We start from the raw sequence: 71,456 nt of genomic DNA, 5'->3' as shown, positions 1-71,456 counted from the left end.
AATGTGACTGTGGTAGCCTCAGTCTCCTCTTCCAGGTATCACTACTGTAGATCAGTCACTGTGTTCAGTCTATGTTGAGCTATTACAGACGCCATACCTGCAAGAAGTTATCCTGCATATGCGGGGGTTACTCAGCATGGTGCGGGAGGTTACAGGGGTTTTGGTGACTGCGGCCATTTCTGTTACGTTGCATCCTCGATAATCATTAAATCGTTTGAAACTAAATAACTTGACATTATTTATGAAACCTCAAACAACTAACATTGCCTCAGTTTGTCTTCAGTCTCCTCTCCCATTTGCTACTTTCATGGCCTCAGTCCCCTCTCCCAGGTAACACTGCCATTGCCTCAGTTTGTTTTCAGTCTCCACTCCCAGGTGCCACTATCATGGCCTCAGTCCTCTCTCCCATGTGCTCCAGAACATGAGACTACAACTCCCAGCATCCCCCGCGTCCCCATGCACCACCTTCCCGGCCGCACGGAGTGGCGCCAGTGGGCAGGCCCCGGATGCGGTTGCCGGGGCGACGGTGACGTGCGCCGCGGGGGGTTTGTTGCGCAGTCGGGCGGCGGTTGGAGGAGGAGCAGGAGCGCACGCGCAGAGCAGAGCCGAGCCGAGTCGAGCCAGCAGCCCGGGCCGAGTGGATCAGCGCCGCCATTATTGCCGAGCTGTCCCAGTCCCCCGACCCGTCCCGTCCACCGAGTGACCTCCAGCGTCCGGAGGCAGGCCAGGACAGGAAACACGGGTGACCCACGCCAAGACCCGCTATCCGCCGTCACCCCCACGCCGCCGCCAGCCCTGGGTACTTCGCCGCCCGCCGCCGCCAACGCCATGAACAACCAAGGCGGCGACGAGATCGGGTGAGAGGCGAGGGGACGGGTGATGGCTGAGGGGGGCGGCCGATGACTGGCGGACGGGCGGGCGGAGAGTGAGCGGGGCCACTGGACTGGACTAGGCCGCGCAGCCTGCCCTCGCGTTTGGAGACGGACGGTCGCTCTCCACGTTCGCCAGGCGGCCGTTGGGCTTCGGCCTCCCGGGCTGGGGCTGGGGGGGGTTAATGGACGGGGATGACGGTTGGCGCCGGGAGGGAGGTGATGTGAGAGGAAGGACGGTGGTGGGGTGGTTAATGGCAGTAATATAAGGTTGGGGGAGGATTGATGGCCGTGAGGCGAGGAGGGAAGGGGGGGGGGGGGGGGTGGTTGGTGGCCTGTGGGTAATGGCGGCGACAGGAAGCCAGGGGGACGATCAGTGGCCGTGAGGGGAGGAGGTGGGGGTTAATGGCGGCAACAGGTGGCCTTGGTTGGGTTGGGGGGGGAGGGGGTAATGGCGGCGACGAGAGGTGAAGAACACGTGATTCGAAAAGCTTTACCCCTCTAATGAATTACCGATCATCCCAATAATTACATTTCCCCTGGAGAGAAAAGACTTTGCTTTCCATCACAGTGAGGAGGAGATTCACTGTGATGGATGTTTGTGTAAATTGAATTGTTTGTATGTCTTGTAAGAATTGTCTCTGGTTGTATGGCTGTGGAAACTTAAGTTTCGTTTGAGCCTCACTGAGGTTCAAATGACATGTAATAAATATTCAAAATATAACTGCTCCACAGACAAAATAATACCACTTTCAAAATATCGCGCTCCTCCCCAAAGACAACCTCTCCAGCGGAACTGGTCGCCCCCCCCCACCCATTAAAAAAAATATTGGTCATCTACCCACCACCCCCTCAAATAACTGCCTGCCCCCCCCAAAGAAACTGCTTCTCTCCCCTCTACCCCCTCAAAATAATAGCGTCTTTCCCATTCCCCCCCAAATAACTGGTCCATCTTCTCCCCTCAAAATAAATGGTCTGCACCCCTCCTCATAGGCTCGTCCCTTACCATCAAAGTAGCGTTTCCCCCCCACTGCAAAATATCTGGCCTGATGCTCCTTCAAATCTGGTTATCCCCCTCAAAATAACTGGTTGGGTCCCCCCCCCCCCCTCATCTGGAATGATCACACCCCCTCAGAATAATCCCCGCCCTAGGAATAACCCCGCAACCTTCTTTAGTGTGCTCCCTCTACCTCCCGGGAACTACTGCAGCCCCCCACAAAATAAGCCATTCCCCAGACACTAGAAGCTAATCTTCGCTCAACCCCCCCCCCCCCCCCCCCCCAGAGATAGGGGACCGTCCCCAGCTCTTTCCAGAAGAGAACCATTTCCCAGTGCTCTACCACTAAGTAGCTGTCTCTCAAAAGTAACCATCTCCCAGAAGAAACTGCACCCCTGACCCCAACACCAAAAATAACCTATCCACTAAAGGAACTTCCTGCATAGAAACATAGAAAATATGTGCAGGAGTAGGCCATTCAGCCCTTCGAGCCTGCACTGCCATTCAATATGATCATGGCTGATCATCCAACTCAGTATCCTGTTCCTGCCTTCTCTCCATACCCCCTGATCCCTTTAGCCACAAGGGCCACATCTAACTCCCTCTTAAATATAGCCAATGAACTGGCCTCAACTACCTTCTGCGGCAGAGAATTCCAGAGATTCACCACTCTCTGTGTGAAATTATTTTTCCCCATCTCGGTCCTAAAAGATTTCCCCCTTATCTTTAAACTATGACCCCTTGTTCTGGACTTCCCCAACATCGGGAACAATCTTTCTGCATCTAGCCTGTCCAACCCCTTAAGAATTTTGTACGTTTCTATAAGATCCCCCCTCAATCTTCTAAATTCTAGCGAGTACAAACCGAGTCTATCCAGTCTTTCTTCATATGAAAGTTCTGACATCCCAGGAATCAGGATGGTGAACCTTCTCTACTCCCTCTATGGCAAGAATGTCTTTCCTCAGATTAGGAGACCAAAACTGTACGCAATACTCCAGGTGTTGTCTCACCAAGACCCTGTACAACTGCAGTAGAACTTCCCTGCTCCTATACTCAAATCCTTTTGCTATGAAATCCATCCCTAATAAAATAAGTGTTCACATGACACCACATCCCACAAAGGAACCGTTCCACTGACCGCTTCCCAGAATGGAACTGTTCCCTTGAGTCCCCAAAGATGGTTTATACAACTTTAGATTTTCATGCAAGTCAGTTTGAACGTCACACATTTTTTTGTCCTTTAATAGCAAAGATGGTATACAAACCACAGGACGCACAATAAAATGGCGAACAGAATTTTCAGTCATGTTCGTAAGGTTTTTTTTAATTGACTTTCTGCAGATCTTGTTTTCCTTCCATCCTGGGCTTTTGGGTGCCTATGTTTTTGCCATGTGGCTCATTTAACTGATCACTTGCCCTTTGGATGGGGATAGTTTTAGTATCCATTGTGGTTATCATTGACAATCTAGATTGGGCATTTGTTCAGAAATCAAATGGCAGCTGACTTAAGTGCTTGTTTTATTCGGATGTCTTTTACAAATGGGTGATTTGGCACGGGCTTATTTCCATGTCTCTTTTCTGAAATGCATATGCGAGACCTGAAATTGCATACATTTGGTCCCTTTAAATTTAGTAGCTTAAAGGTATTTATTTTCAGGTTATTCTAGGGATACAAGGAACTACAGATGCTGGTTTACAAAAAAAAAGGTGCAAAGTATTGGACTAACTCAGTGGGTCAGGCAGTACCTCTGGAGAACTTGGATAGGTGATGTTTTGGGTAGGACCATTCTTCAGACTGATTGTGTGAGGGGGGGGGGGGCAGGACAAAGCCTGGCAGGTGAGGGTTTTTTAATAGGCAGATGGTGGAAAAGGGTGAGAGATGTGAAGACAAGGATTGAAGAGTTGTAAATTGTGAAGCTAGAGGAAGGAATGGGTGCAAGTCCAGATGGGCCACAGGGGAGGGGGAGGGGGGAGAATTATTGGGGAAAGAATGGAGGCGGAGGTTAATAGCGATTGGAGAAGAGTTAATGGATTGGAGAATTCAATGGCAGTGTTTTGGGTGCTGTTTCTCAAGTTTACATGTGGTCTCACTGGCAATGGAGGAGGCCCAAAGTCTGAAATGTCAGTATAGGATTGGGCAGAGGAATTGAAATGGTTAGCAACTAAAAGATCCCTTAGATCTTGGCGGATTAGCCAGGATTATTTGAAGGTTAACTTTTCTGTTTCTATCTACTACGGTGTATGGATGGTTTTTAAATGGGTCATTTGTTGTAGCTTCAGAGCAACTGGATTCTCTGTGCTCATTCAGTCATTTAGATTTGATTGTCCTTGTCGGGTGGTTGTATATTGGATAATTTAAGAACATAACTGATTAAAAAAATGCTCATGGTTTCCACATAGAACACCTACAATTTTGATTGCATTTTATTTTGTACGTGGTCCTTTGGGGGTGACATTGCTTAAAATAAATCTAATTGAAAATCTATTCCGTGCATTCATGTGGACATCGCTATACTGCAGTTTGAGCACAGGCCACATAGAATTTTGTGGTCAGTAGATTGCTCAGGTTACAATTCCAAAGAAAGAAGAATTTCCTGGAGAATGTCAATTGTTGATCTCATTGTAGACTCAAAATGCTAGAGTTAACTCGGGCAATATCTCATCTTGGCATCAACTGTAACCTTTGTCATTCCAACGCTGTTGCTTTTCTGTTCCAGATGCCATTGGTTATAACCTCAGTTGGCATTCAGTGGGATATCTTTCCTGGAAATTGCTAATGCTGCATTTGTCTTTATTTCAGGAAGCTCTTTGTGGGTGGTCTTGACTGGAACACCACACAGGGTAAGTTTTGTGTGCGTTTACCTGTTGTGTTATTGATTAATGCACATTGATTTGAAACTGATTTTTTTCTAAGACGGAAGCCTCCTTCCAGAGTCATGATGCGTATGGCTATTTCTGCCTTCCAAAAGAGAGATCAAATATCCCAGAATTTGATGTCCTGTCAGAATGTTATTGTGTAAGTGAAGTAGTTAGAAAGGGACAGTTTTCATAATTTGTGATAATTTGTATTTGATTAGAGTTGAAGTGCAAGAGTTAAAAGTTAAACCGTACCTGGTGGAGAAGAAAAATGGTCGTGAGGCAGTGTCTTGTTGATTAGTTTGGAGTCTCGTGAAGTGTTATTTCTTTTAGTGAAGGTTCCACATTAAATGTAAGTGAAAATATTGCTGTTTGCCAACACTAAATACTGCAGTTGAGGTTTTTTCAATTTACTGTTTTTTTTTGCAAACCCCCTTATTCCACATCTCTCCCCCCCCCCCCGCCCCTCCAATGGATCTTGGAATCTTGTATCTTATTTTCCTCAATGTTTGGACAGCCAATTGACAGAAATGGCCATTTTTCGTCAAAATTTACTTTTTGCTTGTTTATTCTGAACGTGCATGTGCTCCTGTGGTTGAAGTTAACACATTTTGGAGATGTTAAATCAACAACTTGAACACAACTAATCACATTTATTAATCTATGTGCCAGTTTACATAGACAAGACTTCCTTGCCTGTTATGTTTAAAATATTGAAGAAAATATATTTCTGACTTTTATTTTAAACAGAAACCCTCCGTGATTATTTTTCCCAGTATGGAGAGGTAGTCGATTGTGTAATAATGAAGGATAAAATGACAAATCAATCTAGAGGTTTTGGTTTCGTAAAGTTCAAGGATCCAAATTGCGTGGGTACAGTACTTGCCAGTCGACCTCATAATCTCGATGGAAGAACGGTAAGTTGACTTAAAAGTCAATTTTGTTTTGGTTGATTGCAATTTCCACGATTAAGCATTGAAATAATTGTGATAATCAGAATGGTTCCCAATACTCAATTGCCCATCTGATGCAACCTATTTTTCCACTCATGTCTATCTTGTTATTGTCTTGAAACAAATGTTTGTATTGGGGAAACAAGGGATATGGGAATAGTGCAGAAAAGTGGAACTGAGGTAAAAAAAAAAACAGCTATGAACTTAGCTGATGCTAGATGTGTTGGGCCCTTGCTTGCATTTTTCTTAATTTCTGAATATAGCCCCAAAAATATATTTTGATTTGAGGACCGGCCATGGACTAGTGTCTATTGTGCTTTGAGATGACTATGAGCATTGATCTATTGTGACTGGCAAATTAGGTTACATGAGCTCATTTCAACTTAATCATTTTAATAAAAGTTTTAATAAATAGTGTTTTTGGTAATGTTACAAAGTTCCAAATATGTATTTGAAAGAGGTTTACCAGACAGTTCCAATTTAATAATTAAAAGCTCTGGGCCAACGTTACTTAGTTATGAGTATTTATAAAATAGAGCTTTTAAGTTTGGCTCGTATAGTGATGCAAATATCCTTATATACGAACACGAAGTGTATGTTTGCATGTGGGGAAATACTTTACATGCTTGTTCACAAATCCTGTCTAATATCCAGAATTTTCCTTATAATAATTTCACAAAACTGCTCAGTCAGCCCACACTCTTACCCAATTCCTATTGTTTACTTGAAATGAGCAATGTATCTATCTATTTTGGCTGACGCTGAGACTTAAAATGTTTGCTTTTTACAGATTGATCCAAAGCCATGTACACCTCGTTCCATGCAGCAAGAGAAGCCAAAACCAAAAGAGGGTGGAGGATGGGGAGTAAGTATTAAACATGGAATATTTTCTATGTCAAGCTTATTGTGTTGTAAACTTCCTGCTTGTACTGTTGTTAAAATAATTCTGACCTATATTATTTGTTAGAGTTCACAGATATTAAGTTTCTGGTCTGGGAGGATTGTTGCTGTTATAGAAGAAATTAATTCTGTGGCAATCCTAATCACTTATTATTAGAATGCTGGAATGAAAGTAAAATACATTGAATTATTACACTCTGAAGCGTGTTTAGAACCATTTTTTACCGTTGCAACATATCGCTCATGCCACAGAGTGGAGACGTGGAGACAAGGTGTAGCACAATGTAATATAGTTTGGAGGTGATGGAAGATGATCTAATTAGTCTTTTTAACATATTAATACATTTCACGTTTTTGCCTCATTGACAGAAATATCTCCAATTATACAAATTGATGAGTAAATATCGAAATAAAAGGTGGCCTTGTTCATGAATTGATATGTTTAGTTCACAATTGAGCATTCGCTGGGTGTTTCCATTTATATTTGCTGCTTTTGGAATATGGTTATATTGTGATCTAGTAATTAAAAAATAATAATTTTTGCAGAAAAGTTCACAAAACCAGAGCAGCAATAAATCAAAGAAGGTATTTGTTGGTGGAATTCCTCACAATTGCAGTGAGACAGAGCTCAGGGATTACTTCAAAAGATTTGGAGTGGTGAGTAGTTGTCATGTTAGTACCTATTCCTATTGCACCATACTAATTCTTTCTTTGTTGTCACTGACCCAACCTTTCTCTTTCGATGCATGTTCTGCAGAGATGTGCATACATATTGTGGTGTAAGGCTATTGCCTTTTCAATATTTACAAATGCTTTGTTTTTGGCAAATGGATTCTAATGACTTATTCAACCGTATTCGTATCAGCTAAAATGTAGTTAGGGTTAACAATAGGCATGGCCATTTGTGGTGCCTAGTGTTTTCATTGATAATTTGAATCATATCTATATTTACATATTGTGAATGTTTATTATTATGGAAGTATTCTACAGAAGCAGAAAATGTGAATTTGCCCCGAGAACTTGTACTATTGTGAAACATTATTCCAAATCTATTCTTGATTCTTTATTTTTGCAAAATATCTTGATTTTTAGTATTTGGATTTTCAGGATAATTTACCTATGCTATAGTATGATGTAGTATAGTATGCTGATAATGAATATTTCATTTCTCCATTGGACCCACCTAATAGTCACAATATCCCTTCTGCTTTTGAAATAATTTTCTGTATCTAGTGAGCTTAATTGTGATGAAGCAGATACTTTCAAGTGGCATTTAAGAAGCTTTCCGATTGACCCATGGATATGCAGGAAATGGAGGGAGACGTGCAGGCAAATAAGATAGCAAGATAAAGTTATCATGTTTGGCATGGGTGTTGTGTTCCTGTGCTATACTGATGATCCGGATACCTGGTGTATCCATGTTCAACTAAAAGGAGCTCATCCTCATCATTTTATGAAAACTTTGTGTGTGATAACCATGAGCTATTGAAATAAAGTGTCTCGGTGATTTAAAACAAAAATAAACTGCTAGTGGAACTCGTCTGAAGAAGGGTTTCGACCCGCGACGTTACCTATTTCCTTCGCTCCATAGATGCTGCTGCACCCGCTGAGTTTCTCCAGCATTTTTGTGTACCTGCTAGTGGAACTCATTGAGTCAGGCAGCATCAATGGAGAATGTTGACGTTTTGGGTCAACATCTTGCATTGGTACTCGGGAGATGCCCAGTATGAAGAGATGTTGGGAAAGAACCCTCTTGCTCCTTTTGATATTCTGTTTTTTTCTTTTCTTTTAGGTCTCCGAAGTAGTAATGATCTATGATGCCGAGAAGCAGAGGCCCCGAGGTAAAGGCTGATCCACTTTGCTGCTGACCTAATCCCTTTTTTTAATATTCAGATGACAAACTGACTTATGAACCATACAGTACTTTTCACTTTGGGTTCTCAAAAAATGTATGTGGCTCCAAATATTTTCCAATTCTTTTGTTAATGAAAAGCCATTGAGACCTACGGTTAATTCAAAACTACCAGGCAGGCCTTCAATGTAGTTTATGATAACAAGGTAGGTTGCACTCTGTAAGTCGCTTTACTGGGAAAATCATGCATTTTATACAGCACTCTTTGATTTAGAAGCTTTGATTTTTGTTGATTAATGAATGCAGTTCCCTGGTGTGCCATTTCTCTTTTTCTGTTTATTGCTATGCAATAATCAAATTAAACACGATCTACATGTTGTTGATTTTAATGTGCCTCTGAAAGACAGCTGAACCTTGTTGGACTTCTATCAGAAGCACTGTACATTTGTAGAACATGCTCTTACTAATAGCAAAGTTTAAATTTATTTACCCCTATAGCATAAACTAATCTATTTTGGACAAGTGATCAGCACAAATGTAAAAACTCTAAACTGTTAGTTTGAATTACATACACAATATGTAAAATAGAGTCATGTTAAAAGGCTTCACGAATACAACAAATGAGTTGTCACTGTCACTTGAGTCAAAACATCAAGTCTTTGTGGCCCACTCAAACTTCTGGCAATACTTAAGTGCAGAATCAAATAAGCATTTGGGGACTTACAAACAGAACCTGCCTGTCTCCATAAAGGATGTAAAAAAAAAGGGGAGTTTACCCCACTCTCCTGAACAATACTTGCCCTTTAATCCACTAGAATGAATTCATTTGGAAGTTAATTGTTATTATTGTTTACAAATTAGCAACCATGTTTGCCTATATTATGGACATAAAAATAGCTTTATTTGCTGTTTAGTGAAAGGTGCTATATAAATGCAAGTCCTTTCTTACAATGTATATAACATTTTACTCTAAGACCCTTGCTTGACCTTTCGAGTTTATTATTTGCATTCAGGACCAATCTAACGGAGAGCTGTTTGATGTTCATAGAAGTAATCACTGCATGATGTCGCAGATAATGAATGAAGCATGTTTGATCAGAGCAATTTCATTATTGCGCAAAGGGTGGGTAATGATCTGGATTTGGGTATTTTTAGAATAACTTGATCATTAAACCCAGTTTATCATTTGGTACAATGCAATTTCATTGTGTGTGTGCTGCTAGTTTGCAGCCATGCTGTTAAATGGAATCCTTTGAAAAGGCAGTTCATTTGTGAGATAAATAAACAAATGTGTGATCTAGTCCTAATCTGCAATTTGCACGCCTGCCTCGCTTGTAATGTCTGTAATCCAGATACTTCTGTTTGGCTAGTGTTAAAGCAAAACCTGCAGCATTGACAAAACAAGTCATTTTCACATATTTGCGATCCTTGCTGAGCAAGATCTCTGGTCTTAAAGGCAGTGCTGGTCCTTTAAATGCTATGACCACTATTGTATTAAAAGTAGCTGTTGTGAATTTCCCAATATATAAACATTGAATTTCCCAATATATACTATTGTATCTATGATGATGCTAAAAATGAGTGAAGGGAGAAATTACACTTGACTGAAAATCTTAATGATAATCATGAAGAGAACCGGAGTAAATGTTTGCATATTCTCTCTAACCGCGCGGTTTTCACCAGGTGCTTCTGCTTCCACATCTCAAAGGAGTGCGGGGTTGATTGGTCACTGCAATTTAAAAAAAAAGCCCCTTGCATGTATGCAGTGAATGCGAAAGTGAGATAACAGGGAGCTATTGTGACCAGATGGTCGACATGGACTGGGCCGAAGGTCTTTTTCCATGCTGTGTCAATCAAATGTATGTTCAACCAATTCTTGCAAGCTGGTAAAGGGCCTTTTAATATAGGCTGAGGAGTTGATTTAACAATTTCATTAGTTAGATGTGTACTTCAGAGGATGTAATTAATAATGAGAGAATATATTCTACATACAGCTCCTCCCTGAGTCAGGGCAGGGTTCTGTCCGAGAATAGTTCTTAACCCAAATAGTTTGCAAGTCGGAAATTAGATCCTGCTAAGTGGGTTGTCCTATAGGAATAAATAGCCTGGCGAAGCATTTTGCCATTCTTAATAATAAGCATGATGTTAACAAATTTGGCATGAGCCTATCTGGGGCTAATATCGCAGATGAGATTTTATTTGCTATCGATTGCTTTAAAAAAAAAAAGGCAGTGCCTGAACGATGCTGTTCTTGATACGCTTCACAAAATGGACATCAATGTGGTAAATAGAATATCATTTTTCTGTTTTTGTGGAAAAAATTCCAGATAGAATCAAGATTTGTTTCTTGTAGCCCTGCAGCTCCTGGCAAATTCACTTTGCTGGTCTCTCATACGCTCGATTATATACAGGCTAATGGGCATCTGTTAACTGGGGCAAGGAAGTTAACGGGGGTTGGGTCTTTTTTGTATGCAATATTATACCATGTTGCAATTTAATACCATAGTCACTCAAATACTAAGTATTGATGGACATTAAATACAGCTGTGCGGTAAGTGTTTTGTGTAAACAGGTGCAGTATCAGTTGTTTTGACTCAACCAATGTGATACTTCTAGATGAAGTTGTTAAATAGGCCCAAGCCCAGAAGTTAACCAAATGTGGATTAATCAAATTAGTAAATTCTTTGAAATGTTATGTATGAGTGAAATTGTTTTCATGGTTAGCCATTGAATCGTTAATTGCCAATCGTCCATTTGACATTTATGAGAACCTTTCATGAAGAATCTGTATGTGAAAATGACCCCAAGGGAATCACGGCTTTGCTAACCTAACCAGAGTTTTAGAGCATCGTGTTCCATTTTCTTTGGAATCGTTTGCTGACCTAACAAATTTGCATAATTTTCTACCGGTTTTTTGCTTCTGGATTTAAACTATTTTTCCCCAAAATCTGATTTGCGTCCTCCAAATTTAATTTTATCCAGTTATATTCATTGACAGATCATGGGTTAAAGCTGTCAACTATTAATTTTTGTTTTGAAAGATTTTTTTGCTGACATTTTGAACATGTTATACAGTTTGTCAATCAGCGATATTCTTATTTTTATCTAATAGTTTGTCATCTGAATTCATTAATATATTCCGGATGTTTTCAGATTATTTATGCCTATTATAACGATAACTATGCAAGATAATTAGTCTCGACCTGCCATTGTTAAATCGATTTAAGTATCATAACTTAGTGTTAGTGTTTTATTTAGTTAAATCTAAGCGCTGTAATGTTAAGAAACATGTATATGCTGTTTTAATGTAATTAACTTATCTCTTTAGATTTTCCTCTCTAGGTTTGTGATAAGTTGTATCACACAGGTACAGGCCAGTTCTACCCACTCAGGAGGGATGGGATCTGTCTGTCTGGAAACTGCAAGACGTTTGTCATTTGCTCTTGTTGCTGACAGCAGAATTTCCTGCTGTAAAATCATTTGGCCTGTATCTTTGTGTATCAAATGTTTTAAAATAAACTTCTCTGGGCTGACCAACGATGTTGGATAAGCTTTGAGGGTATTTCGTATAGTGTATATATACATATTTATATTTTAGTTTGGTTTATAAAGCTATAGCACTATGTTGCTGCTGTCAGCACTAGCTGCAAAGCAATATGCCTACCAAGAGGAAAAACACAGGGTTTCAGATAAGATTGGCTGACCTGAATTGTATTGGTATTTTACCAGTGGTTTTCTAGAGGTTAATTAAAATTTGAACGCAATTTTTTTTTGTAGTTTAACTATTTAAGTTCTTAACAGATGTTCAAATATTTATCACTGACTTTCCCGTCCCATTTTATTTCACTGTTGTAGCAATGCCCGACCATGCCTTTATAGTATCATGATAGTTAAATATTTGTAGTTGTAGGTTGAATTAAAACAACTTCAACACTGTATCTTAGCGATATGCTCAAAACAAGGTGCTTCCCTCCGACTCCTGCTTCCCTGTGCTGCCATTTTGCATGCAGCCGCCTTTGTGTAGCTGCAGAATAGTCTATATAATTATAATTTGAATGCCAAATAAAATTGTGAGTTTGGGTTTTGGTGGGCATTAGGTATTTAGGTAATTATGTAGTTAATATAGATTCTGCATGCTTTTTTTGTCAAGATCCAACGATTTGTAGTCTTTCCGAGGTGTGCTGTTCACATACTATGTTCTGCTATTTAGTAGCTTTATAGCAAAATGATGTTATGTTAGAGGTTCCAAACTATGTTGTCTGACTTATGACATGACATTGATTACAGAAATTCTTGATTAGTACAGGTGTCGGGTTATGGGGAGAAGGCAGGAGAATGGGGTTAGGAGGGAGAGATAGATCAGCCATGATTGAATGGTGGAGTAGACTTGATGGGTCGAATGGCCTAATTATACTCCTATTCCATATGACCATATGTGAGTATCCATTAGAGTTGTTGTAAAGTGTCAGATTCCCAAATTAGTTGACTTGCAACATAGAAAGTTCTATTAATTTTCTGATTTGAGGGCCAACAAAAAACACTTTGATTTAATGGCTTATTTTTTCCCCTATTTTGAGGCTACACACTATTCTTTAATACATGCGTAGAAAGCACAAGGAAGCGACAGGGAGAGAAGCTCTTTTTAAATTTTCCTTACTGTGACAAATGTTTGCATTCCCCATTTCCACGCATGAATTATCCTGAAATTAAGTCTATTTAATTTATATATCTCTTAATTACGTTTAAAGGATAGTCTGAGTATAAATTTCTCCTTCAGCAATATGCTGCCAAATGACTTGTAGTATTAATTAACCCCCCCCCCCCCCCCCCCCCCCCCCCCCCCCCCACACACACGCACTTCCCAGTGTTCAATATTATTAATGTCACCCTCTACGTGTAATTTTCATTTAAATATTCTGGTTTGCAACGAGGACAACGTTACACATGCCATGTCAGTTTCCTTCAGACTTGCTCAGTCTGTGCATATTTTCTTAAAAATAAATAAATAGCCCTGCGCTTGTGTGTTAATGGAACCAGCCAAAGATCATAACTTGGTATTAGGCGATTCTTCCCGACAACTTCCTAGATTTGAAACAAAATTTCACTGAAAATTGCTGCTAAATGCGTAAACATTTGTGATCCAAAAGTAGCTGTCATTGGGGTTAACTATTGTATTTCATTGAATCCTGGCTGGCTGTAACATGCTGTCAGTGATTCAGCAGAGGGGGCTTCCAATTATCTGAAACCCTGGGATATCCTTTAAATTACCCCGCCCTAATACTGTGCATCATCCTGTTTTGTGTCACTACACCCTGCTACCTTGATTCACTCTTCGTCGTTGGATAGGTTTTGGATTTATTACTTTCGAGGACGAGCAATCAGTGGACCAGGCTGTCAACATGCATTATCACGACATCATGGGCAAAAAAGTGTGTAGTTGTAGTTTTATTTTACCCTTAGAATGAACTGAGGCTTAGGTGACTGGAGATTTCACTGGGGTTATTGTGTGTGGTCTCTCCATTGAAGAGAAACATGTTAAGGGGCAATTTAATGATTAGTGGGACCTAGATTTTAGTGCTATTTCCTGCAGAAGAAGCAGTGAATAAGGTGTATTTCATGCTTTTCCCTTTAAATGAATATATATACAACATCATTTTTCAAAACAATAGTTAGTTAAATCGATTATGGCCATTTTTATGAATGATGAGCCTGCATGCACTTAAGCAGAATTTATCAGCTGCTTGCACGTTAGTTATAATTATCTTTATTGTAGTTAGCTATTCATAAGACCGGTGAAATCTGTATTAATCATTTAAGTCTCCGTTTAATAAACCACTCCTTCAGATATGTTTTTAACGCCATAATTTGTATCTAAGTTTTAAGTTGCAAGAAAACCATCAATGTTTCAGTGATCTCTACATGCTGAAGGACTGGTGGTCAATTTTATTTTGTTTTGTCTGAGGTCACTTGCTGTATACTTTAGTCAATAATAACTTGCTTTAATGTAAAAAGAAAACAGTTAAGTGGCCTCATTTGCTTGATCTTCATACTGTGTTGTAATGCAACATAAATGTGCTTAATGTATAAGAAAGAAGCAAACTAAGCTGTTGAATCTGGACTGGGGGTGGTGCTTGCATTTAAGTAGGACATTAGGTGCCAATCCAGTTCTTGATTTACATGGCCTGTGTAATGTAGGACATGGAAAACTAATTTAATAAATATTGAATTAAATGCTGCTTGCAAAAATTTATATTAAAAGAGAGTGAGCCATGTATATATCAGTACTTTGGGCAAAGGAAGATTATTTCAAAATTTGATATAATTTGTGATTCAATATCGAGCATTAAAAATTTCTAGTGCAGATTGTAATGCCAAACGTGTTGCCGCTTCATTTAGCTGTTAAAGTTTCTTGAAAGTGCGGGTGGTCATTAAGGTTCAGTTTCACTGTCATTTAACAGAATTATAATGACCCAGTTTGAAGATTTCTTCTACTTTGTAATCCTTGGATATTTCCAGGCATGTTTAAATTTAGCTAGTTTGTTTTTAAATCCCAACTTGATAAATCACACTGCAAGATTTATCTGGGCATGCATGTATCTAGATTTTGTAAAGATGTGCATCAATGTCGCAGTTTGAATTTTAAGCCCAACAATCGCGCAAAGAACAAAATTACTCTATTAAAATATTAATTTGGAATTTCTGAGAAAAAATATCTGCAAATTCTTACTACAATTTGTATGATAGATAATTATTTTGATGGAAGATTTCAAAATGAGGTTGAACCTAAGCCATAATAAAAGCATGTTGGTTATTAACAACTTGCAGAGCATAATGGCTATGCTAAATTTAGTTCCAGGTGGGTTCAAACATTTCCTAAATGTGCTACTGGTTTGTCATCTTGGGGGCCATAGAAAGTTGGTATGGAAAATAGACAGTGCCTTTTTGATATCAAAGTAATCGGTTTTAACTTTGAGCTTGAAGCACTAGAGAAAGCTTTGTTTTTGCAGCTGACCTGAATATTGACCAAAATGGGGAGGTCATCCATGCCTGTTACCAATATGCTCCAGGTCTCAATTCAATTTCCATAACAAATTGGTGTCCCTTTTGTTTTGTTGATATAAACAATGATTTGTACATTGAAATATGACCAGACGTTAGCATTGTAGGACTGTGTAGTTCGAGGTTAAACATGTAGGTTTTGATTGGAGAGTTACTTATCTTTGCCTACCAACTAGCTAAGAAGTTAAATTATAGTTAAAGCTCTTGACCAGAGCACGGTAGAAGAGTTATGATTGCATCTGTGTCATGCATGTATTCTAAACTTTGGAACAATGTTCAGTGCTTCTTTTCCTTCTACCTCTTACTATCCTATTCTGAGAATCTTCAATAGGATAGGTTTTCAATATCATTAATAAATTAGCTATTGTAATTACTGATTTTTTTTTTAGCCTAGAAATATCAAACAAAATCGGCTACCATGCTTACAAATCTGAATATTTTCAACTCTTCAGTCTGAAATAGGCTCCTGACCCATAACTTAGTTCCTCCAGCACTTTTTTTTGCATTCAGAAATCACAATGGTTTGGCATCTATCTCACTGCATGATAGACAATAGGTGCAGGAGTAGGCCATTCGACCCTACGAACCAGCACTGCCATTCAATGTGATCATGGCTGATCATCCATAATCAGTACCCCATACCTGCCTTCTCCCCATATCACCTGACTCCACTATTTATAGAGCCCTATCTAGCTCTCTCTTGAAAGCATCCAGAGAACCTGCCTCCACTGCCCTCTGAGGCAGAGAATTCCACAGACTCACCACTCTCTGTGAGAAAAAGTGTTTCCTCGTCTCCGTTCTAAATGGATTACTCCTTATTCTTAAACTGGCCCCTGGTTCTGGACTCCCCCAACATCGGGAACATGTTTCCTGCCTCTAGCGTCTCCAAACCCTTAACAATATTATATGTTTCAATGAGATCTCCTCTCATCCTTCTAAACTCCAGAGTGTACAAGCCCAGCCACTCCATTCTCTCAGCATATGATAGTCCCGCCATCCCGGGAATTAACCTTGTAAACCTACCTCACTCCCTCAATAGCAAGAATGTCCTTCCTCAAATTAGGGGACCAAAACTGCACACAATACTCCAGGTGTGGTCTCACTAGGGCTCTGTACAACTGCAGAAGGACCTCTGCTCCTATATTCGATTCCTCTTGTTATTAAGGTCAACATGCCATTCGCTTTCTTCACTGCCTGCTGTACCTGCATGCTTACACACCCTCCCCCAAGATTCTTGCATCTGCACTCCTCTGACACTTGGACAAGTTCACTAGTGAATTCATTACAATAGTGTGCAGCATCTTTAAAAAATAATTACGTTTTGTTGGGAAATAAATATCTAATAGTCCAGAAAATATGCAAATTCAACACCACTAAAGGCACTTACATTGTAGAGGTCATTTATTGTATAACGTAGCTTAGTGTTATATCTTTAATAAATATGTCAGTTTTTGATAAATGAACTGATTAAACTTTTTGGAAGTTAAATCCTACTGAGACATCCCTTGACATGTTATGTAAAGATATTCTGATATCAACTTCAAGCAAAGCTGATTGAAACATTTTAAATTTGGAAATACTTCAATATATTTTTATAACATAAGATGAGAGTTCAACAACAGGAATTAGTCATTTAAACATTTTGTATATTTTGTGAAGTTCAGATTATTAATTAACATTAAACTTTCAAATAGATGTCTGGAATTAGTTTTTAGGACCTAGAAGTATTGTCTGAAATCATTAATAATGGTATCTCAAGAATCTATCTGACGTCAGCTAAATAACTCAACTGATCAGAGTAATAACTAAACATTGATTATGTTGTCAATTTTTAAGTAAAGATACTTAAATTCTGATATAAACTTAAGCAGCCAAAAGGATGGTCAATAATTTGATTGTATGGTATTGCTTTGAGAATTATAACAATGATAAAAAGCTTAAACTAACAAAATATTAAATATTTGTACTTTGACATTTGCATATGAAGTTGGTTTGTATATTCTGAAAAGGGATACCCTGAACTTGCGTAACAGCAAGTGCTTTTAGTTTAGCCATGATGGTGTGTAATTTATTTAAACACAGTATGAAGATTTGCTTCTAATTTACTCAAACTGTCCATTTTTATCTGCATGTATTTCCTTTTTCTGTTAAAGATGTAATTTAAGACTCGATTAGCTCATCCATTCCCTTCTGACATTATGTTTCAAGTAATTAATTGAGATTCTTTATGCATAGCCTGGGGAAGGTAAGTCATTATCTTCCATTAGATGTTTAAATAACATTTTTTTAAGTAAGGCCACATCAATCTAAAACTATGTTTCTCAGGTAATTTGGATCTATAAAAATGGTGATGGTTGGGTTATTTTCTATTAGACCAGACTTGATTATTAATTCAAAGAAACTAATTGCAAAATTTAGCTCATTTTAATTTGAAATAAAATTAACATTCAGTAATGGAAATTTGTGTAAAATGGTGATATGTACTTGAGAAACATAATGCCTATCTATCTTTCTATATATATATAGATATATATATTTATATTGGCCTATTTAAGCTATTTAAACGTAGTTGTAAGTTTTTAAAATGTAGTTGTAAGTTATATGTAAGTGTAAATGTTAAGTATAATAGACATGGGTGTGTCAAGGGTGAGGGTTGTGGAAGAGTAATTGGGTAGCTTTTTTATCCATCCCTCTATTATCCTAATTAGGTTGAGGTGAAACGCGCAGAGCCTCGTGACAGTAAAACTCCAGGGTCTGGCCAGTCAGGAGCACCACAATGGACCAGGAGTTTGCCAAATGCCGCTAATGGTTGGGGCGGTCAGCCCTCGCAAGGCTGGCAGCAGCAGAGTTATGGTAGCCCACAAGGTAAAATAATTAAATGTTTAAATTAGGAAACAAGCTGTGGATAATGGAGTAATTAATTTGTATATCAACATGCTACAATACTGTTGCTCACTGGCTTTAATCTTAATTACTCCATGTTAATTATTGTGGATAAAATTTAAACTTCAAATTTTGGGAGATTTTTTAATAAAACGTGTATAATTAAAATGCCTCATTGTTTTTGTATAGCAAGATGCAATATATACATATGATTTAACCTCCGAATATGTGTGTTAAAATTTATTTAAGAAGGAACTGCAGATGCTGGAAAATCGAAGGTACACAAAAATGCTGGAGAAACTCAGCGGCGCAGCAGCATCTATGGAGCGAAGGATCGCTCCATAGATGTTGCTGCACCCACTGAGTTTCTCCAGCATTTTTGTGTACCTTTGTGTTAAAATGTACATTGTATTCCCAGCTCATTGGGGAACATTTACTATTTGAATGGTTTAGATAGTTGACCAGCTTCAAATTTGACCCCATTTTCTTTCCTTAAGAGACTGCATTTATTTCAGAAATTTTCTGTGATAGTCCTTGTTTACTTCCTGACCTATTAGTGCATCAAATTGACTGAACTTGTATTCAACGTCACCCAGCATCTGTGCTTTTGCCTGGATCAGAAGTATTAAGCATATTCAAATTTGAAAATGCAACAAATAGGTCTGATCATATCTGTATAGAAAAACAAAATTGTATTTAGCATGGTCTATACTGGAGTTGAAACTGCTGCATTGTCTGTGAGGCTGTTTTGATTCAAACTTAATTCATTGGTATGAAGAGTGCCAAATATCCGGACCCTGTACAACTGCAAGTAGTCTGGTGAACCTTCTCTGTACTCCCTCTATGGCAAGAATGTCCTTCCTCAGATTAGGAGACCAAAACTGTATGCAATACTCCAGTTGTGGTCTCGCCAAGACCCTGTACAACTGCAGTAGAACCTCCCTGCTCATATACTCATCCTTTTGCTATGAATGCTAATATACCATTTGCTTTCTTCACTGCCTGCTGCACCTTCATGCCTACTTTCAATGACTGGTGTACCATGACACCCAGGTCTCGTTGCATCTCCCCTTTTCCTAATCGGCCACCATTCAGATAATAGTCTACTTTCCTGTTTTTGCCACCAAAGTGGATAACCTCACATTTATCCACATTATACTGCATCTGCCATGCATTTGCCCACTCACCCAGCCTATCCAAGTCACCTTGCAGCCTCCTAGCATCCTCACAGCTAACACTGCCACCCCAGCTTCGTGTCATCCGCAAACTTGGAGATGTTGCATTCAATTCCTTCGTCCAAATCATTAATATATATTGTAAATAGCTGGGGTCCCAGCACTGAGCCTTGCGGTACCCCACTAGTCACTGCCTGCCATTCTGAAAAGGACCCGTTTACTCCTACTCTTTGCTTCCTGTCTGCCAGCCAGTTCTCTATCCACATCAATACTGAACCCCCAATACCGTGCTTTAAGTTTGTATACTAATCTCTTATGTGGGACCTTGTCAAAAGCCTTCTGAAAGTCCAGATATAACACATCCACTGGTTCTCCCTTATCCACTCTACTAGTTACATCCTCGAAAAATTCTATAAGATTCGTCAAACATGATTTACCTTTCATAAATCCATGCTGACTTTGTCCAATGATTTCACCACTTTCCAAATGTGCTGCTATCCCATCTTTAATAACTGACTCTAGCAGTTTCCCCACTACTGATGTTAGACTAGCTGGTCTGTAATTCACCTTTTTCTCTCCCTCCCTTTTTAAAAATTTGGGTTACACTAGCTACCCTCCAATCCTCAGGAACTACTCCAGAATCTAAAGAGTTTTGAAAAATGATCACTAATGCATCCACTATTTCTGGGGCTACTTCTTCTTGGCTGTCAGTAGCAGCGGGAAGGGGGTATGAACTTGATGGGGATCCTTGATAGATGCTGCTACCTTGCTTCAATGCCTTGTCGATGCTTTGGATGCTGGACAGGGCTGTACCTGTGATGAACATGGTCCTCTGTTTTCTGCAACCTCTATGTCCCTGTGCATTTGAATTACTGTACCAGGCCATGATGCAACCAGTCAGGATATGTTCTACAATGCATCAGTGGAGCTTTGCTAAGAGTATTCAGTGACGTACTAAATCTCTTTAGTTCAACGAAAGTAGAGGTGCTAGTGCGTCGCCTTTGTGGTTACATCTCAGCTCGGCCCAGGACACGTCCTGTTAATGCCCATCTCTTGTAATATTTTGTCCTCCTGTATTTTCCATTGAAAAGGGATACACTGGTTCTTCCTGTATTAGATGCGAAAGTACAGAATTCTGATATGACATGCAGCTAGACAAGCGAAAGGAAGTATTTTGCCTTTTTGTGTTGCCCACTTAATTCTTTTATGGGTGAGTGCGGTGTCAAAAAAGGCATATAATAACTTGAGCTGTTCTCAGCATCCTGTAGCTGTTGTGTTGCAGGATATTGTGATTCAGCTGATACAATGTATTTTCAAAGTACCAAATGAGATGTACAGTGGCACACTTTCTCTGGTTGTTTTAGACGTTTACTCTAAATAAACAAGTCCTTCAGAGGAATAACTTGTTAGTGGAGATGGGCTTGCTTTAATTGTTTTTGTTTTTCAGGTATGTGGATGGCACCTGGTCAGCCAATGGGTAGGTTTTCTTTAACCTTTAAAGTAGATATGAACAATATTTTCTGCACAATATTTTACAGAGAGGAACGAGGCAACATAATTAAATCTTTGGTTGTTTTGGGGTTTTGCAGGTGGGTACGGGCCGCCACCACCACCAGGAGGACGAGGTGCCCCTCCGCAACCCCCCCATTTTAATCCATATGTAGTGCCACAGCCACCTCCAGGAGGATTTGCACCACCTCAGGGATTTGGACAGGGTTTTGGCGCACCTCCACAATATGGTATGTTTTTAAGTGGCCCTTTTTGACAAAACAAAAGAACTACATGTCATTGAATTGCTTATAAATGTGTTTCAAGTTGCAGAATATTATGTTAGATAAATGGAAGACAAAATGTACTGTTCCTCATTGTTAAATCGGGTATCATTAAGCCTGGTCAACAAGAATTTGCTAATTATCTGTGAAATGTTTTCTATAGTTTTGACAAGAGGTTCATATAGTAAAGCATATATAATTTTTCAATATATGCTGGCTTACAGCAGTTATAATGTAGTTGTATATATCGATTCAGAATGTTTTCAATATGAATTATACTGGTTATTGTGTTATGGTTTTATGAGGGGGTGGATAAGTAGTGTAATCTAATTGCCTGCTCAAAATAACTGTTGAAGACATTACCATTTTTTTCATCTGGTGTAGAAATTATGACGAGGTGGGTATTATTTTAAATATTTCATATTTGGATGAAAGTTAATGTTTTGTATCATGGCTTTTTGTGTTCAACAGTGCAGCCTGTAGAAGCCTTGCTTTTATGTTTTCAGATTGTACAATTCTTTCGTTTTTAATCTCCTTTGTGAAAAATTAAATATCTTCTATCAAAATGTCTTGCAGGGATTCTGCATTGCTGCTCTTGCTGACTTTAAGTGGGGCTATTGAAGGCCAAGCTGGTCTGCACTGGTTCTTGCAGCATTCTGTGCTGGTAGCCCCTGTTTACTGTTAACCGCTGCTGCGCTATTTTATTGTTGAACCATATGAATCTTGTAGCCTTTTTTATATTGATCGAAGAAAGAACATCCATCTTGATTCCATGTGGCTCTAAATATGCCCTTTTGTTTTAAGCAGACAGAGCAGAATGGAGAGCGCAGTGGTGAATTTGTTTATGACTGACTACATTCCGGTTAGTCAATTTACAAGCAGTCAAGAGTAAAACAACTGGGTCCAGTGTAGCACAGAGCGCGCCATGTATTATACAAATACACCTCAGTATGGCAGGTTCTCCCAAAAGTCTAGGGCATACCTGGCATAATTTTTATTCATGATCGTTAAATCTATTGTCCTTTGGTGACAAATATTTAAACGATTTTATACCCCAACTATCCCTACATTAAAAAATAAGTCAATCACCTGTCTGACCTGAGCTCATTCTTGTTGCTATTCAGGCTATGGAGGATTTGGCGCACCTCCAACTGACCAGTTTGGCCCACCTGGAATACCAGCACCCCCTGCCACACCAGGAGCAGGACAGATGGGCTATCCACCAGCAACACAAACACCTCAGGATATGAGCAAGCCACCTGCTGGACAGCCCGAATTCTCTGGGTACAACCAGTATGGTAGGTAACAAGGAGTGTAGGATATGGAGGTGATGTAGGATTAGAAAAGAACACAACTCCCATCAGTGAATATGACTCCTGCAGTCAAGGGCCCTTGTACCTGCTTGTATTCCAAGCAGGATTATACGAACACCAGAAGACTGAGGTAAACGATGGTGGGTTGAATTAGATCATCCTTTTCTAGCATTTTATATTGGTTCATGGATGTAAGATCTACTATTAGGGCCAGAGCAGCAGATATAGCCTTCAATATGCAAGTAACTAGCAAATACACGCTTACTCAGTAAGTAGTCATTCACTTTTTTACATCCAAATAGTATTGTGGTTTTTCATGTGACGTTTCTCCTGATTTCTACTTCTCTCTTTTCCCCCACCCTCATCCCTATCACTTTCATCCACTATAAATTGGAATGTCAGTGATTCCTAACCCAGCTGTTGATCTCTACTGTTCTCAATCTGGATATTAATCTGGGTCCATCTGCTTCCTTTTGTTAGCTGGCTAATTGCATCTTCCTGCTTTCATTTTCAGATGCAGTCTGATTTAAGCGGGGAGACGGCTTTGGCCAGAATATATCATAAGGTAGAAAGTTAGTTGAAAAGATTTCCAAAGTTGGATCAATTGGAACCAGGCCTTTTTCAAAGGAAAATTGAAGCTTCAGAGTTTTTAATCAATGACAGGCTCATCTCAATTTGTAATAACAATTGGCTGCTTCATTGCATTCATTAATTTCCAGTGGTGATATTCTTTAACTAAATCTTGCTAAATTCCTTAAAAATTGAATTTATTACGATCTGGCAAAGCATTTATATATTTATGGTTGCTTATTTGGAAGTAGCTGAACCAATGCATGTAATTCACTATAGTACTCTGCTCATTTAATCACTGTCATGGGGTGCATGTTTTTAATCTCCTTAAACCCAAATACACTGCAACTCGGTACCTTTTCTACAGGCTGTACTACATTCACTAAAGATGCTTTGACTATGAGGTTAATGTCCCTATTGATAATTTAGATGCAGTTTGTATTAATTATATATACCGATAGTTTGTTGCCACAATTTACTTATTACAAATTGACCGATTTGACAAATTTGCTTTAAAATGTATTTCTATTTCACTGGCATTTCTTTGCATCCATATGCCACTGGTGACACCTGATGCATCGATGCCATGGATTGAAGCAGGTTCAGGCTTACTGGGGTAGTCATCCTGGTTTCCTCATCTCCCTAATAGGCATGGGTAACTATCCTCAGGATCCTTCAGGCTACGGACCCACGCGTCCTTCTCAGACTTACGGTCAGGCTGAGCAGGGATATAGTGCAGCAGGTAGGTGTTGCATAGACTTTGACTGCCTTGCTTCAACAAAGATGAGTAGCTTATGTAGGATGTAGTCCTTGCGCACTTTTTTAAAATAAAGTAGGAGAATAGTGCTAAAGCAGTTGAGCATTTGTTGTGCTGGTACAAGGATGATCTAATTGTGAAATATTAAGTTTGACTTTCTTTAAATTTCTCGTGAGTTACTGGCATTTTTTTGCATTTCTTGCCTCTAAGCAGTCATAACTCTTGTGTTTCATTTATTTACTAGGATATGGGCAAGACATGAGTGGTTTTGGCCAGGCCCCAAGTTTCTCGGATCCAAATCAGCCAGCTCCCTCATATGGAGGACCCTCCGCACCAGCACCCCCAGGGGCTCCACCATCCGCACCAGGTGGATTTGCCCGCGGCCAGAACCACAATGCTCAGGGGTTCCATCCATACAGGCGTTAAAACCATGGCTGGGAAAAAATGAAGGCATATATTCTGGTGTGAATTTGGCCAGGAATTCCTTAATTTGTGACTCTTTTGTGACAATCACTTGATTAAATAACAAAAACAACAAAAAAAAATTTAAAGGGAGTTTTGAAGGATACGCTGTGAGCTTTGGACTGCATTTTTTTTTTTTGAATTTATTCTCCTCTCTTCCCAACAGCACAAATGACCTGCGTTCTGAGTGATGCAGAGTTTAGGAGAACTATTCTGCTGTACCATATAACACTTGTTTTTTCATTTGTTTTGTTTTTTTTTGAGCCTTTGTTTTACCCTAGTACACTTTTATGTTTAAATAAAAAGGAAACATTTGAATTCAGAGTTGAAATTTTTAGGATAAATTTTGTACTATTTACATCTGACTTATTTTTTAATTTAAGATGTAGATTTTCCCTTAAGAATGGCTGTAGAATAAAATGCAAATTAAAGACAGACGACCCCTGGTTTAAATAAAGAGAGCACATTTCGTTTAAGTGGTTTGGTGTCAGACTAATTTGTTTTGTTTAAAATGATACATTTTCAGGTATTAGTAGGTTCATTTTACATGATTACATGCTGCACAAACACCCCAGCCTGCTGCTCAGTAGTGATCTTGCCTTCAAGAAACTTATTTTTCTTAGGATGTTGCTGAATTATTTTAGGCAGATGGTGGATGTATCTACGTTAATGCTGCATTTACGTCAGGCTGTCTGGTTTTGATCATTGCACTGTTTATCTTGTATTTGGTCCATGGTCACCTAGATCGCTGTGCCTCGCACTGCTTAGTTGGAGCAGAAACGTTTTTCTGTGTTAATTATTCTTAATTTCTCTACTCATTCAAAGAAAAGTACCATATCAACCATTTAGTCTTCCAGTGTTTTCTTGCAGTTATAGACTACTTTTCATATTCTCAGTTAATGCTTATGTCAACTATTAATGTGTATCTTGTTGTACAGTCAAGGATGTACAGTTTCTACAAACAGCAGTTTCTACAAACAGCAGTATCTACAGTTTCTACAAACAGCAATAATGGACCAGATTATGTTTTTGATGTCCTAGGCAGTGGTAAATTGATAGAAGGTAAATACTGAGAAACAAGGATCTGTCGATGCTGAGTTTACAAAATTAGATAAATACTGTTGGAGTAACTCAGCAGATCTGGCATCTCTGGAGAACATGGGACAGCAGCCTATGCATGTTCTGAGATGCCGAGTTACTCTAGCACTTTGTCTTTTTACATGATGAATGCTATTTTTCTAGTTTTTAATAACCAAGTCAAATTCCTTGTATGTGAATACTTGGCCAATAAACTAACTTACTTAGTCTGAGCACATCATAATGCAGCACTTTTTGGGGGGTTTTCTGTTCAATATTATCACAGTCTGAATTGTCCACATTAGGGCCTGAAACTGGAAGGAATCTGGAGGCCCGCTGGTTTAGTTGTCTGGTTGAGTGGCGGTCTCCAAGGCTCTTGAAACTGCAGATGCTGGTTAGTACACAATGTACTGGAGTAACTCGGCGGGTCAGGCAGCATGTGTAGGACGGAACTGGTGAATCTGGTTAACACTGAAGATAGATACAAAATGCTGGAATAACACATCTCTGGATAGAAAAAATGACTGCCATTTCGGGCTGAGACCCTTTAGACTGCGTGAGGGGAGAGAGAGACACAGATAAGGAAATGGAAGGTGTGAAAACAAGACATCAGAGATGGTGCGGATCAAAAAAAAATGTAGAATAGATCATTGTTAGCTAGAAGGTGACAACGAAGCATACAGATATAACATTTAATCGGGGACCGTCAGACTGATCGGAGAACAGGAAGAGAGGGAAAGCAAGGGTTACTTGAAGTTAGAGAAATCAATATTCATAAAGCTGGGTTATAACAAGCGAAATATGAGGTGCTGTTCCTCTAATTTGCGCTGGGCCTCACTTTAACAATGGAGGAGGCCCAGGACAGAAAGGTCAGTATGGGAGGGGGAGTTCAAGTGTTTAGCAACTGGGAGATCATGTAGGTTTAGGCGAGAGAACAAAGAAGGGAAGAGATTTAACTTTTTTCGCCTTCCATCACAGAGGAATGTGGAGGAGTCACTGTGGTGGGCGTTCATGTTAAAATTTATTTTGTGTGTGTTGCTTTTTAATGGTATGACTATGGCAAATCAAATTCCTCTTATGTTGCAAGACATACTTGGCTAATAAAGTATGATTATGAAATGTTATTCCCTTATGTATCTATACACTAAAAATTGTAATCGTGTATTGGCTCTCTGCTGACTGGTTAGCATGCAACAAAAGTTTTTCACTGTACCTCGGTACACAAGACAATAAACTGAACTGAAGTCTGCAGAAGAGTCTGGCACCTGACAGTCAAGATTATGCTATGGCTCCAACACCAATGAGTCTGGAACCATTACTCCGCTCCCAAGATTACATAATGACTTTTTAGGAGAAGATACTACAGAGCTTGAAAGCTGAGGTGACCAGTTTAAGAACAGCTTCTTTCCCCACTGCTATCAGACTCCTGAATTAATCACTTCTTTCAAGTCCTTTCCTTGGAGCTGTTGCCACGTACTCTTTTGCTATTACATATTTACCAATTACCCTTTGAAAGTTACTGAATGTGCTTCCACCATACATTCTGGCAGTGCATTCTGTATCTTGTTTTTTTTTTTTAAAGCATGTTGCTATGTGTACTTTTGCCAATTAAAGTCTGGATTCTACTGACAGTAAGTTCTCCTTAATAGAGACACTAGAAACTGCAGATGCTGGAGGGGATGGATAGGGTCGGGACCCTTGAGACTCTCACATTTTCCTTACTGTCAGTTTTTTTTTGTAAATATCAAATTTTCCTTCAGCTGTTTCTACAGTAAGAAATAAGGGTACAATATCAAATAGTTCTTTGAGGAATCTCCATGTGTTGTAATATAGAAAAACAATAGATATATTAGACGTAGATTTTCAGAAGGTATTTGATACGGTTATGACAAAATAAAAACAATGTTGATCGAAGACTGGCTAGCTAATAAGAATGGTTGCAGTGAGGCTATCATATGGTTCTGTCATATGGCTCTGGGCCTGGACTCACTGGAGCTTAGGATGAGGGGGGACCTCATTGAAACCTGAATAATGAAAGGCCCAGATACAGTGGATGTGAAGAGGACATTTACAGTAGTGAGAGAGTCTAGGACCAGAAGGCACAGCATGAGAATGAAAGGACATACCTTTAGATTGAATATGAGGAGGAGGCTTTTTTTAGGTAGAGGGTGGTGAATCTGGAATTCATTGCCACAGATGGCTATGATTCAGATTCAACTTTCATTGTCATTGTCAGTGTACAGTATAGAGACAACGAAATGCAGTTAGCATCTCTCTGGAAGAGGAACATAGAATATGATTTCAATAAATAAATCTATTTATACAGTCTATGGAGGCTGTCCTTGGGTGTTTTTAAAGTGGAGAATGATTCGTAGGTCCCCCTCGGTCATGACTGACCTTGGGTGATGCATCCTAGGTGTTGGCTGCTTGCTCCAAAACTCGGCTAGAGCAGCGTCGCTTGTGGCGGGGCGTTTTTTTATGTTAAGTTCTAAAGTGTTTTTATGTTATTTATGTGCTGCATGGTAACTCAAATTTCACTGCACCAATTGGTGTATGTGACAACAAATGTCCTTTGTCCCCTGACAAGTCTGAAGGGTCTCAACCCAAAACGAAACCCATTCCTTCTCTCCAGATGCTGCCTGACCCGCTGAGTTACTCCAGCATTGTGCGTGCGTGTGTACACACACGCACAACTCTTTTTTCTTGTTTATTATATTCACAATGTACTATGTTTACGTATTCTGTTGTGCTGCAGCAAGTAAGAATGTTCTATCTGGGACATATGACAATCAAACCCTCTTGACTCTTGAAACATACAGCAATAAAAAATAATGGGCACACGAGCAAATACAGATGCACAACCAAACATGTAGCAATAAAATTAATGGGGACACGAGCAACTGAAGATGCGTATCTAAACATGAAGCAATAAAAAAATGGAGACACCAGCAAATGCACATCCAAACACGCAACAAAAAATATAGGCGCACAAGCAACAGCAAATGTACATCCAAACATGCAGCAATAGAAAAAATAATGGGGACACCAGCAACTTCATTTCACTCCTGCCATGGGGAAGTATCTGAAAACTATCGTCCATGTTCAGGAACAGCTGCTTCCCCACAACCATCAGGCTATTAAACACGGCAACCTCCAAATATGCTCTGAACTGCATAGACTAGTAAATATATATACACGCACATACACATAAAAAACAAAAAATAAGTGTAAAAAGACAAAACAAATGCTGCGCCCACAATAGTGTTTAATAGCCTGATGGTAAACAATATATATATATTTTTTAAATATTTTATTTTATTAGAAGTTAATACAATACAAAACAATACAGTGGTACCTAATTTTAGGTGCCAACTATGTCATAACGTAATACATTCTAGGTACAACCTCTAGTTTTATGTTTTTGAAAAGGAAGTAAGAAAGACGGGGAAAAAAAATAGAAAAAAGAGGAAAAATAGACAGTAGAAAATAGAAAAACGTGAAGTGTGCATATAAGAAAAGAAAAAGTAGAAATAGGAGAGAACCCTTACATTTTTTTTTTCAAATCTTTGTTCGGAGATGTAAATCTATCCACGACCTGACCTGAAATCAGTAATCTTTACGGTACCGCTGCATCACATGATTACAAAAAGTCGATGAAAGGGGACCAACTCCTTAAGAATTGGTCATATTTATCTATTAGTCGGACTCTCATTTCTTCAAGGTGTGCTATGTCCATCATATTCCTAATCCACATTTTAACAGTTGGAATAGCTGTATTTTTCCAAAATTTAAGTCAATTTCTTTCCAATTATTAACCCATAATTAAAAAAAACTTTTTGGTCTTTATTTAAATTGATATATTCTACTATTATTCCAAATATAATCCATTCCGTATTAGGTTCTATTCTTGACTTGAAAAGCTTTGTAAATATATCGCTCCAAAATTTATTCAACTTTGTACATCCTACAAATTAATGTGTTATATTAGCATTTTGAAACAAACATTTATCGCATCTGGGAGAGACGTTTGGGTAGAATTTATTCAACCTCGTTTTTGAATAATATAGTCTATGTAATAGTTTAAATTGAATTAAATTATGTCTTGCATTAATGGAACAATTATGTGTGTTCATCAGATACTTTTCCCATCTATCGTTTGGGATCTTTATCATTAGTTCATGTTCCCAATCTTCTCTTCTGTTGGAGGGTGATTCTCTATTTAATATATTATTATAAAAGTATGATATTAGTTTTTGTGAATCAGCCTTAATATTCATTGCTTCTTCTAAAGGGTCTAAAAATATAGTTTGAAATCTATGTGTATATTTCTTCATAAAGTCACATACCTGTATATATTTAAAATATTGATTATCATTCAGTTTAACTTTTGATTTTAATTGTTGAAATGATAACAATTTGCCCAATTCATACATATCTCCTACTTTCCTAATCCCCAGTCTATCCCATTGTTTATATGTTTTGTCGATAAGAGATGGTTTGAATGCAGGGTTATTCAATAGTGGGGTTAGTACTGATAGATTATTTAATTTCAAGGATAATTTTATTTGTTTACAAATTCTTATTGTATTGTGAATAATTGGGTTCCTATATATTATACTATTCAATTTTATCGGTGAGAACAAGATCGTTCCTATATCGTACGAGAAAAACTCCCCTTTCTCCATTCTTATCCACTCCGACTGGTGAGTGGAACTATCCAACCGGTGGTACATTATGTTCTTAATATGCACTGCCCAGTAGTAATACGTAAAGTTAGGTAATGATAAACCCCCAACTTCTTTAGGTTTACACAAATGCTTTCGTTGAGTTCTGTGTGCTCTATAATCCCATATAAAATTAGTGATATTAGAATCTAGTTTTTTGAAAAAATATTTTGGAATATATATTGGGATCGCTTGAAACAAATATATTAATTGTGATAAGAAAGTCATTTTTATAGCGTTAATTCTGCAATGAGAGCGGGAGCGTTTTCCAAAATTTAATCATATCATTCAGTTTATTTAATAGTGGCATAAAATTGGCGCTAAATAATGATTTGTGTCTTCTCGTAATTTGAATACCCAAATAATTGAATTTTTCTGTTGCAATTTTGAAAGGGAATTTTAATAAGTGTCTCGCATCCTGTGGTTTTAAAGACATAATTTTGCTTTTATTCCAATTTATTTTATATCCTGAAAAAGAGCCAAATTCCTCAATTAGTGTTAATAAGGTGGGTATACTCGTTTGTGTATTAGTAATATATAAAAGAATATCATCAGCATATAATGACATTTTATTCTTTGAGTCCTTAGTATATCCGTGAATATTCGGATGATTTCTAAATTCAGCCAGCGGTTCTATCATAAGGGCAAATAGCAATGGTGATAAGGCACAACCCTGCCTATTACCCCTTGATAAATAAAATTTTGGAGATAACATATTATTAGTTAATATTCTTGCCGTAGGTTTATCATAAAGTAGTTTAACCCATCTAATAAAATTCTCTCCCGTGTTAAATTTTTGGAGTACCTTATATAAATACTGCCATTCTACCTGATCAAATGCCTTCTCTGCATCCAGCGTAACAACTGAAATATCTTCAATGTCCTCTTTGTGAGAGTACATTATATTGAAAAGCCTTCTCAAATTATTAAATGATTGTCTTTTGGGTATAAATCCCGTTTGATCCGGGTTTACCAATTTGTTAATATAATTATTCAGTCTTCTAACTAGAATCTTTGCTAAAATTTTCTGATCCGTATTTAGAAGTGATATAGCTCTGTAAGAACCCGGTTCCTCTAAATCTTTATCTTTTTTTGGTATAAGCGTTATTGTTGATTCTGCTAAAGTTTCTGGTAGTTTATTTTCGGTATAAGCCTGCGTGTATAAGTTGAGTAATCTTGGTACAATTGAGTCCTGAAATTGTTTATAAAATTCATTACTAAAACCATCTGGTCCTGGGGTCTTCTCATTTTTCAGTGAGTTTATTATTTGTTTTATTTCTTCACTAGTAATCCGTGCTCCTAATTCCTCTTGTTCTAAACTATCCAATTTAGGGAGATTGCAATTATCTAAAAAAATTGTGATTTTACTATCATCTGTATTTATTTTAGTTGTGTATAAATTATGATAAAATTGGGCATACCTTTTAGTAATATCCTTTGGTAGTGTTAGAAGCTCACCCTTATCAGATTTAATTTTAGTGATAGTATTTTCCTTTTCTTGTTGCTTCAGTTGCCTCGCTAGTAATTTATGTGGCTTATCCCCAAATTCGAAGTGTGCCTGTTTTGTAATTTGGAATAATCTTATTACTCTTGCCGATAATATTCTATTGAGTTTATATTTCAATAAGGTTATCTTATTATGTTTATCTATGGTTGGGTCAGTTGCATTGTCCAATTCTAGTAATTTTATTTCCTGTTCTATCCGCTGAAGTTCTCTTTTATTTTCTTTATTTTGAAAACTTTGATAAGAGATTATAGCACCACGCATGTATGCCTTAAAGGTTTCCCATAATAGCGATACAGAAATACCCGGCCTCTCAATTATTTCGAAATATTTAATATTTGTGCATTGAATCTCCAAAAAGGTTTTATACCCGGCATTCGCTCAATTTTAAGTATAAAAGTCAGTGGTGAATGATCAGAAATAATACTATTATGGTATGATGGTTTAGTCGTATGCGGGATTAATTTTGTATCCAATAAGAAATAGTCAATTCGTGAATAAGTTTTATGAACCGATGAGTAAAACGAATATTCCCTTCCACTTGGGTTTGCTATTCCCCAAACATCAGTTATGTTATTATTTTTTATATAAGTATTTAAAAATTCACAGGTCTTAGTTTTAACAAGGAGCTTCCGTACCTTTATTGATTTATCTAAATATGGGTCTATAACACAATTAAAATCTACCCCCGTTATTATATTTTGAAAATAATGCTCTGCAATTATATCTACTATTTTCGTAAAAAATTGGGGGTTATCAAAATTAGGCGCGTAGATATTTATCATAGTTAATGGTGTATTATAAATTTCTCCCGTGACTATAACGTATCTTCCCTCTGTATCAGATATGGACTTCTTTAATTTAAAAGGTATACCTTTCCGAATTATAATGGCCGTGCCTCTTGTTTTAGAAATGAATGCAGAGCAATAGGTTTGACCTATCCAATTTGCCCTTAATCTGATCTGAGTTTGTTGTTTCAAATGCGTTTCTTGTAGGAAAGCAATATCCATATTTAATGATTTTAATTGTGCCAGAATTTTACCCCTCTTAATTGGCTCATTCGCACCTCTAATGTTCCAACTACAGAAAGTGAGACCTCCGGTGTTTATTCGACTATTATCTTGCATTGACTATTATTACCAGAATATATGATTCTTGTGATGCAGCCAAGTATCTCGAAATCCCGAGTCCAGGGTTGTCCTTCATAATTTCTGCACTAGTTTTACATCTCCTGGCACTATTAAACATAATTAAGGGAAAGAGAAAAACATAAAATGAAGTGTTCATAAAAATTGTTAAATCATACAACTCATAATAGTGAATAAACAAAAAAAGTGAGTGTAAGTTATCAAAAAAGCGATATATTACAAAAAAGCCACCTATGGTAGCTAGGATTAATTTTAAATTGACCTCCGTCGATGGAATTATGCACTGGGCTTTGCCCCCCTAATAAAGTATCATCCAGCGTTAGTCGGTTCCAGTTATAACCAAAATTATCATGTCAGGCTGGTTAATAGCTAAAAAGTTTAAAATAAAATAGAAGAAAAGCTAGAAGATTTGAAATAAAATAAAAGTTATTATGGGTTAAAGTACCTCGTCATTAATCACACTTTCAATTCAAAATAAAGTTAGGACTCTGTTATTGAAAAACACATTCTTGCCAGATAAGTCTGTCTGAGAACCGTCTGAACAATTCTAGTGTCTTTTTTGAAACAAAAAAAACAAGTTCAACGTGCGAAATGGCTTATTATTCTGTTCTTCCTTGAATTTTGTTTAAAATCTCCTGGGCATATTTGCAAGCTGAATCTGGATCCATGAATGAACGTTGCTTAGCATTGTACGTGATAAGCATTTTAGCTGGATAGATAATGCCATAACGAACTTCAGAATGTCCTTGTAAAATACTGCTTGCCCTTTTAAACTGGCGTCTTTTTTCCAGTATTTCCCGAGTGTAGTCTCTGTAAAATCTGACAATATTATCAGCAAATGTAAGATTTTCTCCATGGGTTATCTTCTTTAATAAATTTTTCAAAGTTGAAATGTCTAAGAACTTAACGATAATTTGACGTGGCGGAACATTAGCTCCTCTTTGCAAGCGACCAACACGATATATATACACACACACACACGCACATATATATATATATATATGCACACACACATATATACACACATAAATATATATATATGCACACACACATATATATATATACACACAATATATATATACACACATATATATAACACACCACTGAAATTGATTCCATTGTTTACAGTTTATTATGTTTGTAGTTTCTGTTCTGCTGCTGCAAGTAAGAATTTCATTGTTCTAACTGGGACATATAACAATAAAATACTCTTGACAACCAAACATGCAGCAATTTAAAAAAAAAGGGACAGACAAGCAACTGCAAATGCACATCCAAACACGCAGCAAACAATAATGGGGACACTAGCAACAGGAGATGCCACAGTATCCACTCCTGTGGCACATCATGCAAAACGGAACTCTATATACGATTATACCCATGTCATAGGAGCGGAATTAGGCCATTCAGCCCAACGGGTTCTCCGCTACTCAATCATACCTGATCTATTTTACCATCTCAACCCAATTCTCCTGCCTTCTCCCCATAACCTTGATGCCCTCTAATCAAGAACCTATCAATCTCCTGAGTCATCAGCACGCAGCTGTACGGCAGTGAAACATGGGCTACATATGCCAGGCAGGAGAGAAGACTCAACACCTTCCACCTGAGAAGCATCCGCCATATCATGGCAAGACAGAGTGTCCAACGCCGAGATCCTGTCTCGCGCTGGCCTTCCCAGTATGAACACTCCACTCAGGCAGCGCAGACTGCGGTGGCTAGGCCATGTCCACAGCATGGAGGATAGCCGTATTCCAAAAGACATCCTCTATGAAGAGCTGACATCTGGGAGGAGAACTATCGGCCGCCCCCAGCTACGTGACAAGGATGTCTGCAAGAGAGATATGAAGGCGCTCAACATCGATGTGGAAACATAGAAAATAGGTGCAGGAGTAGGCCATTCGGCCCTTCGAGCCTGCACCGCCATTCAATATGATCATGGCTGATCATCCAACTCAGTATCATGTACCTGCCTTCTATCCATACCCCCTGATCCGTTTAGCCACAAGGGCCACATCTAACTCCCTCTTAAATATAGCCAATTAACTGGCCTCAACTACCTCCTGTGGCAGAGAGTTCCAGAGATTCACCACTCTCTGTGTGAAAAATGTCCCCTTGTCCTGGACTTCCCCAACATCGGGAACAATCTTCCTGCATCTAGCCTGTCCAACCCCTTAAGTATTTTGTAAGTTTCTATAAGATCCCCCCTCAATCTTCTAAAATCTAGCGAGTACAAACCGAGTCTATCAATGCTCTTGAGACAAATTCAGACAAAGAAGTGTTTTTATTAATTTCATATTCTGCAGAATAGGTGTCTCTCCTCTGATGTCCCCTGGAGGCACAAAGAAAATGGAGATGCTTTCTATCTTTATACCCTTCTTCACTGTGGTCACTACCTCAGGTCTCCCCATCGAGTTTCGTCCAATCATAACATAAAGCCCACATTCACACGAGAAAGTCCAGGAATGTCTCGGACCATTTCCTGACGTCAAGACTCCCAAGGCCTTCTGCTGAAGTTGTTATCTGTTTGCTACTTTTTATCTAGAATTTCTCTCTGTTCTGTATATTGTTACTTTATTCTACTAGCAGTCTGGCTTCTGCGGATAAGCTCATTTCTTTCTAAGTTATATTTTTCAGAGTTCTAGTATAATTCAATCATCCCTATTAACCCTTCTCTCACAATCCACCATTTTTCTTTTTGCTACGCATCTTTTGAATTATACTATATCTTCCTTTTCTAGTGCTAGCAGCAGATTCTTCGCCTCCCTATCCTCCTCTCGCTAGTCATACTGTGTTCTGAAGGCCAGCGCAGGGAATAATACAACATCCGAATAGGCACAAAGTCAATGGTTCCTTCCCTTCACGCACAGTCTACGGGCTGATATTGTCTGGTGGGGCCTCCACAGGACCCTTAAATCGGTTTGCGTGTGTCCACCCTTTTTCTTTTGTTCGTACTGCTGTCTCGGTGATTAATAACACAAGGTAGGGTCCAGTCCACTTTGGTTGCAGCTTTTCTTCCTTCCATGATTTTACAAGATCCCAGTTCTCTGCTTTCACAGAATGGATTGGCAAGTCGAGATGGGGACTCTGTGCCAACAGCTCCTTGGTTTTTAATTCTGTAATAGAATGAGATACTGCCAGTAAACAGTTCCTTAAGAAAACATCATTACCATGGTGGGTATTCCTTCTATCTTTCCCAAATAATAAAAACCTAACTTGTTCAACCTTTCTCTGTATCTTAGTTGCTGAAACCCAGTCAACATTCTAATTGATCTCCTCTGTACTCTCTATTTTAACCTTTTTCCTATAATTATGCCTACCAAAATTATGCACCATACTCCACAATTGACCTCACCAATACCTTGTACAATTTAACATTACAACCCAACTTCTATACACAATGCTCTGATTTATAAAGGCCAACACACCAAAATCTTTCTTTACCATCCTTTCTACACGAGATTCCACCTTCAGGGAATTATACACAGTTGTTCCTAGATCCCTCTGTTCAACTTCATTCCTCAATTCACAATCATTTACCATGTAAGTCTAATTTGAATTTGTCCTGCCAAGTTGTATCACCTCACACTTATCAACATTAAATCCATCTGTCATGTTTCAACCCAGTCTTCCAAATGACTTAAATCTCTCTGTACATTTTTTAAAATCTACTTAATTATTCACAACACCACGTATCTTAGTATTATCTACATACTTCTTAATCTATCTTACCACACCAACATCCATATTATTGATTCACATGACAAACAACAGTGGTCCCAACACACATCCCTGAGGTACCCCTCTAGTCATTGACCTCCAACCTGATAAGCATCCATCCACCATTACTCTCTGACATTTCCCAACAGTCACTTTTAATCCATCTTGCTATTCCTTACTAACCACTTCTTAACCAACCTTATTTCCTTTATTGAACTTTGTCAAAGGCCTTACTGAAGTTCACCACTTTAACCTCATCAATTTTCCTAATAACCTCTTTTAAGAAAAATCAAGATTAGTCAAATGTCACAATCACAAATCCATGCTAATTCTTCCTAATCCTACCCTATTTGTCCAAATTCCTATAATATTGTCTTTAGTATCCTTTCCATTATTTCCCACCACTGATGTCAAACAAGTTCTTGTTAAAACTCTACTCTTCTTTGTCCTCCTGTTCAATTACCTCAGGGCTATTGTCTATTCGTACCTGTGGGCCAGCCCTCATGTAATTATTGAAATCGTACTAGGTATCTCAACCTTCTAAACGAACATCGGTCGGTGATTTAGAAAACTCATACATACACCTTGTCTTCAGGTTTAAAGGGTCCTTCTTCCTGGTCCATCTCCGACAGCTTTTACTTTACCTGTTCATAAATAGACTTGTATATCATTATTAACTGTTTCATATACTTTTTAAATTCTAATCGGTAACTGTTCCAAACTCGGTCCCTTGCAGGAACTTCTCCATTGTGTCACCTGCTGGTTAGTTTGCATGCAACATTTCTTCAGTGCCAATGGCAGAGCATTACACAAATCTTATTTATTTTAACCTTCAATGTTCCATTTATTCTTTTCATCAAATGAAAACAATCCGTTGTCAAAGCTGATTTCTGTAGGTTTACCAAACCTCTTAATTACCTTATTCAACATAAACGACACTACAGTGCTCATACCTAAATCGATTCAGACTTACCCTGGACATCTCTTCCAGATGCTGTTTCAGCTGCTTTGTCTGCATTTTAATTTAACTTCTTTGACATGTACTTTTTCCATTTCACCATACAATTTCAAAATTCCCAATCTAGTCTGAACTATATCCTACCTTTCCCAAGGTCATCATCTGCTGTCTTATATTCTGAAGTATTTCTCTCTCTTCACTTGTGGAACAAACCAACAAATTGTCCACATCAACAAATACTTTCTAAGGGTATACCATATAACCATATATCGAACCTGCCACCACCACCTTCACTGGAAGCTCATTCCACACAGCTACCACTCTCTGAGTAAAGAAGTTCCCCCTCAACTTTCAACTCTGCCTTTCCCATCTAATTAAAAAAACCTACCTCATCCTGGCCTTTCTTGACATCCTTCTTCCTTAAATCCCTTTCTCTCTCTTGGGGACCCCAGTCCAGTTAGGGCTTATAATCTCCAGATTAATTTCACTCCTGATAGGACTTTGAGGAAAAGTTCCCCAAGACATGTATTATTGGCATGTAATTCTCTGGCCCCGCTTGGTTCCCTCATAGGACTCACTTGTGTCAGTTCATCACTTATTTCAGTCTTTTCAACCAGGGGCCTTGTTCATTGACATTGACCGCAGAGACCAACTGTTTGCTGAATCGGGGGTTGGAAATAAATGACAATCCCACCACCTCCTTCAATTCTGCTTGACTTTAAGAAGAATGACTTCCACCACAATAGTTCATAATATAATGTCCACATGCCTTCTTTTTCTTGTTCATTTTCAACTCTCCACCTTTTCATTCCCCTTTGTTCCTTGGGGTTCACCTTAAGTGGGTAACATTTGCTGAGGGGCCTGCATACCCTCGGTCATGACGGCATCCAACCAGAAGATGGCGCTGTAGCCGGTAAGTTTGTGAGCGGCGGCCATGTTTGTAGTCTTTTGTCGGCCCGGTTGTAACAATTTACATCATCTTTATCTGACACTTAGTGGTTCCCACTACTTTTACCAATGGTGCCTTCAAATCTTTCATGGCCAATAATCGTCCCACGTTCTCCTCCTCCAAAGCCCTAATCCATTTCCTTCCCCATCAGGGATATAGGGTGAAGCATTTTTTTTTTATTTATTTTTTTTTTTTTTTTTTTTTTTTTTAGCCCTCTCAGTTTATGGGTGCCCCAAGGGATAATCTGTCATCCTGTCGTCTCCTACTTCTGTTTCTCTCTCTCTCTCTCTCTCTCTCTCTCTCTCTCTCTCTCTCTCTCTCTTTTCTCTCTCTCTCTCTCTCTTTTCTCTCTCCCTCTCTCTCTCCTCTCTCTCTCCTTTTCTCTTTTCCTTCTCTCTCTCTCTTTTCCTTCTCTCTCTCTCTCTTTTTTCTCTCTCTCTCTCTCTCCTCCTTTCTCCTCTCTTTCTCTTTCCTCTCTCTCTCTCTCTCTCTCTTCCTCTCTCTCTCTCTCTCTCTCTCTCTCTCTCTCTCTCTCTCTCTCTCTCTCTCTCTCTCTCTCTCTCTCTCTCTCTCCCTCTCTCTCTCTCTCTCTCTCTCTCTCTCTCTCTCTCTCTCTCTCTCTCTTCTCTCTCTCTCTCCCTCTCTCTTTCCTCTCTCTCTCTCTCTTTCTCTCTCTCTCTCTCTCTCTCTCTCTCTCTCTCTCTCTCTCTCTCTCTCTCTCTCTTTCTCTTTCTCTGTCTCTGTCTTTCTCTCTCTGTCTGACTCATAGAAACATAGAAACATAGAAATTAGGTGCAGGAGTAGGCCATTCGGCCCTTCGAGCCTGCACCGCCATTCAATATGATCATGGCTGATCATCCAACTCAGTATCCTGTACCTGCCTTCTCTCCATACCCTCTGATCCCCTCAGCCACAAGGGCCACATCTAACTCCCTCTTAAATATAGCCAATGAACTGGCCTCAACTACCCTCTGTGGCAGAGAGTTCCAGAGATTCACCACTCTCTGTGTGAAAAAAAGTTCTTCTCATCTCGGTTTTAAAGGATTTCCCCCTTATCCTTAAGCTGTGACCCCTTGTCCTGGACTTCCCTAACATCGGGAACAATCTTCCTGCATTTAGCCTATCCAACCCCTTAAGAATTTTGTAAGTTTCTATAAGATCCCCTCTCAATCTCCTAAATTCAATCTCCTAAATTCTAGAGAGTATAAACCAAGTCTATCCAGTCTTCCTTCATAAGACAGTCCTGACATCCCAGGAATCAGTCTGGTGAACCGTCTGTATCTCTGTGCCTGGCTCTCTCTCTCTCTCTCTGTCTGTATCTCTGTGTCTCGGTGTCTGTATCTCTCTCTCTCTCTGTTTCTCAACTTGAATGTCTACCATAAAACAACAAACCATAAAAGCTGGTCATGTTTCATCAATTAACTTATTTCCAATTATTTCAATCCATATTCACCATTATTTTAAATGTCCAATTCCTAGCACTAGTAACAATTTTCCAAATTAACTTTACTGACAAGAAATCTAAAAGAACATCAAGAAACGATTAAAAGAAAATCAAAAGCTGATTTTTACAACTTCCCTTTTTCAGGTTACGAGGATACAAAGAGTTAATTGTACAGCTTGTTCGCAATCCAATTTGAACTACAGTACAAATGCTCGCCCCCGCCACTGTGTTCAATTTTACAACTTGCTCATTCCAACCTTTCATCTTACAACCATTCGTTCCAAACCGGTTTTTACATACAAATCACATTCGTTCCGTTCTTACTTCAAATAGATTATTCATTTTATATTTTCTCCCTGTCCTGCACTGTTGTCCCTGGCCTTTGCCGTCTTCTTATCTGCTAATTTCGGGAGTAACTCCTTCATCATCCTGCTCTCTCTGTTCCTTATTTGCTGTTTTTCTACTGCCTGCAACATAATCTTTACTACTTGTTTTTCACTTCTGTGAAAAGGAATTGATCTAACTGTTCTTGTCAGACCTAAAGAATCTTCAAGGAGGCTATTTAACAAACCCCCTTCCCCCTCAGGGTCCTCTCCTAGGTACCTCCCTCGGGGGTCTAATTTCAACCGAACTTATCTTCCCCTTCTGCCCTTTGACTCCCCGTCCTGTTGGCCGGGTGATTTTCGTCCACCCCGGCCCCTGTCTCTCTTTCCTTTGGGTATTTTGGCCCCCTCCGGCTCTGCATTTGTCCCAACGGACTATACCTTATCATGTTGGCTTCTCCAACCCCTGGGTATTTCCTGCCCTCCAGGGTCCAGCATTTGCCCCAACGGACTATTGGGCAGAATGCGGGGATTTGGCCCACAGCCTTTTCCCCTCCCTTTTTCTAAACACCGTGTTTAATTACCTTATTTATCATCATCATATTCTTAATACCATGTTCATCATATTCTCAATACAGTGTTCATCATACCTGCCTTGCCCGTACAAGGTCTTTCCACAATCGCCCAGGAAGTACTTTATTAGTCATTGTTCCTACCTGGGTTCTGTGCACAGAAATTGCTCGATTGATTTTTCACGATTTCCAACTACTCCCACTTCTTTGCCGAGTCTCTGTGTGGTCCGGATACTACTGCTTAAACAGCTGATGGCAAGCAAGGAGTCTGAGACTGCTGAACTCAGCAGGGTGCACCTTCCCTTTGTCCGTCTACTCCCGTCAGCTGTCTAGAGTATTGGATCTCGGAACGAGCCCCCAAGTTGTGAGATTCAAAAATCACAAATGCTCTTGAGACAAATTCAGACAAAGAAGTGTTTTTATTAATTTCATATTCTGCAGAATAGGTGTCTCTCCTCTGATGTCCCCTGGAGGCACAAAGAAAATGGAGATGCTTTCTATCTTTATACCCTTCTTCACTGTGGTCACTACCTCAGGTCTCCCCATCGAGTTTCGTCCAATCATAACATAAAGCCCACATTCACACGAGAAAGTCCAGGAATGTCTCGGACCATTTCCTGACGTCAAGACTCCCAAGGCCTTCTGCTGAAGTTGTTATCTGTTTGCTACTTTTTATCTAGAATTTCTCTCTGTTCTGTATATTGTTACTTTATTCTACTAGCAGTCTGGCTTCTGCGGATAAGCTCATTTCTTTCTAAGTTATTGAAAAGACGGACAGCTACAAACTGGGCAGCCATACTCGACGGCGCCCCCATTCGAGGAGGTGTCTGAGAGTTGTCACCTCGCCTCAACTCAGTGGAGATCAGCGAGCCAGACTACCACAGCACCTCCCTTGTCGGTGGCTTTTATGATAATGTTGGGGTTGCTGCAGAGTTAGCGGAGGTCTGTTTATTCAGAGTGGGAAAGGCTGGAATAGGTAAGGGGAGTGGAAAAATTGAATCCCCTACTTGAGATGAAGAAAACCCTTTTCATCCAGGGAGATGTGAATCTGTGGAATTCTCTGCCACAGAAGGCAGTGGAGGCCAATTCACTGGATGTGTCCAACAGAGAGTTATATTTGGCTCTTAGGGCTAAGATAATCTAGGGATATTGGTGGAAAAGCCAGAACGGGATACTGATTTTGGATGATCAGTCATGATGATATTGAATGGTGGTGCTGGCTCGAATGGCCTACTCCTACACCTATTTTCTATGTTTCCAATTCCTCAGTCCACCCCTTATCTGTGCCCAAGATGAGGTGCTCCATAGTAGGACATCTGAGATGTCCCCATTCTTTAGGAAATGGGGCTTCCTCTCTCCCATCACAGATGAGGTCCTCACTCGTGTCTCCTTGTTACCCTGCAGCTTTGCCCTTGCTCCCCTTCCCCCTAGTCCTTACCTTCCACCCCATCAGCCATTGCATACAACACATAATCCTCTGAAATTTCCACCACCTCCAACGGGATCCCACCACTAGCCACATTTTCCCATCTCCACCCTTTTCCGCCTTCCGCAGAGACTGTTCCCATACGCAACTCCCTGGTTAACTCATCCCAAACCACCCCTCCCCAGGTACCTTCCTCTGCAACCGCAGAAGATGCAACACCTGTCGCTATACCTCCTCCCTCGACTCTGTCCAGGGACCCCGAAAATCCTTTCAGGTTAGGCAGACGTTCACTTGCACCTCCTCCAACCTCATCTACTGTATCCGTTGTTCAAGATGTGGACTCTGATACATCGGCGAGACCAAACGTAGACTGGGCGATCGTTTCGGGGAACACCTTCGCTCAGCCCGCCTGAACCAACCTGATCTCCCGGTTGCCGGACACTTTAATTCTCCTTCCCATTCCTACAAGGACCTTTCTGTCCTAGCTCTCCTCCATTGTCAGAGTGAGGTTAAATGCAAATCGGGGGAACGGCATCTCATATTTCGCTTGGGCAGCTTGCAGCTCAGTGGTATGAATATTGATTTCTCTCACTTCAGGTAGCCCTGGCGTTCCCTCGCTCTCTATTCCTCGTCCCCCATCCAAGTCGCACTAGCTTCTCATTTGCACCCTACAAACAGCTAACAATGGCCTGTTTTATTTATCACTGTTACTATGTTTGCATATCTTTGATTCATTGTTCTTTATCTCTCCACATCACTGATTATATCTCTTGTTTCCTTTATCCCTAACCGAAGCAAAGATCTTAGAGCTTTGGTCTGAAGAAGGGTCTTGACCTGAAACGTCGCCCATTCCTTCTCTCCAGAGATGCTGCCTGACCCGCTGAGTTACTCCAGCTTTTTGTGTCTATCTTCGGCTTAAATCAGCATCTGCAAATTTGTCTGACCATCGAGTCATCTCTATATTTGGTTGTGCATATGCATTTGTTGGTGTCCACTTTAATTTTATTGCAGCATGTTTGGATATGATTTTGCAGCTGCATATGTCCTGATTAAAAGTTATTGCTGCATGTTTGGTCACTCATCTGCATTCGCTTGTGTGCCCATATTTTTTTAACTGCTGCATGTTTGGATGTGCATATACATATATGCACTTGCTCTTATGTCCATTAATTTTATGACCTAATGTTTGGATGCATTTGCTGGTGTCCCGACTTTTTGCTTTTGCTGCATGTTTGGATGTGCAGCTGCAGTTGTCCCCATGATGTTTGCATGCATGCAATGCCAGCATTGTCCATCCTCTGCCCTTCACATCAAAGATCTTTCCTTCACATGGAGCTGAGCGCTGCTGCTCCCAGCACGCATGCGCCTCCACCGGAGGGCGGACGTCCCGCGATATCTGGCGAGCCGGAAGTGAGGCGGACCTTTTCCGGCGACGGCGGCAACCATGGTGGGTGAGCGGTTCGGGCGGCGCGGGGGCATCCATCGCCATCCGCCGCCATCCTGCGGCCGGGAACATCCCCGTAGCCCGGGATCACCCGCGCCCGGCACACAGTGGCGCTGCGGGCGGATATTGTGGGGAAATAGCCAGGGAATGGCTGAGGGACGGCGGATGGGGGAGAGGGAGAGGGGAGACATGGAGCAAAGGACACAGGAGGCGGGGGAGAGGCGGTCAGACAGGGGGACAAGCGGGGAGAAGGAGCCCGGGCGGGGTGGCGGGGCCCCCTGGGGGTGATAGGAGTGGGGAGAGAGATTGTGGGTGCAGTGGGGACAGGGTGGCGGGTCACAGAACGGGTGGGGGGGGGGGGGGGGGGAGAGGGGCAGAGAGGGGGAGTGAAGGACACACTTGGATAGCGGAGCCGGGGGAGAGGGAGAAGGGGAAATTGGGGGATGAGGCGAGAGAACAAACGGGAGCTGTGGAGAGTCCTACTGAGCACCTCCATTGCCATAGTGGGGCCACACGCTAACTGGAGGAATGGCTCTTTATACTCTGCTTGGGTTGCTTACAACCCAGTGCTAGGAATTTTTTTTTTAAAAGACACAAAAGTGCTGGATATGTATGGGATATGGAATATGATCAGATATCACATGTACAGAGATTTCTTCCATTTTAAGTAAAATACTTCTTCTCTTTCCCATGCTACCCTTTCCCCTCCACCCCTATCCTGGTGTGCACACATTTTACCTGTTATCGTGCCACATTTTGATTCCCCTGTCTCCTTCCTCCTATGGGGGGGGGGTGCAGGTAAGGTTAATGGGTCAAAGGGCGTGATGCATGATGCATGGAGCAGCTCAATCCTGGAGGACACGGCATACACTTAACATACAAAATGCATAGAAACATAGAAATGGGGGGGGGGGGATGGGGCGAGACAACAAACAGGAGCTGTGGAGAGTCCTACTGAGCACCTCCATTGCTATAGTGGGGCCACTTTCTTACCTGTTAAAAACTGCCGAAATTGGTCCATTTTTAAGTAAAATACCTCTTTTTCCCATGTTACCCTTTCCCCTCCACCCATTGGAACAGCTCCAACTCTCCTAAATAATTATTGTATGCCCCGGGGTCAGCGCTGTACGCCACGACCACCCTCCGCAGCAGAGTTGGGGCCAGTCTGGTCCCTCTGCCCACCCAGAGTCACTGACCGCGCGCTGCACCGGTTCCGCCCCATCTGTAATTTCTACATGGCGAAACCTAAATATACAAAATACCCTTAAATAAAATCTGACAATGTGCACTTTAACCACATGCGATTTTTTTTTCTATTACAAATTGTGGAGTACAGAGGCAAATAAATAAATGACGGGTCTTTGTCCCAACCATTATGGAGGGCACTCCATAATCAGCCTGAAGAAGAATTCGAACTTTGTAGTTTGCCTACCTTCAATTTTAAAACCAGCATCTCCCCCTTTTCCATTTAGTGTGCCTTTTTAAGATAAAACGTTACAACTGCTGAGAACCGCCTATCCAAGTCAGCAAATCGTAAACTGCCCCCCAGCTTAATGAAATGGAGGACTCATGTTAAAATGGTGTTGGGGGTACTGAGGGGGGTCACTGCCTGCCATTGTGAAAAGGACCCGTTTACCTCCTTTTTAAGATGTTAGTTTTATTAACGCAATGCCTTGTGCTTTAGTTTGTATTGTGAACTTGTGGAAAGCCTTTTCCGTAATATATTTTGCAACTCACTGTGTACTTTTTAAAACTTAGGCTGACCCTGTAGAACAGAAGAAGAAAAGGACATTCAGGAAATTCACCTACAGAGGTGTGGACCTGGATCAGCTCCTTGATATGTCCTAGTAAGTTTCACTATGCTAAATAATTATTGTATGCCATTTATATTATTGAATATTCTGTGGGCTTGCCATGTTTACAGTTTTTTATTTCCCCTTCCTCAGAAGTACTGATTAATACTAACTTTGTTTTCTGGGCTTTGTGCAAATCAAACTATTTTCAAAATGTCTGAGGTCTAATTTTCCACACTGGCAGGGCAGCATAGTGGCGAGTTAGTGGCAGACATCATAAGTTATAACCTAGATGTGCAGCACATGGCGCAGTGGTAGAGTTGCTGCCTTGCAGCGTCACAGAACCGGGTTCGATCCTGACTACGGGTGCTGTCTGTATGGACTTTGTATGTTCTGCCTGTGACCTGCGTGGGTCGTCTCTGGGTGCTCCGGTTTCCTCCCACATTCCAAAGACGTACAGGTTTGTTGGGTAATTGGCTTCAGTAAAAATTGTAAGTTGTCCCTAGTGCTAGTGTACGTAGATCGCTGGTCGGCGCAGACTTGTTCACCTTGTTGATCAGCCTTAAGAATGTATCATTGCATTGAATACTGCCATATCGTCACATTCTAGATTCATTCTGAGAATATATCTCGTATGGATGGAAACAGGCCCTTCTGCACATTCCTGACCTTCAGGTTGAGCTAGTTTATCTTGCACGCTTTTGGTTCATATCCCTCGTGACCTTTCCAACCCACAAACCTTTACAAATGTATTTTAAACATTGCCCCTCTACCCCTTCCTCTAGCAATTTGTTCGGAATATCCACCACTCTTTATGTGGATATACGTGACCCAAAAAAGATACTTTGCATTTGTTTAGACTGTAAAATGGCTAACTTTAGTTAGCGATTGAACTATGTTAAGAAAATTAACTATTTTTCAAGAACTGCTTTGTAGCAGAAGCAGGTGATGGGAAGAGGGTGTTGCCTTTTTGTGTTGCCCGCTTAATTCTTTATTATAGCTAAGTGTGGTGTCAAAAAAGGCATAAAATAATTTCAGCTGTTCCAGCCATTCTGATGTTGTTGTACGTCAGTATATTGTGATTCGGCTGAAACACAGGTAACCAGTAAATTGCATTGAGATTCGGACTGTGGTGATCTTTATGCAGCGTGGAGTGCGGGGCTTTCGTTTTAGATTTCCAATGTTAATGTTTGGTGCTCAACCGTGTCAACAGGAACCCTCTACAGCAGATTCTGTGGAACCCTGGGTCCTCTGAAGGGCAATTTCATTTACTGGGGAAGGATCTTTGCACTCTGTTACAGTATACAACATATCGAAGCTGAAAGCAATCTATAGTGCACAGGTTGTTGATTAGATTAAAAATATTTTCTGCACAGATAAACAATTCTTGCAAAATTCCTCTTTCAGAATAGTATTCAACTAGGGGCAGCACGGTGGCGCAGCGGTATATTATAGCCTGATGGTGCCAGAGACCCAGGTTTGATCCTGACTACATAGAAACATAGAAATTAGGTGCAGGAGTAGGCCATTCGGCCCTTCGAGCCTGCACCGCCATTCAATATGATCATGGCTGATCATCCAACTCAGTATCCCGTACCTGCCTTCTCTCCATACCCCCTGATCCCCTTAGCCACAAGGGCCACATCTAACTCCCTCTTAAATATAGCCAATGATCTGGCCTCAACTACCCTCTGTGGCAGAGAGTTCCAGAGATTCACCACTCTCTGTGTGAAAAAAGTTCTTCTCATCTCGGTTTTAAAGTATTTCCCCCTTATCCTTAAGCTGTGACCCCTTGTCCTGGACTTCCCTAACATCGGGAACAATCTTCCTGCATCTAGCCTGTCCAACCCCTTAAGAATTTTGTAAGTTTCTATAATATCCCCTCTCAATCTCTTAAATTCTAGAGAGTATAAACCAAGTCTATCCAGTCTTTCTTCATAAGACAGTCCTGACATCCCAGGAATCAGTCTGGTGAACCTTCTCTGCACTCCCTCAATGGCAATAATGTCCTTGCTCAGATTTGGAGACCAAAACTGTACGCAATACTCCAGGTGTGGTCTCACCAAGACCCTGTACAACTGCAGTAGAACCTCCCTGCTCCTATACTCAAATCCTTTTGCAATGAAAGCTAACATACCATTCGCTTTCTTTCTGCCTGCTGCACCTGCATGCCTAACTTCAATGACTGGTGTACCATGACACCCAGGTCTCGCTGCATCTCCCCCTTTCCCAATCGGCCACCATTTAGATAATAGTCTGCTTTCCCGTTTTTGCCACCAAAATGGATAACCTCACATTTATTAGACTACGGGTCCTGTCTGCGGAGTTTACGTTCTCCCTGTGACCGCATGGGTTTACCGCCCACTTTCCAAAGAAGTACAGGTTGTGGGTTAATTGGCTTCGGTAAAATTGCAAATTGTCCCTCGTGTAGGATAGTGTAAGACCGTGGGGATCGCTGGTCGGCGCAGACAGTGTGGGCCGAAGAGCCTTTCTCCACACTGTATCCCTAAACTAAACTAAATAAGATTAGTTTCCCCGGTTGATGTGACTATAAAGTGAAGTGCAACATTTTCTTTTGGCTTTCAGTGAACAGTTGATGCAGTTGTATTGTGCTCGGCAGCGGAGGCGTGTGAACAGGGGTCTGCGCCGCAAACAGCAGTCCCTCCTCAAGCGGCTGCGCAAGGCCAAGAAGGAAGCTCCGCCAATGGAGAAACCCGAGGTGGTGAAGACACATCTTCGTGACATGGTGATCCTTCCGGAGATGGTCGGCAGCATGGTCGGTGTGTACAACGGCAAAACCTTCAACCAGGTTGAAATCAAGGTAAAGGGAAGTTCCCTTTGACATCAATTATCTTACATTATTACTCTCCCCATCCCAGCTCCCCCACAGCCCCCTCTCCGCCTCTTCCTTTCTTCTTCCCACCCCCACATCAGTCTGGAGAAGGATCTCGACCCGAAACGTCGCCTATTTCCTTTGCTCCATAGATGCTGCCTCACCCGCTGAGTTTCTCCAGCATTTTTGTCTATCTTGCATTATTACTCGATTGCTTTAGGTGAGCATGGCAAGGCTTTGGCATCACCCTGGTATGAGTTGGAGTCGCATTGGCTTAGCAGTATTCAAATACAGTAGAAAACCAGCCTGTTGTCCCCATGTATATGAGACGGCACAGTGGAGTAGTGGTAGAGTCGCTGTCTTTACAGCGCAAGACACCCGGGCTCAATCGCAGTCACGGTGGCGCAGCAGTAGAGTTGCTGCCTTCCAGCAAATGGCAGAGCCGGAGACCCGGGTTCGATCTCAACTACGGCCGCTGTCTGTACGGAGTTTTACGTTCTCCCCGTGACCTGCGTGGGTTTTCTCTGAGACCTTCGGTTTCTTCTCACATTCCAAAGACGTACTGGTTTGTAGGTTAATTGGCTTGATAAATGTAAAAATTGTCCAGTATAAGAAAAATTGTACAACTTCCAATATAGTCCCTGGTGGACTCTTCGGAAGGTACAAGGTCTTCTTCAGCCGTTATATTTTGGTACTCTTCATTGGTACCAATAGGGAACAGAGTGACTCGCCGAGTTACTGCAGCGTTTTGTGTCCATCTTCGGTATAAACCAGCACTTGCAGTTACTTCCTACACATTTTATAAGCAGCTTACTGATTCTGATGGCATCAGAATTCATGGATTTTAAATGGTGAAATTGCTTTTTAATCTTCATCAACAATGTGGTACATTTTCGTTTCTTGCCGCTAGTTTATGAAATGGGGGTGGAATCTGCAGATGTGTTGAGGTGAAGTTAAATTTAAGATGGAATTATTTGGAATATTGTAGATACATAGAAAATGGGTGCAGGAGTAGGCCGTTCGGCCCTTCGAGCCTGCATCGCCATTCAATATGATCATGGCTGATCATCCACCTCGGTATCCTGTACCTGCCTTCTCTCCATACCCCCTGATCCCTTTAGCCACAAGAGCCACATCTAACTCCCTCTTAATGTGTTTAATTTTGGCCACTCTGATGTAGGAGGAATGCTGTTAAGATGGAAAGAGTGCACAGATTTATGAGGATGTTGCTAGGACTTGGTGGGGTGGGGGGCTGAACTGTAGGTAGAGGGTAGGCAAATAAAAAAATGATGGCTCTTTGTCCCAAACAGTATGGAGGCCATTGTAGCTGCAATTTAAAATGTATTGCTTCTCATAAACCCGATCCCAAACCTTATAGTCTGCATCAATTATTGAACTGCAGTTGATTAGCATTGAATAGTGGCCTGGTAGTTCAGGGCCCTCATTTAATGATGGCGTGCGATTCTGCATTTTAACACCGTGCTTTCTCCTACAACTGAGTGCTACAGAAAGAAAATTATTGTTGAAATGACCAAAATTCCATAGGAAGGTTACAATCGGTAAAATAGGACTATCCCAATTTACAATCTTGTGGAGGCATTTGCCAGTGGGATGAGAGAAATAGCCCCTGATAAAGTGTTAATGTTGTTTCGGATTAAGTCACAATGTTGATATTTTTAACCTTCAAAAAAATGCTAAAATATAATATAGGTGCACAACCTTTTATCCGAAAGCCTTGGGACCAGACATTTTTCGTAATTCAGAATTTTTCGGCTTTCGGAATGGAAGATTTTTAGCGTAGATTTTAACGGCTGGCTCAGTGGTAGAGTGCTCGGCTCATATCCACAATATTGCGAGTTTGCGCCTAGATCCCGGCAGTTACTCGATCGCGAGTTTGAGTCTTCAATGTAGTTTTTTCTTGCAGAATAGGAGAGAATAGGGAGGGTTAGGCGAGATGATCTTAGTGCGGGAGACAAGTGTAGGAGAGGTGTACTGACTGTGGGCAGAACTTTGGAAGTGATTGCCCACCATTCTCAAAAGCCGCTGTGTCTCCCTGTCGCTCCAACTCCAGAGGAATCCGCTCCCCGATGGGCCGCTGCGGCGACAAGTGGCAGTTCGCCCACAGCCCGAGCTGCGCCACCCCAAGAACAAGACGTACCTTGCACACCTTGCGTGTTTCTCTGGAGTTGGAGCGGGGCTGGGCTGCAGTTGCTGATCTGGGATCTCCGTGCCTGCAGTGGGCCTGGGGGTAGGTGTCCCGATGAGGGAGCGCAGCTCGGACTGTGGGCGAACTGCCACGTCGCCGTAGCAGCCCATCGGGGAGCGGCTTCTGGTGGTCCTGACGTCTCTCAGCTCCTGTCCAGGGGGGTGGCCGGAGACATCGGGACCAACAGGAACCCGCTCCCCGATGCGCCGCTACAGCGACAAGTGGCAGTTCGCCCACAGCCCGAGCTGCGCCCCCTCATCCGCAACCCGGGTTCCTCTGGAGTTGGAACGGGGCTGGGCTTGAGTTGCTGCTGGCTGTGAGTCTCTGGGATCTCCGTGCTTGCAGTCTGTGTCCCGTTGGTCCTAACGTCTCCGGCCACCCCCCTGGACTGGAGCTGAGACTGGGAACTGTACCGCCCTTGCTCCCTCCCTCTGCAACTGCAAACAACCCCACAGTTCCCAGTCTCAGCTCCTGTCCAGGGGGGTGGCCGGAGACGTCAGGACCAACGGGACACCGACTGCAAGCACGGAGATCCCGGAGACGTCACAGCCCGAGCTGCGCCACCTCATCCGCAACCCCAAGACCAAGACGTGCCTTGCACACCATCAGCTTCTGTCCCTACGGGGAGCGTGTTCCTCTGGAGTTGGAACGGGACTGGGCTGCTGCTGGCTGTGGGTCTCTGGGATCTCCGTGCTTGCAGTAGACCTGGGGGTTGGTGTCCCGTTGGTCCTGACGTCTCCGGTGACTGGCACTGAGCTGCTGGCATCGCCGACGTGAAGACAGTGCAAAGCCCCCGCGCCGGAGCAATGGGCGGGGAGCTCGAGAGTGGAGGGAAGGGGTCACACACATGGCCGGGAAGCAGAGGGGTGTAGGTGGGGTGAAACTGAAGGGAGCGACAATCTGCTGCTGCCTGCCCGCTGACTTTAAAAAGTTGCCACGCAAGACTCACGATACACTGTGTATCGTGAGTCTACCGTGGGAACTTTTTAACTCAGCGGGCAGGCAGCAGCAGATTGTCAATTATTAACCCTCCCACGCAATATACCCTCACCTTCTCTTTTATGAATGGGGATTTAGTTCCCCTTTCTTCGCGGACCGACCGGAGGTTCCGCTGTCACCTCTGCGGGCCGCCCTCGGTGAACGTCTTCAAGGACCGTAAAAATGTCCGCTGTTCGGAGCTTTTCGTTATTTGGAACTTCGGATAAAAGGTTGTGCACCTGTATTTCTGTTTTTGGTTGTCATTGGGGTATGCAACTTGAGAAAGTACCTGTGTCCCACAGAGTCCATTCCCACCTCAAATGCCCACTTGCACCAATCTTTTCACCCGTTCCATATTCCTGTCAACTTTCCCTAAGGGTTAACATATAAGACATTGGATCAGAGAAGCGAAGGTGGGTGAGTGGTGGGTTCATCTACTCTGACCCTATGTTTTGGCCTGATTTGCTGACTCGTACAGAAAAAAACCTTTGTTTAGACTAAAATGGCTAACTGGGCTCTTTTGTTAGCGACTGAACTATGTTAAAAAGATTAAGACCCATGGAGACATACATTTCCCACAAATAAATTATTTTCATTTTTTTCCCACGTGCACTGTACCTATACCCGTATAGACGTCTTCCTCTTGGATAACAGACTGGTCTCCAAAATCAAATCCAGCGAGTATCATAGTATCGTCATATCAGATCATGCTGCGACTTCCCTCGATCTTCACTTTCGTAAATGAACTAACCCCTTTAAACAGTGGAGGTTCAACTCCTCATTACTAGCAGAGGCTCACTACACGCAATTCCTGCACTCTCAAATCATTTTATATTTTGAGCTGAATGACTCGCCGGACATAGCAAGAGGTATACTCTGGGAAGCTTCAAAAGCTTATATTAGGGGCCAACTTATCTCTTTTGTCTCCAACCTGAAAAGAGCCGAGACGTCCCAAATGGCAGACCTGTTACGAAAAATAAAAGACATTGACGATAAATACGCATCTGACCCAGACCCTAATTTTTTATAAAGAACGCCTTGGGTTACAAACAGACTTTGACCTCATGTCTACTAATAAAGCCAAGCTACGACTGCTTAAATCTAGGCAACACTTTTTTGAATCTGGGGATAAAGCTGGGAAGCTTTTGGCCCATCAGGCCAGAACCGAGGCGACTTCACGAGCCACGAGAGTCTTGGGTGGTCCCATAACTGTCACTGAGGTCCAAGCAGCCATCACATCGCTGCAAAGCGGAAAGTCGCCCGGCCCTGGCGGCTTCACTGTAGAATATTACAAAGCTTTCTCTGCTGTCCTCGCACCAGTCCAGAGAGATATGTACAATGAGGCGTTTTTACATCGTCGCCTACCGCCCACCTTGTCGTGGGCTACTATCTCCCTAATTCTTAAAAGGGATAAAGATCCCCTGCTTTGTAGTAGGTATAGACGAATTTCACTCTTGAATGTGGACCCCAAAATCCTCTCTAAAGTTCTTGCGCTCCGTCTTCAACAAGTGATGCCCTTTATTATCTCGTTAGATCAAACAGGGTTTATGCCAGGCCGACAGTTCTCCCACAATACTAGGCGTCTCCTTAACATCATCCATTCACCAAGTAGTGAGACCCCGGAGATAGTGGTCTCCCTCGACGCCGAAAAAGCCTTCGACAGGGTCGAGTGGAAGTACCTATACAAGGCGATGGACAGGTTTGGCCTCGGCAATAGTTTCATTCATTGGGTCAGTCTATTATACTCGTCCCCAGTGGCCTCAGTACAAACAAACGACACATTGTCGCCCCACTTCCCCCTTCGTAGAGGTACCAGGCAGGGTTGCCCGTTATCACCACTTCTGTTTGCTGTCGCGATAGAGCCCTTGCCGTTTTGGTTACGCTCAGAGAAGGGCTTTAAAGGTATCACACGGTTTGACACAATTCATAAAGTCTCATTGTATGCGGATGACCTGCTCCTGTACATCTCGAATCCAGTCAGCTCTCTCCCTGTGATTACGAATATTTTAGAACGGTTTGGTGCGTACTCTGGTTATAAACTTAATTACCAAAAAAGTGAACTATTACCGATTAACTCATCGGCTAAGCAGCTCCCTCGCTCTTTAACCTTATTTAAATGGGCGGAGGACGGATTTCGCTACCTCGGTGTTTTTATCACAATACCTATATTTGATATGTTCTGCACAAACTTCCTGCCTCTGGTTGAGAAAGCTGAAAGAGACTTTGACCGCTGGTCAGTTTTACCGTTATCCCTCGCGGCCCGGATAAATCTGGTCAAGATGGTCGTCCTACCCAAATTCCTGTACCTTTTCCAGCATGTTCCTATATTTATCACTAAATCTTTTTTTGAAAGGAGAATATCTAAATTTTTTATGGGGTAGCAAACCGGCCAGAATTCGAAAGACGGTACTACAGTCTCCTAAGAGTGACGGCGGTTTGGCACTTCCTGACTTTAGGCGATACTACTGGGCTGCTAACTTGCAAAAAATCCTGTACTGGATGAATGATGATTGCGACCACCTACCGACCTGGGTACACATGGAAAAGGCGAGTTCACATCTCCCGTTCCGGTCTGTCCTATGCTCTCAACTCCCCCTTTCTATAACATCTGCGGGTGCAGGCCCAATTGCGTCCCTCTCGCTCAAGATATGGAGTCAACTTAGGAAAAACTTTGGTTTACAAGGCCCTTCCATCTTGACCCCACTGCTTAAAAATTACATCTTTAAACCTTCAAGTACAGAGTCCGGATTCAAAACCTGGCATAGTAATGGCATCAGTAGTATCAAAAACCTATACAAGGATGGCATTTTTTCGTCTTTTGCGGAGCTTTCGTCCAAATATAGCCTCCCAAACTCCCACCTTTTTCGTTTTTTCCAGATTAGGGATTTTGTGAAGAAGATATTCCCCCATTTCCCAAATTGTCCCCCTGAAACTCTGACCGATTCCATCCTAGCTCTGGATCCCAACCGGAAGAAATGCATCTCTTTTTTGTACAACTTGTTAGGGTCAGTTATATTGAAATCTCATACCTCATTAAAAGCTGTATGGGAGGGCGAGCTGAATACGAAACTAACAGACCAGCAATGGGATTCTGCCTTGAATTTGATCCATTCTTCCTCCATATGTGCCCGTCATGGCCTAATCCAATGCCTTCACAAAGTCCACTACACAAACGCAAGATTATCTAGAATATACCCCGATGTTAAAGACACCTGCAACAGATGCAATCAATCCCCTGCCAACCATAGTCATATGTTTTGGTCTTGCCCTAAGCTAGCAACCTTTTGGAGGAGTGCTTTCGACGTGCTAAGCAGAGCCTATGGCCAGACTATTCCTCCAAACCCACTGTCAGCTATTTTTGGTATTCCTCCCAACACCAACCTCTCTGTTGCGTTGAAGCGGGTCCTGGCTTTTACAACCTTGTTAGCCCGGAGACTGATTTTGCTTAACTGGAGGCTTACCTGTCCCCCGACACACGCCCGCTGGATCAAGGAGGTGCTCTACAACTTAAAGCTTGAAAAACTTAGGTTCTCTCTCAAAGGCTCTACCAAGACATTCCTAGATGCATGAAACCCTTTCCTGGAACTTGTTAACTCTCTTAACTTGTTTCGGACTCGGAAGAGGACTGAGTGCCCTCTATCACTGCTCTGTCTTATTGCAGCTGCTGCTATCCCCTCCCTCCCCACACTTTTTTTTTTTTCATTTTGTTTATTTTATCGTATTTGTGTGGATGTGTACGTATGTGAGTGTTGTTTGTCCATGGGTGGCGAGGGTGGGTAAGGGTTTTGAGGGTCGTTTACCTACTGTTGTACAATTATGTCCTGACTATCACTGTCTGTTATCATTGTATGTATGCAAATTGCTGTTAAATTCAAAATTCAAATAAAAAGATTTAAATTAAAAAGATTAAGTAGGTTTCAAGAACTGCTTTGTAGCAGAAGCAGGTGATGGGAAGAGGGTGTTGCCTTTTTGTGTTGCCCGCTTAATTCTTTATTATAGCTAAGTGTGGTGTCAAAAAAGGCATAAAATAATTTCAGCTGTTCCAGCCATTCTGATGTTGTTGTACGTCAGTATATTGTGAGTCAGCTGAAACACAGTTAACCAGAATGTGTACGAAAGAACTGCAGATGTTAGTAAAATCAAAGGTAGACACAAAACTCAGCGGGTGAGGCAGCTTCTGTGGAGAGAAGGAATTGACGATGTTTCGGGACGAGGTCCTTCTTCAGACTGATGTCAGGGGAGAGGGGCAGAACAGAGAAAGAATGTAGTCGGAGGCGGTAAGACTAGTGGGGGAACTGGGAAGGTGGAGGGGATGGAGAGAGAAAGCAAGGGCTACTTGTAGTTAGAGAAGTCAATGTTCATACTGTTGGGAGTGTAAACTACCCAAGCAAAATAGGAGGTGCTGTTCGTACAATTTGTGCTGGTCCTCACTCTGACGATGGAGGAGGCACAGGACAGAAAGGTCAGATTGGGAATGGGAAGGGGAGTTGGGAAGTGCTGGGGCACTGGGAGATCAGCTTGGTTAATGCGGACTGAGCGGATGTGTTCAGTGAAACGATCGCCGAGCCTGAGCTTGGTCTTGCCGATGTAGAGAAGTTGACACCTGGATGTTTGGCATTTTGTAAATAGCACGGAGATTCGGGCTGTGGTGATCTTTCTGCAGCGTTAAGTGTGGGGCTCTCGTTTTAGATTTTCAATATTAATACATGGTGTCAACGGGAACCCTCTACGGCAGATTCTGTGGATCAGCACCCTGGGGCCCTGAAGGGCAATATCATTTACTGGGGAATGATCTTTGCACTCCCTTACGGTTTACAATATATCAAAGTTGAAAGCAATCTCTTGTCCACAGGTTGTTGATTAGATGAAAAATATTTTCTGCAATGATAAAGCAATTCTTTCAAGATTCCTGTATTCACAAACGTAGTAATGAGCTAGGGGTGCAGTGGTGCAGCGATAGAATTATAGTCTTACAGCGCCAGTGACCCGTGTTCGATCCTGATTGCAGGTGCTGTCTGTGTGGAGTTTGTACGTTCCCCCAGACCACATGGATTTTCCAGTTTCCTCCCACACTAGGTTGATTGGCTTTGGTAAAAAATGTAAATTGTTCCTAAGTGTGTAGGATAGTGTTCGTGTACAGGGATCGCTGGTCAACACAGACTTGGTGGGCTGAAGGGCCTGTTTCCGTACTGTATCTCTAAACTAATTAAGCTGTCTCTTATTCAAAACTGAAGAAGCATAAAGTACAATTGTGGTATTTTCAATTTTGCATACAAAAAACAATGTTTTTGCATTAATTCTATTGGAACATATTCAAGTCTTTGGAGAGACGAGAGAGATAGTATTTCACATGGTTGACTTTTCATCAGAATTTGTTTCCCCTACAGATGGTGACTGACCTAAGTATCCAACATGCGCTGTTTTTTCTTTTGGAATTACTGCTTCTCCCTAAGTCCAACACAGCAAGGTCGTGCCAACGGGTTTTTTTTATATAAGTAAACATCACAGTTGATTTAAGGATAAGAAATCATCTGGTATTCTCTCTGAAAGTTGGCGAACAGTTCCCAATGTTTATATTGGGTTTTGGAACAATCACTGGATACAAACAACCCTTTGGTGTGTGGCATTGCTATCTTAATATTGAATTGTCTGCCAAAAGGGATTGATCTGACTGATGGTTGTTAGTCCAGCTGCATCTTTGAATACTCCCTGCCGTCTGGTATTGAAAAAGCTACTTATTCTAACTACTAAACCAGGTTCGCTTCTTAATAAACAGACACCACACAAACTGTTTGGTAGACCAGTTCAAAACTTTACTTAACATCGGCCGATGGAAGGGAGGGAGAACTCCAGTCAAGTGACCAACACAGACACTTGACTGTCCTCAGCCACCTTCTCTGAACAACAGAATTACATTGCCTTAAATAGGGTTTTTTTTTGTCCCCTTATCACATTGCACAGACATTAGTCATGGTCAGAAGTACTGGAAAAGGTTTCCACAGAATGCATCACATCAAACCTTTTTTTTACATGGTACAAGATATACTAAAAACATTGTATATCTTCTTTGTCACTTGGTCCCTCATAAACATAGGCCATCTGCTTTATTGCATCCTCCCCCATAAACATTGGTCATTTGGTTTATGGCATCTCACTTTAAAGATTTGACCAGCTATCTCTATAGCTTCTCCTCTGCCTGTCACTTGGGAGACAATGTTATAGGATTTATTATCTCACACACACCGCAACCTGAGGTAAGCCTAATTTGAGACTAAATATAAGCTGTAAGCTAGCCCAGAAGCCAATTTAATATCTTCTTATATTTTTTACTAAAATTCGGCTTCATCGGTATGTTAGTTTATGTGTGCAATTATGTATTCAGTTAATTGTCGGTTTTTGTTTCTTTCAGCCTGAAATGATCGGCCACTATCTTGGAGAGTTCTCTATCACCTACAAACCTGTCAAGCACGGTAGACCTGGTATTGGTGCCACTCACTCCTCCAGATTCATCCCTCTGAAGTAGTGTCTATCATGGAAATGTGTAAATAAAACTCATTCCGGTACAATTTGGTTTGGAATCTTTTATTTTTCAAAGACTTGTTTTATTTTCCCATTTCGATAATAACTGCGGTTGAACACGAAGACTTTGAGGAAATAGGTTTAGTGCATGTGATTTAAATGCTTGCATTAATTTTCATTCTTTCCAAAGCCTTCTTGAGACCAAAGTCTGATTCTTCTGAAACACATCATCACACTGGACAACCCTGGATTGATATTTAAGCTTTACCTTTTACAAGATCTGAGTTTTGCCCTTGGTTTACAGCCAGACTCTGAGGAAGGATCCCGGACCGAGACATGTTTCCTCCCCAGATGCTGCTGGACCCGCTGAGTTCCTCCGGCACTTTGTGTTTTACTCAAGATTTCAGCATCTGCCATTTCTTGCGTCTCCAGCCTAACGTCTGTCCAAAGATGATATTAGAGCTCTAAGATCCTTGCTTCTGTCAAGCTTCACAGATTAGGGGATTGATTTAATAAATTGGTGATGTTGACATGGTTTTGAAAATCCATAGAAGAAGATTCTCACAAAACTAGGTACAGGAGTAGGAGTAGGCCATTCAATTTGATCATGGCTGATAAACCAAAATCAATACACCATTCCTGCTTTCCCCCCTATATCCCTTGATATCTAGCTTGAATACAAAGGATTTGCCGAATCCTGGGATGGAATCGGGGACCTTTAGATCTTGGGTCTAACGCTCTCCCAACTGAGCTATTTTGGCACCACTAATCCATGAGGTATTCGTCCATAGGGAGCTCAGCACCCCACAGTGCTACTTTATAAAAGCCTTAATTGGCAAAGCTTGACTCCAGGAGTGTTTCAGGTGCAAACAACCAAATGGTGGAAGGAAACAATAATGTGTAGCAAGCAGGAGTTGGGAACAGTAGTGTAAATGTGGTGAGTTATGGATGAAATGGCATTTTCTTGCCCCAATCTTAATTGCTTTTCCCATCCAATGGTGGTAATTATTTACATGTCAGCCTGGCAAATCCACCTTGTGGAGAACATGCAATTACATCTATATACTCTGTGACTCTAGAATGGAATGAGGAGTTTGTTGGCAGGGTTCATAGACCAGTGATATGACTATCTAGTGCAGTGTACTGCAATTCATCTGTCCATTCCCTCCATAGATTCTGCCTGACCCAGTGAGTTCCTCCAGCACTTTTGGTTTTTTTTCCCAGCAAAGTAAAATTGAGTTTCATCTACTGGCAGAAATAACCATATAACAGTTACAGCACAGAAACAGGCCATCTCGACCCTTCTAGTCCGTGCCGAACACGTATTCTCCCCTAGTCCCATATACCTGCGCTCAGACCATAACCCTCCATTCCTTTCCCGTCCATATAACTATCCAATTTATTTTTAAATGATAAAAAACTAACCTGCCTCCACCACCTTCACTGGAAGCTCATTCCACACAGCCACCACTCTGAGTAAAGAAGTTCCCCCTCATGTTACCCCTAAACTTCTGTCCCTTAATTCTCAAGTCATGTCCCCTTGTTTGAATCTTCCCTACTCTCTGGTTCAGTGAAAAGATTTTTGTGGCGTGCTATCCAGTCCATGGGAAAAACTACATGATTACAATTGAGCCATCGACATACAAGATAAAGGGAATAGCGTTGTGTAAGATAAAGTCCAGTAAAGTCTGATCTAAGAGAGTCTGAGGTTCTCCAATGAGGTAGACGGCAGCTTAGGACATTGCTTCTCGTCAAGTCGTCAAGTTTATTCGTCACATACACACACGAGATGTGCAGTGAAATGAAAAATGACAATGTTCGCGGACTTTGTGCAAAAAGACAAACAAACAAACAACCAAACAAACTACAAACAGAATGGAACAGAATCACATATTCTTTTACATATTAAATATTGTGGGCGGAAGGAAAAAGGGGAAAAAAACAGCAATTTTAAAAAAAAGCAGTAGAGTGGTACAGTAAAGTTAGTCCCGGGTGAGATAGGAGTTTACAGTCCTAATGGCCTCTGTGAAGAAACTCCTTCTCAACCTCTCCGTTCTCACGGCATGGCAACGGAGGCGTTTACCTGACCGTAGCAGCTGGAACAGTTCGTTGCACGGGTGGAAGGGGTCTCCCATGATTTTATTGGCTCTGGAGATGCACCTCCTGACGTATAGCTCCTGCAGGGGGACGAGTGTAGTTCCCATAGTGCGTTCGGCCGAACGCACTACTCTCTGCAGAGCCTTCTTGTCCTGGGCAGAGCAATTCCCAAACCAGTAATATTTGTAATATTTCCGGACAAGATGCTTTCCACAACCGCTGAGTAGAAGCACTGGAGGATCCTCGGAGACACTTTGAATTTCCTCAATTGCCTGAGGTGGTAAAGGCGCTGCCTTGCCTTACTCATGAGAGCTGCTTAAACTATTTCAGTGTCATTCACCCGTGATTCTTTATCACAAAATTTCATTCACCCTCGACTAAATTTTCTTATGTTTTTGGTAATTTTCGCCTTATTCTCCCTTGTATATAATTTTATATATAAGTTATTATGTCACATGAGCAAAAAGCATAAATTAACTAATTTCTTAAGTATTTATTTTATTCAACTTTTTGAACATCTTAAAAATATGTAAAGAAAACTAGGAGTGAGGGAAAAAAAGTTTAATTACCGGTTGGAAGATCAAACTATTAGGATGATTAAAAAAACATTCCAAAGTCTAAACACTGGGCTTCAGCCCCATCCTACCCTTTCGGGCTTTGATTACTGCAGTTTGTTTCTTGGAGAACTAGCTCAGAAAACCATGGTCTTCCCTAAAATATTACAGTAAATTTGGGCAAAAATCCTGCTACTTTGAAATTAGAAAACCATAGGTAGAGAGAAAAAAAACATCAAATTTCCAGCTCCATTGCCATTAAAGCCAATAAGAGATAACTAACCACTTTAATGGTAATGCCCTTTTTAAGTATGTGTTTTCACACTTTAAAACTTTTGCCTGATGGGAGAGGGGACAAGAGGGAGTGAAAAGATGAGAATGGTCCTTGATTATGCTGGTGGCCTTGCCGAGACAGCATTGTGTGGATGGAGTCCATGTAAGGGAGGTTAACTTGTGTAATAGTCTGGGCTGCGTCCACAATCCTCTGAAATTTCTTGCGGTCTTGGATGGAGCTGTGATGCATTCGAATACAATGCTTTCTACGGCGCTGTAGAAGTTGGTGAGAGTTGTTGAGGACGTGCCAAACATTCTAAGCCTACTAATGAAGTAGAGGCGTTGGTGGGCTAAATGTACTGTGAGTTTCTGATCTTCTGTATTTTGGATGAACTTTTAAAAAATACAACTTGTGTCATCAATATGTTTTTTTCAGTCGCACATATGAACAAGCAAGCAAGGGAACAGATGTACATAACAACTACAAAGGCGTTCTTCTGTTGATTTTGAAGCATAGTGCAGACAACTGTCTGCTCACAGGGATTTGTGTCACATTTAAAGTTAGGTTGCCTCAGTAAACCATGGTAGATCGCAGGCCACAGAACGAGGAAAGCTCCTTCGATTACCATTCGGGCAAGCATACAATAGCTGTTGGCTGGCGAACAAGAGATATCTATGGGCTGCCTCGGGTTCTGGAGGAAAGCCACAGCAATCAACAGCGAGATAATGAATATAAGTTGCAGAGCGAACAGGTTGAAGGGTGAAATAATCGAATAGTTGTTGTAGCACTCGTAACGGCAGCCGACGCGAGTGGAATTGCAGATCAGGTCCCCTAGGTCATCGTTCCAGGTGGTTTTTGCAGTGACGATCATTATGATGAGTCGAACGACGAATAGTAACGCCAGGCTGGATTTGACGTAGATGGGAGTGCGGGGTTGAGAGCCACTTAAAAGTGTGCAGATCATCTCAATATCCAACTCCATCTCGCATTTGCTGAAAATAAATCTTAAAAAAAAAACAGACTTATTACCACTGGCACAATGTTTTTTGTTTACTTTCAGTACAAGTTGCCCTATACATAAGCACTTGGATACATATTAGAGAAGCATAAAAAATAGGTGCAGGAGTAGACCATTCGGCCCATTCAATATGATCTTGGCTGATCAACCAAGATAAGTACCTCGTTCCTGCTTTCTCCCAATATCCCTTGATTCCGTTAGCCCGAAGAGCTATATCAAACTCTCTTGAAAACATCCAATGAATTGGCCTCCACTGCCTTCTGTGGCAGAGAATTCCACATCTCAGATACAGTACAGGTGTGTAGCAGTTGTACCCGTGTACTGTATCTAAGTACCAATGTATGGGGACATGTGTGAAGAAGGGTATCGATCACATCACATCAGTCTGAAGAAGGGTCTCGATCCGAAACGTCACCCATTCCTTCTCTCCAGAGATGCTGTCCCACTGAGTTACTCCAACATTTTGTGTCTATAAGGATACTTGTTCTGAACTGTACCTCGATACATGTGACAAATAAAGTCCCATCCCTTCCCATGTAATCTGCTCTATCAGTACTTTCCTGCAGACAAGCGACTGCAAACACAGTGTTGGAGCAACTCAACAGGCCAGGAACCTTTTGTAGAGGTAATAAGACAGTCGATGTTTTTGGTTGGCACCCGTTTAGTTTAGTTTAGAGATAAAGCGCAGAATCAGGCGCAGCGATCCCCGCACACTAACACTATCCTACTCACAGGGACAATTTACAATTTTTCCAAATCCAATGAACCTACAAACATGGCGACACAAGGAATTGCAGTTGCTGGAATTCTGAGCAAAATTCGCCACTTCCCCAGGACAGCCAGGATATGGAGCTGGATGGGGAAGGCACGGGAAAGAACGAGAGTCTTACTTAGAATTGGAGAATTCAATGATCTTATTGTGTCGGAAGGAACTGCAGACGCTGGTTTACACTGAAGATCGACACAAAACGGTGGATTAACTCAACGGGCCAGGCAGCATCTCCGGAGTAAAAAAATAGGTGACGTTTCTGGTAGAGACCTTTCTTCAGACCGAGAGTCAGGGCAGAGGGGAAACTAGAGGTATGAAAAGGTACAAAGAACAAATGAATGAAAGGTATGAAAAGAACAAATTAAACCCAAGTGGGTGATCAAGGAAAGGGTGGAGCCCACAATGGTCCATTGTTGGGTGTGGAGAAAGTGATAACAAGTGGTGCACCAGTGAAACTAAGCAGGATGATAGTTACACCAACACTTTGTATATTTTGCTCACGATTCCAGCAGCTGCAGATACTTGGCACCTTTATTTTAATTTAGTTTAGTTTAATTTAGAGACACAGCATCTAAACGGGTCCTTCGGTTCACCGAGCCCACCGATTACTTACGTTTGCTCCATCAATCTCCGTTCACACCAGTTCTATGTTATACCACCGTCTCATCTCCCCTACACACTAGAGGGAACCTTATAGAGACCAATCTCACTTCTCACACATTCAGTGGCAATTTTTACGGAGGCCAATTCACCTACAAACCCGCACGTCTTTGGGATGCGGGAGGGAAACAGCACTTGGAGGAAACAGGGAGAACGTGCAAACTCCACACAGGCAGCACCCACAGTCAGGATCGAACCTGGGACTGGCGCTGTGAGGCAGCAGCTCTCCCAACTGCGCCACCGGTCCCTGCTCACATGGTCTCTGCATTCCATGACCTACTTTGTTCCCATGTTCCATAATTCAAGATTCAAGAGAGTTTATTGTCATGTGTCCCTGATAGGACAATTAAATTCTTGCTTCCAAATATTCTGCTGTTCTACCTCTATCCACCAAGGTGGGATGACTTCACATTTTCCACACATTACAGCCCCCTCCAGTAGCAAGATTCTATCTCCATGAAATCCGTGCAGACATCTCACGCTGCCACCAGATAGAATTTGCACAGCTGTGACCCAGCACCAATCCCTCGGCCTCACAGCGGCAGTGTTGCTGCCTCACAGCGCCAGAGAACCAGGTTCGATCCTGACTGCGGGTGCTGTCTGTACGGGGTTTCTACATTCTCCCCGTGAGTTTTTTCTCCGGGTTCTCCCGTTTACTCCCACATTCCAAAGACGTGAAGGTTTTGTAGGGTAATTGGCTTCTGTAAATTCTGTAAATGTCCCTGGTGTGTAGGTTAGAACTAGTGTACGGGTGATCGCTGGTCATCGCGGACTCAGTGGGCTCAGGGGCAGCTTTCCACACTGTATCTCCAAACTAAACGACACTTCCCACTTGTCACAGCGCCTCAAGTGGGAAATGACCCATTTATTTCATCACTGTGCTTTCTGTTAGCAATTCCATAATCAATGATTCAATCATACTTTAATCCAAGCTGTTCAACTGTCTTCTAATTGAGAACTTCTTGTGAGGATGGTATAGCTGCTGCCTCACAGCGGCAGAGACCCGGGTTCGATCCTGACCTCGGGTACTGTCTGTGTGGAGTTTGCACATTCTCCCTGTGCCCGTTTGGGTTTTCTCCGGGTGATCTCCTTTCCTCTCCGGGTGATCTGGTTTGTTGGTTAATCGGCCTCTGTAAATTGCCCTTAACGTGTGCGGGGAGTGGTTGAGCAAGTGGGATAACATGGAACTAGAGTGAGCGGGTGATCGTTGGTCGGCATGGGCCGAAGGGCCTGTTTCCATGCTGTCCCTTTCCATCAATCAAGGGCAGGAGATTGGCACAGGGGTCTGAGCTGCTTCTCTCCTAGCAGAGTGGGGGAGCGGCAATTGCAATATTACCTCTCCCCCCCCCCCACACCCCACCAAATCTCACCCATCGCTTCCATAACTCTGGTGGGCAGCCTCTCCCCTGGGTCTGAGGAAGCTGTTGCTCTCTCCCTGCCAACTCTCTCCCCACCTCTATTGGTACGGGGCATCCAGAACCATAGAACATAGAACAAACACCGCTGTACAGGAACAGGCCCTTCAGCACGTTCCAGGCACAATCTATCCAATGTGTAAAACAAAACTTGCTCAGCGCACCTCCTTTAAACTTTGCCCCTCTCACATCCAAGCTGTGCCCTCCGGTATCTGATTTCCCCATCGTGGGAAGAAGGTTCTGACCATGTACCACGTCAATGCCTCTCATCATTTTATATACTTCTATCAGTTCACCCCGTAACCTCCAGTGTTCCAGAGAAAAAAAATTCCAAGGCTGTTCAACTTCTCCCTGTAGCTAATACCTCCTCATCCAGGTGTCACTCTTCTGCACCCTCTCCAAAACCTCCCCTGTAATGGGGTGATCGGAACTACACGCAATGCACCAAATGCGGGCTAGCCAACATCCCATAAACATGAATTGTGACTTCTTGGCTCTTATACTCAATGTCATATCGAAGCAAATGTACCATATGCCTACTTTACCTATCTATCTCCTAGTGTTGCCACTTTCAGGGAGTCATGGACTTGGACTCCAGTACCACTTGATGGAAAATGTATGTGTCTATTACCTTGTATATTCTATCTGTGTCTGTACAAGATCGCTTACCGAAACTGCCTAGGGCACAAGTCAAGTGATTGGGAGGAATCGCATAGCTTGCAGAACTGGTAATCTTGCTCCTGGGAAAGGTTCCACAACTAAATGTTATTTCCTTTTAATTCTGAGTCTCCTTATCAGTTACCATTTGTCTGGACGCTTTCTGGTTACAATCAATGTATAAAAGAGATGTTTTTCAGCATTAGCACAGAGGGGGAATCGCACAGACACTTGTGCTCTGTGTGACTCTCACTCTCGGAATAAGGTTAGTTCAGTTACTACCTCAGTTTTTGTAATAGTCTTTGTTGGAAAATTTCTAACACTTCTGTACATCAATGCTGTTCTTAATTCCCCCTGTGTGTATGTGTGTGTGTGTGTGTGTGTGTGTGTGTGTGTGTGTGTGTGTGTGCGTTTGAGAGAGAAAAAGATTGAGAGAGGGAGGGAAAGAAAGAGAGAGAGGGCAGGACAAGATGTAGAAAGGAAATGCAGATGCTGGTTTAAACCGCAGATTGACACAAAATGCTGGAGTAACTCAGTGGGACAGGCAAGGTCTCCGGAGAGAAGGAAGTGGGTGACGTTTCGGGTCGAGACCCTTCTGCAGAATCATACAATGTCCAGGCCAATGTTCAGATGACCCCACAGAGAACAAAATAGTTGCTTCATTGCATTGAATAAAGTTACTGAAAGTAACAAAAAGAGCCCTGGATAGATGCAACAGCAGGTCACCTACAGAGAACGAAAGGCCGCAAGATTTCTCTCAAAAGCTACACAAGCCATTTGAAAATCTGAAGTGGGAAATGGTCAACAGGTGGGTGGGAGAGAAAGCTGAGGCTGCAAGTTGTTTAGGATCGGTGTGTCTTAACCTTGATGATGAGGCCAAGTAATTGACCTGAATTAATTAATTAAGTGATATGAAATGGATGTATATATACATATATGTATGTGAAATAAAGAATATTGGTCGAAATATATCAACTCACCTGTGCCTCTTTGAAGTGATTCGGACTGGATCGGACTGGAAGAGTGAGGTTGTTCAGCTGCCTCCTCTGTTTAATGACAAAACGAAAGCAAACCTTTACAGTAAATGAGTTGGGCTGGCCCTGGAGTTTCCAAACAATGGGACTTTTGATCCCTTCTGCTGGGAAAGTAACGCTGTTTAAATAATGAAGTTATAAAACATAATGATGGCGTTTCAGGATTTAGCTTGATACATCATCTTCTCAAACCTTGTCAGCAAATACAGCGGATAGACACAAAATGCTGGAGTAACTCAACGGGACAGGCAGGCAGACAGCATCTGTGGAGAGAAGGAATGGGTGTTGTTTTTCGGGCCATGACCCTTCTTCAGACCAGCATCTGCAGTTCCTTCCTGCAGCAAATACAGTGGGTCAGTGGGACAGCTTTACAAGTGCTTGTTTCAAAATGATTAATAGCTTTTATTGCACAACAGGCAATTGATATTTCGATGTACCATATGCCAGATGTCATGTGCTTTCCCCCCAACGATTAGGACTTTACATTATCAACTTTTCATGAAGTAAATCACGCGCCCCACCCCCCCTCACCCGTACCCACCTATCGCTCGCCAGACTTTTGTTTTACCCTCTCTTCTATTTTCCATCCTTCTCCATCATACTCTGCATGAATCTGAAGAAGGGTCCCGGTGAGGAGGGGGACGGGAGAATGGGTGTAGTAGTGTAGAAATACAGTGCAAAAACAGGCCCTTTGGCCCATCGGGTTCCTGCCAACCAGCGATCCCCGCTCACTAGCACTATCCTACACACACTAGGGACAGTTTTACAAACTTTGCCGAAGCCAATTAAACTACAATCCCCCACGTCTTTGGAATGTGGGAGGAAATCGCAGCACCCTGAGAAAACCCACGCCGTCCCGGGGGAGAACGTACAAACTCCATACAGACAGCACCCATATAACCATATAACAATTACAGCACGGAAACAGGCCATCTCAGCCCTTCTAGTCCGTGCCAAACACGTATTCTCCCCTAGTCCCATCTACCTGCACTCAGACCATAACCCTCCATTCCTTTCCCGTCCATATAACTATCCAATTTATTTTTAAATGATAATTCCGTGGTCAGGATCGACCCCGGTCTCTGGCGCTGTGAGGCAGCAACTCTACCGGTGCGCCACCATGCTCAAATTAATGACTTCCTTAAAGTAAGTGACCTCATTTTCCAGCTTCCCACCCCCACCCCCCCTCCCTCCACCCCACTGCCCGTAATCAATCTGGAGATGGGACGCGGCACGGAATGGTGGAGGACATCTACACATCACCAGGGCCAGGACGACCCTTGCAACACTGACCCAATGCCGTCGCCAAGATAACGGGCCTTTACGGCCAAGTTAAGACTAACGTTTTAAAAAAAATTCAGACTTGAGGGATACAAAATGGCGCCTAAAACATGGCGACTTGTGCGCTGACTCAGTGTGGTCCACCATCTTACACTGTTACACTTAGTATGATTGTGTCTAATATATAGTAGGATTGTCGCTGAACTGTAGGCAAACAGAGATCTATTTATTTATCCATCTATTTATTTAGGTATTTGTTTGTTTGTTTTTTAAAGATTCAATTTAATTGTCTTTAAAAAAAAAAAAAAAAACATATTGATAGTTCATGAAAAAATAGAGAGAAAGAGCCCTTAAAGCTATAAAACCCGAGAGAACATAAAAGGGATAGAGAAGAGAAAAAAAAAGAATAATTAAAAGGGCTATACCTGCTTCGTATCTTTACCCACCCCTCACCCGGTTCTGAAACAATTAATTTCTAAGGTTGAGTTGCACCATTTGCTTGTAATAAGTCGATAAAGGGAGACCAAATCTTTAAGAATTGGTCTGATGCGCCTGAAAGGACGAATCTCATATCTTCGCAAACAGAGAATTTTATTGTACTTGGTTACAAGTGTACCATTGACCTGACCCGAAACGTCACCAGTCCATTCCCCTCCACAGATGCTGCCTGACCCGCAGTTCCTCCAGAACTTTCTGTTTTTTGCTTTAGATGCAGCATTATCAGATTCTTGCATCGTCAGCAGAAGGATGAGTTGAGTCATTGTCCTGTTACAATGTTTATGATTCATATATATCAGAACTTTTATTTTGGTGATAAGATATGTGTATTACGGGAAACAGAAACTCATTCAGTTATTTATTGGAAAGAACTGCAGATGCTGGTTTAAATCGAAGGTAAATCATGGAACTTATAGAATTTTTCAAAATGCTGGATAGGGGAGAACCAGTGGATGTGGTGTAACTCAGAAGCTTTCGACAAGGTCAGGCTTAAAGCATCGCTGGGGGAGATGTGGAAGGAATGGGTGACGTTTTGGAGTCGAGACCCTTCTTCAAATTGTACCCCTCTCAGTACTGGGACCCCACATTTACGAATATAATGACTGGAATGAAATATATAAGCCCCTAAGGTCATGTGACTTTTTTCCATGAAGCTAATCTGGAAAATTAGGTTATCCATTTTGGTGGCAAAAAATAGGAAAGCAGACTCAACTTGGGAAAGTAGAATCCCTGGGTGCCATGGTACCCCAAAGGCATGCCGTGCAGCACCTGTATGTTAGCTACCTATCAGGTTCTTGCCAGGTTTGGTGCCTGATTGCGTACAGTTTTGGTCTCCCTACAGGACTTTCTGCAGAGACCCCCAGACTACTCCTGTCTTCAGTACGGAGTTTATACTCCAATAAGAGGGGGCAAAATTAGGAGATATCCCATGAGAGAGGGGTGGGTAGGAAAGGTTTAAAACCGAGATGAGAAGCCATGGGTGCCACAAATGTTGGGGAAATTTGGGAACAAGTGTGGCTAAGGGGTCGGCATGGAGGACAGGTAGATAGGGTTGATCAGGGCCAGCTTAATTGCTCAATATTGTGAAAATGCAGCTCCGTAGGGCTTTGGTTGGGTCTGCTGTATGACTATGAAGTAAACTTGGTGAGGGGTTGGTTTTAAGGAACTTTTTGAAGCGAGGGTTATGTCCCCGAACCTAGAGCCAAGGCAGTTTAGGCCACGGCTGTGAATGGTACAGTGATGGCAGGTCCGTATGAAGCTTTTCAAAAAGGGGGGTGGCATGACGGGGTTACAAAAAACTTAATGTGAAATAGTGTGAGCACAGCGCACATCACGAGCGCAAAGCGTACAAAAAACTTGAAGTCCCTCGATGTCAGGGGTTTTAGATGCTCTCTGATGCATTCTGAGCCTTGTTTTGGAGCATTTCTGCACCAAATTTATGACCAATATTTCAAAAATTAACAGGAATCTGAGGTAGCTTTTTCACACCCTTTGTACTGGGTGTATGTAACGAGCTGCCAGAGGAGGTAGTTAAGGCTGGGACTATCCTAAAGTTTAAGAGACATTTGGACATGTACATGGATAAGATTTAGATCGATATGGGCCAAACACATGTGAGTGGGACTAGTTTAGATGGGACATGTCGGTCGGTGTGGGCAAGTTGGGCTGAAGGGCCTGTTTCCACACTGCATCGTTCTATGACTAAAAAGTTAAGAAGAAAAATGAATGTAGATAAGTAGAGCAGATTTGAAAGAGGAGTGAAATGTAAAGGCGGAGAGAGGTTTATGGGTGGAAAGGAACATAGGAAAGGAGGGGGGAGAGTGGGCTTGGGCAGATGGGTGAAGGGAAAATAGATACAAAGTGCTGGAGTAACTCAGTGGGTCAGGCAGCATCTGCGGAGAATATGAATAGGCGACGTTTCACAGAGTGCTGGAATAACTCAGCGAGTCACGCAGCATCTGTGGAGACCATAGATAGGTGACATGTCACAGAGTGCTGGAGTAACTCAGTGAGTCAGGCAGCATCTGTGGAGAACATGGATAGGTGATATGTCACAGAGTGCTGGAGTAACTCAGTGGGTCAGGCAGCATCTCTGGAGAAAAGGTATAGATTATAGTTTGGGTCAAGACCGTTCTTCAGTAATATTCATGATGTGACATGCATAGACATTCCTGAATGTTACCCAAACCATCGTGAGCTACTTTGTTACGGTGCTTGCCCTCTCCTATAACATCTCTGCTGCCTTGGGTGATGCAGGACAGGACACAAGCTTTGGGACACGGTGTGAAGCTGTTGCCGTCTGTCCCAGCCTGGTAAAAACCTGGATGGAGTGGATTTGGAGAGGATGTTTCCACTAGTGGGAGAGTCTAGGACCAGTGGCCACAGCCTCAGAATTAAAAGACATTCCTTTAGGAAGGAGATGAGCAGGAATTTCTTAAGTCAGAGGGTGGTGAACTGTGGAATTCATTGCCACAGACAGCTGTGGAGGTCAAATCAATGGACATTTTTTCAGGAGGAGATTGATAGATTCTTGATTGATACGGGTGTCAGAGGTTCTTGGTTTCTTGGTCCTCCAAAATATTCCAAATGGAATTTAAACTGGAGGTGGTGAAGGGAGGGCTTAAGCCAGAAAGGGTTATTGGGAAGAAAGAGCTACTTTAAATGTAGTTGCATCTGGTTGGGTAACTATAGTTGGGTGGAGATTATTCCATGCTTTAATTGTGCGGGGGAAGAACGAATTGCTGTACACGTCTGTCTTTGTAGCTGGGATCACAAATTGGATCGAATGCCCTCATCTGCTCCTAATTGGTTTGGGTTTGGTGTAGGTCTTGTAGTCTATGTCGAGCTGACCATTTAACATTTTGTAAAAACAGGTCAAACGGTGAGCTTCACGTCAGTCTTGGAGAGGGTTCCACCCCAGAGAATTCAGAAGTTTGGTAATGGGGAAAAGGCAAGATAATGGGTTTGAGAGGGAAAGATAGTCATAGAGTGATACAGTGTGGAAACAGGCCCTTCGACCCAGCATGTCCCATCTGCACTAGTCCCACCTGCCCACGTTTGATCCATATCCCTCCGAACCTGTCCTATCCATGTACCTGTCTAACTGTTTCTTAAATGTTGCGATAGTCACTGCCTCAACTACCTCCTTTGGCAGCTTGTTCCA

At 41.7% G+C, this 71,456-nt stretch overlaps 3 protein-coding genes, 1 long non-coding RNA gene and 3 other non-coding genes across 10 annotated transcripts; 5 read left to right on the top strand and 2 right to left on the bottom strand.

The window, feature by feature from the left end:
• The first annotated feature begins 558 nt into the window (after positions 1–558).
• dazap1 (DAZ associated protein 1) lies at positions 559–24,894 on the top strand. 4 transcript variants are annotated; one of them, XM_055658954.1, is made up of 13 exons: positions 559–857; positions 4,667–4,707; positions 5,473–5,639; positions 6,466–6,540; positions 7,122–7,232; positions 8,368–8,416; positions 13,774–13,856; positions 18,195–18,351; positions 20,992–21,021; positions 21,134–21,283; positions 22,441–22,614; positions 23,849–23,941; positions 24,201–24,894. In XM_055658954.1, exons 1-13 carry the CDS (start codon positions 829–831, stop codon positions 24,380–24,382), a joined length of 1,341 nt encoding a protein of 446 aa, XP_055514929.1. In that variant the 5' UTR covers positions 559–828; the 3' UTR covers positions 24,383–24,894. The 4 variants fall into 4 exon arrangements, with proteins under 4 accessions (XP_055514929.1, XP_055514932.1, XP_055514931.1 ...); XM_055658957.1 differs by lacking the exon at positions 22,441–22,614 and having other exon boundaries at positions 560–857; XM_055658956.1 differs by lacking the exon at positions 23,849–23,941 and having other exon boundaries at positions 561–857.
• Positions 20,720–20,852, top strand: LOC129711379 (small nucleolar RNA SNORA13). The gene has a single exon (XR_008725835.1). It is a non-coding gene; the product is annotated as a small nucleolar RNA SNORA13 (small nucleolar RNA).
• A 10,242-nt stretch (positions 24,895–35,136) lies between the features above and the next one.
• On the bottom strand, positions 35,137–38,677 carry LOC129711353 (uncharacterized). The gene is made up of 2 exons (XR_008725823.1): positions 38,128–38,677; positions 35,137–35,987 (listed from the first exon to the last, which is right to left on the bottom strand). It is a non-coding gene; the product is annotated as an uncharacterized LOC129711353 (long non-coding RNA).
• Positions 38,678–43,603: 4,926 nt separating this feature from the next.
• On the top strand, positions 43,604–58,083 carry rps15 (ribosomal protein S15). Its single transcript, XM_055658953.1, has 4 exons — positions 43,604–43,710; positions 45,466–45,554; positions 48,087–48,321; positions 57,927–58,083. The coding sequence occupies exons 1-4, from the start codon at positions 43,708–43,710 to the stop codon at positions 58,038–58,040; spliced, it is 441 nt and encodes a 146-aa protein (XP_055514928.1). The 5' UTR covers positions 43,604–43,707; the 3' UTR covers positions 58,041–58,083.
• Positions 46,464–46,598, top strand: LOC129711384 (small nucleolar RNA SNORA13). Its single transcript, XR_008725838.1, has one exon. It is a non-coding gene; the product is annotated as a small nucleolar RNA SNORA13 (small nucleolar RNA).
• On the top strand, positions 55,480–55,616 carry LOC129711383 (small nucleolar RNA SNORA13). The gene has a single exon (XR_008725837.1). It is a non-coding gene; the product is annotated as a small nucleolar RNA SNORA13 (small nucleolar RNA).
• A 148-nt stretch (positions 58,084–58,231) lies between the features above and the next one.
• LOC129711351 (gap junction beta-2 protein-like) lies at positions 58,232–67,021 on the bottom strand. Its single transcript, XM_055658952.1, has 2 exons — positions 66,461–67,021; positions 58,232–61,965 (listed from the first exon to the last, which is right to left on the bottom strand). Exon 2 carries the CDS (start codon positions 61,941–61,943, stop codon positions 61,311–61,313), a length of 633 nt encoding a protein of 210 aa, XP_055514927.1. The 5' UTR covers positions 61,944–61,965; positions 66,461–67,021; the 3' UTR covers positions 58,232–61,310.
• Positions 67,022–71,456: the final 4,435 nt, after the last annotated feature.

Source organism: Leucoraja erinacea, chromosome 29 (genome assembly GCF_028641065.1).
Source record: "Leucoraja erinacea ecotype New England chromosome 29, Leri_hhj_1, whole genome shotgun sequence".
Lineage (NCBI taxonomy): Eukaryota > Metazoa > Chordata > Chondrichthyes > Rajiformes > Rajidae > Leucoraja > Leucoraja erinaceus.
This window is presented reverse-complemented; position numbering and strand designations above follow the sequence as displayed.

Bases quoted from the DNA above. Each gene is read 5' to 3' on its own strand.
- dazap1 (XM_055658954.1), top strand. From the start codon at position 829: ATGAACAACCAAGGCGGCGACGAGATCGG. The intron at 5,640-6,465 runs GTAAGTTGACTT...TGCTTTTTACAG, and splicing joins ATAATCTCGATGGAAGAACG to ATTGATCCAAAGCCATGTAC. The intron at 23,942-24,200 runs GTAGGTGTTGCA...TTTATTTACTAG, and splicing joins GCAGGGATATAGTGCAGCAG to GATATGGGCAAGACATGAGT.
- rps15 (XM_055658953.1), top strand. The intron at 45,555-48,086 runs GTAAGTTTCACT...TTTGGCTTTCAG, and splicing joins CAGCTCCTTGATATGTCCTA to TGAACAGTTGATGCAGTTGT. The intron at 48,322-57,926 runs GTAAAGGGAAGT...TGTTTCTTTCAG, and splicing joins TCAACCAGGTTGAAATCAAG to CCTGAAATGATCGGCCACTA.
- LOC129711351 (XM_055658952.1), bottom strand. From the start codon at position 61,943: ATGGAGTTGGATATTGAGATGATCTGCACACTTTTAAGTGGCTCTCAA.